Here is a 72,089-nt window from a genome sequence, read left to right as displayed (position 1 = left end):
TCCCTGGCGATCCTGTGGTGTTCTCTTCCTCAGGTTTTGAGGATCAGCATGGCGCTTAGCTCTCCGCGTCACCGGAACATTCCACATCCCACAGCGTTGATACTGCCAGCTAGAGAAATTGTTTACCTGCGCAGCGTGGCGTTCAGCTCCCTTCGTCGCCGGATCCTTCCACCTCCCTCGATGGTGATGTTGCCAGCCCAAGCTCATTGCTCCATAATCAGGTGATTCGTTGCCATCCGCAGGAGTTTCAGTTTAATATTTCTCATAGTTATAACTACAATAACAATAATATTGATAATAAAAATATTAATAATAATATTCATGGTTTATGTAATAATAATACTATTATTCATAATAATAATTTGTTATGTAATAATAATATTATTATTCATAATAATAATTTGTTAGGTAATAATAATAATGATAATACAAATAATAATAACATTAATTTATGCAATAATAATAATAATAATAATAATAATAATAATAATTATTATTATTATTATTATTATTATAATTTCAATTTTTTAGATAACAATGATAATAATGAAAATAATAATTTTTTAGATAATTATGAGAACAATATTAATAATATTAAACATTTTAATAATAATAATAATAATAATGATAATGAATCTATTAACGATAATAACATCAATGATATTAATTTATCGCTTGAGAATAATAACTATGATAGCAATAACAATGAGGTCTTGAACCTGGATAAGAACATTCTTCCCCCTCCCTCCCGGAGCAATAGAGTTGTCAATTTATCTAGTTTCTCTTTTCCCCCCTCTGTTTTTAGACTTTTAGGCAAAGGTTTAAACTTTGCCCTAGCCCCTAGAAAAATCCCGGTGGATGATATTATTTGTGATGTGGAATACGGGATTAAAGATCTTCCAGATAATATCAAGGACACTATTAGGCAAGATTGTGCTATCGTCCTTAGAAAGGCTAAGCCCCTCCAGAAGAACCTCAGTAATGAGGAATTCATTTCCCTTAAAACCTTAAACTAGAACAAAGATATCGTCATTCTAAAGGCTGACAAAGGAGGAGTTGCGGTCATTCTTAACAGGGATGATTACCACAAGAAGATGTTAGATCATCTTCATAATAGTGGTAGTTATAAAAAGTTTCACAAGAACCCTCTTAAGAAAATTTCTAAGGTGGTAGCTCTAGCCATCAAATACAGTAGCTCTGTGAATTCCCTATGCCATAAATTCATTGAGAGTAGTCCCATTACTCCGAGAATTTATGTGTTGCCAAAGATTCACAAAGAAGGGGGCCCCCTGAGGCCTATTGTTAATACCATTGGTGGTCCGACCTACCTTTTAGCTAAGTTCCTTGCCCTTAAGCTAAAGCCCTTTGTGGGTTGTACAGAGTCCTCCGTGAAAGAGTCTGCATCCTTTATTAATGAGCTTAAGGATATTAAGCTTGACCCTGAAGACATCCTCGTCAGCTTTGATGTGGTCTCCCTTTACACTTGTATCCAGATAAAGGAGGCCTTGGAAGTAATCTATCGCCTAACAAATCGCGATACCGCTCAGCTGGTTGAGATTTGTCTCACCTCCACTTTCTTCTATTTCGAGGGTGAGTTCTTTGAACAGACCTGTGGTGTTGCCATGGGCTCACCCCTTTTCCCTATTGTTGCGAATCTTTTTATGGAAGATTTTGAAGCCAAGCTTTAGCCTCGGCCCATCTCCTACCCAAGCTGTGGAAAAGGTATGTTGATGACACTAATGTCATCTGGTCCAATGGCCAAGAGGAGTTGGATCTCTTCTTTAATCACCTCAACTGCCAATCCTCGGCCATTAAGTTCACCATGGAAAAAGAAATCAATGGTTGCCTCCCCTTCTTAGATATTCTTATTTCTAAAAATAAGGATGGTTCCCTCTCCCACTCAGTATTCCGGAAGAAAATGCATACTGAACAGTATCTTCACGTCGATTCCCGTCATTTCCCCGCTCAAAAATTGGGGGTTCTTAACACCCACGCTACTCGTGCCCTTAGGATTTCGGATAATAAGAGCTTCGATAAGGAAAAATCCCATATCCTTAATGTCTTTGTGGAGAATGGCTATAGTAGGCGCCTAGGTCAGAAGGCTTTTCTTAAAGCCTCGAAAAAACTTGATTGTTAAAAAAGAACCTAAAGAACGCCTGCTAGGTGTCCATCTTCCCTATGTCCAGGGAACCACGGACAAGATTGCTAGAATCCTTAAGAAGTATAATATTCCCTCAACCTTTAGGCCCCTCAACACCATTCGAAAATCCCTCTGATTGGTGAAATATCCCATTGACCCTACGGACATGAAGGGTGTCTACTTGATCCCTTGTTCTTGTGGGACCCCCTACATCGGGGAGACTGGGTGCTCCATCCATCAAAGGTTGAATGAACATGTAGCTGACCTAAGACATGGGAGAACCAGTCTTCAGCATTAGCAAAGCATGCAAAAAAGACCAAGCATCACGTTTGTATTGAGGAGGCCAAGGTTATTACCAAGGTTGCCCATTTCCATCACTGTAAATTCAAGGAAGCGATTGAAATTGAAAAAAGGCCTAACAATCTCAATAGGGATGATGGCTAGAAGATCAGTCATTGCTGGATCCCTGCCCTTTCTTCTTAGTCTTGTCAGGGTTTCCCCATTTCCCCGGTTCCTTCTCCATAAAGCTTCCTTTTCCTTCGTCCTAGGGTTCTCTTTTAGTTATATTTTCTGTTATTGTCCTGTTCTTGTCCTCCTTGTTAAAAAAAAATAAAAAATAAAAAATAAATTAATTAATAATAATAATTAATAAATAAAAATAATAAAAATAAAAATAAAAATAAAAATTGAAACTCGTTTTAATTTTTATTACTATTTCCTTATCAAAGATTTCATGTATATGATTATTCCCATTTGTTAATATGTTTCTACCTTTACCATTGAAATTAAATAAAAATAAAAATAGAAATAGAGGTCAATTTTGATCAATTTTAACCAATACTCTTAATTTTTTCCAGTAAATCATAATTATAATTTTTGAATTCATAAATTAATTAATTAATAATTAAATAAACTAATAAAAACCCCCTTTCCTCATCCCTAGCAATTCATTTGATTAAATAAATTAGGAATAGGTAACTTAATATAATAATTAAAATTTGAGAATATAACTTTCTATTATATATAAACTGTAGAAATTTTGAATAATTTAACACATATTCATAGAGATTATCCTGATCATACAATTATAAGCGGAACATGTATAATATATAATCTCCTCTATGTTGATCATCAATTTACAGAAGCAGAAACATTCACAGGCACACATAGAAGCATCAATCAAACTCATTAACACAGTATGTATCCCGGGGAAAGCATCTCGCTAAAAACCCCACACTATCTGTATATTATATTGATTGAATCATGTAACAATACTCAGCATAATACTTCTCACAAGTATCTCCACCTGTTACACACAATACAGCTCAGATCTGATCTTCAAATCTATTCCACTGCTTGCTTGCCTCCACTGCTCAATACCTGCTCAAGAACTGATGAGAATGGCTTCCCAAACTCGTATTTCACCTCAAAATAATCACTCACACTTTGTTGGACGTGAGCAAAGGCTACAATACTGGGCAAATGCGTGAGCAAACTCATTGGCATACTCAATCCCTTGATTGTGCAAGATCTGGTGCACAACTATAGTCACAACTGATAGCAATCTGATTCTCTACCACCTGTCCCTGTTGAACTGAACATGCACTGACATGCAACTGAGTTAACTAATGTATTCTATAGTTGCATTATGATTTAATAACTAGTGAATTAATTAATAACTAATTCACCCAACTCATCTCTAGTCTATTGATCAGTTAGAGTAAATACAACTAGTTTAACAAAGCTAAACTGAACACAACTCCATCAACTGCACAATCAACTCCACCAAACTCAACTGATTGAGTTCTAACTGAAGTCATGCATGCAACAACTCAACTGACTCATAAGAAAAGCGTATTTCCTTCTGACAGCTGCATGTGCCACCTCTGTAGCTCAAACTGAAGTGCTCCAAGAGAATAAGATCAAGTTTATAGTCCAAATATTATTATGAGACAATAATATTTGACTTTTCTATTTTTGACAACCAGTCTAAAAATAGACTTTGATCACTCACACTGTGATCACTCACACTTTGATCAAAAAATAGAAGTCCATCTATTTTTCCCAACTTGACCAATCATCCATAAACAACAACCTGCAATCCATAGACATGATCCATATGTCTAAAAATAGACATAGTCTAAAAATAGACTTGTGCCAAAAATAGCCTGCGGGCCCACTTAGTGAAGGCGACTCTTTTCACTAAGCTCCATCATCTAGTTGCACTCTCAACAAGCATTTCTTGTTGCACACTTTTCAACACTCCCTCTCAACAAGAAAGGCTTCCTCTCAAACCCGATCCTGTAACTCTGGAATGTTCTCCATGCAACACATCTGGCTGGTCCACTTGCTCTGTCATCAAAGTCTCTAACTGCTATTGCCTCTGTCGACTGAAACTCTGCATCTCTGTGCTCTTCAGTATCTGACTGCTCTAGCCTCTGTCACTTTGATCTCTGACTGCATCCGTGCTGCTGCTGGTTCTATCTCCCAGCATTGCATCCACACTGCACCTCCCAACTGACCTCCCTGTTGGGATAGAAACATCCTCTGATGCTGAAGCTCTACCTGCTGCTGAGAAGTGCTCCCTCTCTGACATCTGCGCTACTGCAACATCTCTATGCATCTCGCACCATTGCACACCTCTCTGTGCCACCTAGCACTGTGCAAAACACTTGTGCCTCTCGCATTGCTATAGCCTGCTAGCTATGCGCTATCCTGGGATTCCCTACACTGTCGCTCTCTCTGCCGCTCCATCCGCATCTGTCTCTACCCAATCAGTCACTTCCTGCTACTACACATCGGGGCTCCCGTAGCAAGGTCTCATCCAAGAGGTTGGGTACCTCAAGGATCCTGCCCCTCCTCCTTGGGACAATCATTCCACATCACCCCACCTCCTACCTAGAGGTATGGCTGCATGCAATCCCTCAGCCCACCTGGCTCAAAGTTTCCCCCTACTGGAGGTCTCTGCATGAGTAGATGTCTCTACTCGATCTCCTCTCAGCTTCCCTTATTGTGGCTGCTCCACAACCTCCTGAAGCTGTTGCACCAATCGTGGCTCCTCCACAATCATCTGAGACTTCTTCTGGCTCTGCATGTTGAGAGGTAATATATGCTCCCTCTCAACCACCAAGTCTCCATCAGTTGCCTCGTTACTCAAGGCTTTGCATGCATCTTGAACCTCAAGAGCATACAGGTTCCTGACCCAAGAACCAATCTCATGACAACGAAAGCATCTCACCTTCGACTTGTCAAACTTCTTCCCATCATTGGAAGAACAAGATTCGGAAAGAGAAACCTTTCCCTTCCCCTTCTTCGCCTTACTCGCTAAGGCACAGTTCTCCTCATCATGCATAGATGAAGAACTGTCTCTGGTGCTCCGTCTAATCTCCTCCTGCATCAAATCCGACCATAGTCGTTCCCAATTTGGCAGTTTCTCCCTTCCATTCACCGAATCCTGGTAGCTATGCCAACTCTTAGGAAGGTCAAGGAGTCTAGAAACCTTTCCCTTCCCCTTCTTCGCCTTACTCGCTAAGGCACAGTTCTCCTCATCATGCATAGATGAAGAACTGTCTCTGGTGCTCCGTCTAATCTCCTCTTGCATCAAATCTGACCATAGTCGTTCCCAATTTGGCAGTTTCTCCCTTCCATTCACCGAATCCTGGTAGCTATGCCAACTCTTAGGAAGGTCAAGGAGTGCTAGACTCACCATCCTCATCCGACAGTCACCCCCACACTTCCCAGCTCATCCCGGCATTGGGTGAACTTCGTGAGATATTGGGGCATATTGTCTCCATTCTCACACTTAATGTTTCTGAGTTTCGCTCTTGCTTTGGAATTAAATTCAAATTCCACCAGCTCAAAACTCAACCGCTTCCGATCTAGAATTCGTGAGAACACAATATTTCTCGTATAGAGATTGACTGTATGGGCATTCACTGGATATCTCACCTTCCAAAGGAAGGATGAATCCAGAGGCTACCTGGCCCGATTACAGACTCTGCCTGAAGAAATAGAATGTAAACACTTCTTGAATAGTAGATCTGATGATCAATCCTCGCTTGATATCATGTAAAAATCTCTTCTACAAATCAAGCAGCTCCGATACCATGTAGAAATTTTGAATAATTTAACACATATTCATAGAGATTATCCTGATCATACAATTATAAGCGGAACATGTATAATACATAATCTCCTCTATGTTGATCATCAATTTACAGAAGCAGAAACATTCACAGGCACACATAGAAGCATCAATCAAACTCATTAACACAGTATGTATCCCGGGGAAAGCATCTCGCTAAAAACCCCACACTATCTGTATATTATATTGATTGAATCATGTAACAATACACAACATAATACTTCTCACAAGTATCTCCACCTGTTACACACAATACAGCTCAGATCTGATCTTCAAATCTATACCACTGCTTGCCTGCCTCCACTGCTCAATACCTGCTCAAGAACTGATGAGAATGGCTTCCCAAACTAGTATTTCACCTCAAAATAATCACTCACACTTTGTTGGACGTGAGCAAAGGCTACAATACTGATTATACACTTATAAGCGGAACATGCATAATACATAACCTCCTCTACGTTGATCATCAATTTACAGAAGCAGAAACATTCACAGGCGCACATAGAAGCATCAATCAAACTCATTAACACAGTATGTATCCCGGGGAAAGCATCTCGCTAAAAACCCCACACTATCTGTATATTATATTGATTGAATCATGTAACATTACAAATTACAATGCTTATCGCAAGCAATCCAGTACCAGCTACACCTGTTACACACAATACAGCTCAAATTTGATCTCCAAACCTATTCCACTGCTTGCCTGCCTCCACAGCTCAATACCTGCTCAAGAACTGATGAGAATGGCTTCCCAAACTCGTATTTCACCTCAAAATAATCACTCACACTTTGTTGGACGTGAGCAAAGGCTACAATACTGGGCAAACACGTGAGCAAACTCATTGGCATCCTCAATCCCTTGATTGTGCAAGATCTGGTGCACAACTATAGTCACAACTGATAGCAATTTGATTCTCTACCACTTGTCCCTGTTGAACTGAACATGCACTGACATGCAACTGAGTTAACTGATGTATTCTATAGTTGCATTATGAGTTAATAACTTGTGAATTAATTAATAACTAATTCACCCAACTCATCTCTAGTCTATTGATTAGTTAGACTAAATACAACTAGTTTAACAAAGCTAAACTGAACACAACTCCATCAACTGCACCTCCAGTCCACTAAACTCAACTCACTTGAGTTCTAACTGAAGTCCTGCATGCAAATATTAGTCATCCCATGAGTAACCACGTATTTCCTTCTGGGATCTGCATGTACCACATCTGTAGCTCATCCTGAAGTGCTCCAAGAGAATAAGATCAAGTTTATAGTCCAAATATTATTATGAGACAATAATATTTGACTTTTCTATTTTTGACAGCCAGTCTAAAAATAGACTTTGATCACTCACACTGTGATCACTCACACTTTGATCAAAAATAGAAGTCCATCTATTTTTCCCAACTTGACCAATCATCCATAAACAGCAACCTGCAATCCATAGACATGATCCATAGGTCTAAAAATAGACTTGCGCCAAAAATAGCCTGCGGGCCCACTTAGTGAAGGCGACTCTTTTCACTAAGCTCCATCATCTTGTTGCACTCTCAACAAGCATTTCTTGTTGCACACTTTTCAACACTCCCTCTCAACAAGAGAGGCTTCCTCTCAAACCCGATCCTGTAACTCTGGAATGTTCTCCATGCAACACATCTGGCCGGTCCACTTGCTCTGTCATCAAAGTCTCTGACTGCTATTGCCTCTGTCGACTGAAACTCTGCATCTCTGTGCTCTTCAGTATCTGACTTCTCTAGCCTCTGTCACTTTGATCTCTGACTGCATCCGTGCTACTGCTGGTTCTATCTCCCAGCATTGCATCCACACTGCACCTCCCAACTGACCTCCCTGTTGGGCTAGAAACATCCTCTGATGCTGAACCTCTACCTGCTGCTGACAAGTGCTCCCTCTCTGACATCTGCGCTACTGCAACATCTCCATGCATCTCGCACCATTGCACACTTCTCTGTGCCACCTAGCACTGTGCAAAACACTTGTGCTTCTCGCATTGTTGTAGCCTGCTAGCTATGTGCTGTCCTGGGATTCCCTGCACTGTCGCTCTCTCTGCCGCTCCATCCGCATCTGTCTCTACCCAATCAGTCAGTTCCTGCTACTACACATCTGGGCTCCTGTAGCAAGGTCTCATCCAAGAGGTTGGGTACCTCAAGGATCCTGCCCCTCCTCCTTGGGACAATCAATCCACATCACCCCACCTCCTACCTGGAGGTATGGCTGCATGCGATCCCTTAGCCCACCTGGCTTGAAGTTTCCCACTAATGGAGGTCTCTAGATGAGTAGATGTCTCTACTCGATCTCCTCTCAGCTTCCCCTGTTGTGGCTCCTCCACAACCTCCTGAAGTTGCTGCACCAATCGTGGCTCCTCCACAATCGTCTGAGACTTCTTCTAGCTCTGCATGTTGAGAGGTAATATACGCTCCCTCTCAACCACCAAGTCTCCATCAGTTGCCTCACTGCTCAAGGCTTTGCATGCATCTTGAACCTCAAGAGCATACAGGTTCCTGACCCGTGAACCAATCTCATGACAACGAAACAATCTCACCTTCGACTTGTCAACCTTCTTCCCATCACTAGAAGAACTGGATTTGGAAAGAGAAACCTTCCCCTTCCCCTTCTTCGCCTTACTCGCTAAGGCACAGTTCTCCTCATCCTGCATGGATGAAGAACCATCTCTAGTGCTTCATCTAATCTCCTCCTGCACAAGATCTGACCAAAGTCTCTCCCATCCTGGCAGTTTCTCCCTTCCATTCACCGAGTCCTGGTAGTTATGCCAACTCTTAGGAAGGTCAAGGAGTGCTAGACTCACCATCCTCATCCGATAGTCACCCCCACACTTCCCAGCTCATCCCAGCATTATCACAGAGATTATCCTGATCATACAATTATAAGCGGAACATGTATAATACATAATCTCCTCTACGTTGATCATCAATTTACAGAAGCAGAAACATTCACAGGCGCACATAGAAGCATCAATCAAACTCATTAACATAGTATGTATCCCGGGGAAAGCATCTCGCTAAAAACCCCACACTATCTGTATATTATATTGATTGAATCATGTAATAATACACAGCATAATACTTCTCACAAGTATCTCCACCTATTACACACAATACAGCTCAGATCTGATCTTCAAATCTATTCCACTGCTTGCCTGCCTCCACTGCTCAATACCTGCTCAAGAACTGATGAGAATGGCTTCCCAAACTCGTATTTCACCTCAAAATAATCACTCACACTTTGTTGGACGTGAGCAAAGGCTACAATACTGGGAAAATACATGAGCAAACTCATTGGCATACTCAATCCCTTGATTATGCAAGATCTGGTGCACAACTATAGTCACAACTGATAGCAATCTGATTCTCTACCACCTGTCCCTGTTTAACTGAACATGCACTAACATGGAACTGAGTTAACTGATGTATTCTATAGTTGCATTATGAGTTAATAACTTGTGAATTAATTAATAACTAATTCACCCAACTCATCTCTATTCTATTGATCAGTTAGAGTAAATACAACTAGTTTAACAAAGCTAAACTGAACACAACTCCATCAACTGCACAATCAACTCCACCAAACTCAACTGATTGAGTTCTAACTGAAGTCATGCATGCAACAACTCAACTGACTCATAAGAAAAGCGTATTTCCTTCTGACAGCTGCATGTGCCACCTCTGTAGCTCAAACTGAAGTGCTCCAAGAGAATAAGATCAAGTTTATAGTCCAAATATTATTATGAGACAATAATATTTGACTTTTCTATTTTTGACAACCAGTCTAAAAATAGACTGTGATCACTCACACTTTGATCAAAAAATAGAAGTCCATCTATTTTTCCCAACTTGACCAATCATCCATAAACAGCGACCTGCAATCCATAGACATGATCCATATGTCTAAAAATAGACATAGTCTAAAAATAGACTTGCGCCAAAAATAGCCTGCGGGCCCACTTAGTGAAGGTGACTCTTTTCACTAAGCTCCATCATCTAGTTGCACTCTCAACAAGAATTTCTTGTTGCACACTTTTCAACATAAACCCCCCTTTTACATATATGATTAAATAAATTATAAGTGAGTTGGATTGAATAATTCATTAACCTAAGGAAAATATATTAATATGTTAAAATTGAATAACTAATACATTTCAAGTGGTTATTTATTCGATTATCTTTGACTTATTAATATTTTATTTTTATTTTTATTCTAAGCCATTTTAGATAGTCGTTGTTGGTCAACCCAGTCAACCTAGCCATTTGGAGGATCTTCTCTCCCTATATAATTGACAGCCTTGATCTGACTCCTCAACTTGTCCTGATGATGAACCACACTAGTTGGTCGAAACGCATCGATAAAGGTTTTTCTAAATGTGATTTACGCTGAAAAATCTTCTATATATATTATGGATCACAGAAGCCTCAATTCAACAATTGATTCCCTGCATGGAACAACCATTGCATCTAAGGTTCATCATTTTGAACGGGCACGCTTGCAGGTTTCGAAGTTGAAGTCAGATCTTGCTTTTCTGAAGAGATGCAGAGATTCAGCCATTATCCCAGTCTTCGCTCAGATCAACCATCGCCTCCACACTCCTTCTAACCATGGGGTATTCCTGAAATCTAGTTTAGCATTAATAAGATCCGAAATTAATAGAGTCAGGAGAGACCTGGGTTGGCTCTCTCAAAATCTTCTGAGTTTACACTTGGAGATTTCGAACTTGATCTCTGCCTCCCTGTGGGCCAAAATAGATGCATGCTCTGCATTAAAATCCATGCGTTTGGAGGATATCAGGGGAAAGAAGCAAGCTTCAAAGTTTTTGAAATTAACTCAGAAATCTGGGAGGTTCAGTTTAGTAAAGGGTGTCTCCCAGAGCCGAATTTCTGTTGATCAGAAATCAGCCCTCTGCTCGTGGTTGGTTTCCGCTCCTGAAGTGGTTTCTGGCTCCTCGCCCCCGACAGCAGTTAGAGGGATCTCGGTGGGTTCACGCGCAAAAGCAATTTATGGTTCCTACGTTCAAGTGGACAGGGTTAATCCTGCTCCCTGAGATAGTCATAGTGATCAACACTCCTTTGATCAGGAGCTCCCCCTCGCTGTCTTAGTTCTTAATCCTGCCGCATGCCTAAAAGGCTGCGCTTCAGGCCCGATTTCCCTGGCAATCCTGTGGTGTTCTCTTCCTCAGGTTTTCATGATCAGCATGGCACTTAGCTCTCCACATCACTAGAACATTCCACCTCCCACAACGTTGATACTACCAACCAGAGCAATTGTTTACCTGTGCAGCGTGGCGTTCAGGTCCCTTCGTCGCCGGATCCTTCCGCCTCCCTCGATGGTGATGTTGCCAGCCCGAGCTCACTGCTCTATAATCAGGTGATTCGTTGCCATTCGCAGGAGTTTCAGTTTAATATTTCTCATAGTTATAACTACAATAACAATAATATTGATAATAAAAATATTAATAATAATATTAATTTATGCAATAATAATTATTATTATAATTTTTGTAAAAATAATATTAATAATAATAATTATATTAATAATAATAATAACAATAATATTAATAATAATAATCATGGTTTATGTAATAATAATATTATTATTCATAATAATAATTTGTTAGGTAATAATAATGATGATAATACAAATAATAATAACATTAATTTATGCAATAATAATAATAATAATAATAATTTATGTAAAAATAATAATATTAATAATAATAATAATTTTGTATGTAATAATAATAATTTCAATTTTTTAGATAACAATGATAATAATGAAAATAATAATTTTTTAGATAATTATGAGAACAATATTAATAATACTAATAATTTTAATAATAATAATAATATTGATAATGAATCTATTAACACCAATAACGTCAATGATATTAATTTATCGCTTAACAATGAGGTCTTGAACCTGGACAAGAACATTCTTCCCCCTCCCTCCTGGAGCAATAGAGTTGTTAACTTATCTAGTTTCTCTTTTTCCCCCTCTGTTTTTAGACTTTTAGGCAAAGGTTTAAACTTTGCCCTAGCCCCTAGAAAAATCCCTGTGGATGATATTATTTGTGACATGGAATACGGGATTAAAGATCTTCCAGATAATATCAAGGACACTATTAGGCAATATTGTGTTGTCATCCTTAGAAAGGCTAAGCCCCCCCGAAAGAACCTCAGTAATGAGGAATTCATTTCCCTTAAAACCTTAAACCAGAACAAAGATATCGTCATTCTGAAGGCTGACAAAGGAGGAGTTGCGGTCATCCTTAACAAGGATGATTACCGCAAGAAGATGTTAGATCATCTTCACAATAGTGGCAGTTATAAAAAGTTTCCCAAGAACCCTCTTAAGAAAATTTCTAAGGTGGTAGCTCTTGCCATCAAATCTAGTAGCTCTGTGAATTCCCTATGCCATAAACTCATTGAGAGTAGTCCCATTACTCCTAGAATTTATGGGTTGCCAAAGATTCACAAAGAAGGGGCCCCCTGCGGCCTATTGTTAACACCATTGGTGGTCCAACCTACCTTCTAGCTAAGTTCCTTGCCCTTAAGCTAAAGCCCCTTGTGGGCCGTACAGAGTCCTTCGTGAAAGACTCTGCATCCTTCATTAATGAGCTTAAGGACATTAAGCTTGACCCTGAAGACATCCTCGTCAGCTTTGATGTGGTCTCCCTTTACACTTGTATCCCAATAAAGGAGGCCTTGGAAGTAATCTATCGCCTAACAGATCGCGATACCGCTCAACTAGTTGAGATTTGTCTCACCCCCACTTTCTTCTGTTTCGAGGGTGAGTTCTTTGAACAAACCTGTGGTGTTGCCATGGGCTCACCCTTTTCCCCTATTGTTGTGAATCTTTTTATGGAAGATTTTGAAGCCATGCTTTAGCCTCGGCTCGTCTCCTACCCAAGCTGTGGAAAAGGTATGTTGATGACACTAATGTCATCTTGTCCCATGGCCAAGAGGAGTTGGATCTCTTCTTTAATCACCTCAACTGCCAATCCTCGGCCATTAAGTTCACCATGGAAAAAGAAATCAATGGTTTCCTCCCCTTCTTGGAAATTCTTATTTCTAAAAATAAGGATGGTTCCCTCTCCCACTCAGTATTCCAGAAGAAAAAACATACTGAGCAATATCTTCACGCCTATTGCCATCATTTCCCCGCTCAAAAATTGGGGGTTCTTAACACCCTCACTACTCGTGCCCTTAGGATTTCGGATAATAAGAGCTTCAATAAGGAAAAATCCCATCTCCTTAATGTCTTTGTGGAGAATGGCTATGGTAGGCGCCTAGGTCAGAAGGCTTTTCTTAAAGCCTCGGAAAAACTTGATTGTTAAAAAAGAACCTAAAGAACGCCTGCTAGGTGTCCATCTTCCCTATGTCTAGGGAACCACGGACAAGATTTCTAGAATCCTTAAGAAGTATAATATTCCCTCAACCTTTAGGCCCCTCAACACCATTCGAAAATCCCTCCAATCGATGAAAGATCCCATTCACCCTAAGGACATGAAGGGTGTCTACTTGATCCCCTGTTCTTGTGGGACCCCCTACATTGGGGAGACTGGGCGCTCCATCCATCAAAGGTTGAATGAACACGCAGCTAACCTAAGACATGGGAGAACCAAGTCTTCAGCGTTAGCAGAGCATGGAAAAAAGACCAAGCATCACGTTTGTATTGAGGAGGCCAAGGTTATTACCAAGGTTGCCCATTTCCATCACTGTAAATTCAGGGAAGCTATTGAAATTGAAAAAGGCCTAACAATCTCAATAGGGATGATGGCTGGAAGATCAGTCGTTGCTGGATCCTTGCCCTTTCTTCTTAGTCTTGTCAGGGTTTCCCCTTTTCCCCGATTCCTTCTCCATAAATCTTCCTTTTCCTTTCTCCTAGGGTTCTCTTTTTAGTTATATTTTCTGCTATTGCCCTATTCTTCTCCTCCTTGTTAAAAAAATAAAAAATAAAAATAATAATTAATAAATTAAAATTAAAATTAAAATAATAAAAATAAAAATAAAAATTGACACTCGTTTTAATTTTTATTACTATTTCCTTATCAAAGATTTCATGTATCTGATTATTCCTATTTGTTAATATGTTTCTACCTTTACCACTGAAATTAAATAAAAATAAAAATAGAAATAGAGGTCAATTTTGATCAATTTTAACCAATACTCTTAATTTTTTCTAGTAAATCATAATTATAATTTTTGAATTCATAAATTAATTAATTAATAAATAAATAAACTAATAGAAACCCCCTTTCCTCATCCCTAGCAATTCATTTGATTAAATAAATTAGGAATAGGTAACTTAATATAATAATTAAAATTTGAGAATATAACTTTCTATTATATATAAACCCCCTTTTTACATATATGATTAAATAAATTATAAATGAGTTGGATTGAATAACTTATTAACCTAAGTAAAATATATTAATATGTTAAAATTGAATAACTAATACATTTCAAGTGGTTATTTATTCAATTACCTTTAACTTATTAATATTTTAACTTTATTTTTATTCTAAGCCATTTTAGATAGCCGTTGTTGGTCAACCCAATCAACCTAGCCGTTTGGAGGATCTGTTCTCCCTATATATTTGACAGCCTTGATCTGACTCCTCAACTTGTCCTGACGATGAACCACACTAGTTGGTTCGAAACGTGTCAACAAAGGTTTTTCTAGATGTGATTTATGCCGAAAAATATTCTATATATGCCTTTGGGTTCTCAACAATCTTCCTCTTTCCCTTGTCCTACACTAGATTGTTGCCTATTGTTGTTGTTGTTGTTTCTTCTCATGTTGTTGTTGTCTTCAAAGAATATTTCCAAGATATTGCTATATTAACTGGCTCATGGAGTTTGGAGGCATTGTAACAATACCTCCAAGGGTCCTCCTATGGCTAATGACATGCCCCGTGGATCCATGGAAACCACACCCTCACACAGTGGTCCTTGTAAATATTGTGGGGATCATACAGATTATAGTCTTTGGTGCCGAACTTGAATTTCACTATATCATTGGCCTTGACATCTTCATTCTTCAAGCTCTTAATCTCGTATAATCTTATCTGAAAGGGAAGAGCGGGCCATGGCACTTTCTTCTTCCTATGCAGTCTTGCTAACAACCCTTTCGAGAGGTGATATGAGACCTCTTGCGTGATCAGCTTGTCAGTGGCATACCTTGGTAGAACATGCAGAGGTTTCTTTATGCCAACACTTTGATGAAGTTTCCACCTAGTGCGGCATACCAATCTATAATGTTCTACCTCCATTTCTTCTTGGGACATGCAAGGTGGATCCTAATCAAAGATAAGCTTGTACAATTGGATGATAAAATGGTCAGTTAACTTATCCATCAATCCTTCATAGTTGTAGTCAGAAAGCAACTTGCAATAAACATTGACGACATTCTCTTTTGGTGTCCATGTCCAGCTCATGCCAGGGAACTACTACTAGGAACATATTGCATCAAGTAAGTATGTAGACATGTAAAATCTTGCTTTCTTATTCTTTGGAAGATTCTGAGAATTAGTCACATGGATCTTCAACTGATGAGTGAATAAATCTGACTAGTTGAATGGCTTCCCATCATTCACCAATTGGTCTAGCATGACTACCCAACCTCCAGGAAAGGTTTCTATGTTCTCTTAACCATATATTATGTAGGAAAATATGATCAAGAATTGATAAGCCTTCCCGAGGGACCTTGTCTTGTAAACATGTTTGGGTGTCTGTATAAACTTTGATGGCTCTTTCACCCAGTGCTCGATGGTATCTCTAGTGTTCACAAAGCTATGGGTGGCATAGAAAAATGAGTCTATGTGCTTCACCAGCTAGGGTAAATGATAAATCTGCTAAAGTTTTCCACCTTGAAGGTGGCAAGCTCTATCCCACTAGCACTACTTAATGTCATGGTTTGTTCATATGTCTGTGAGACAATCAAGCTGATAACGTAGGCACATGGGAAGTCAGGGTACCTGCATGCAACCTTGTATAAGCCTAACCACTAGATGCTAAGATAAACTTGTAGGTCCACCAAGTCTTCCTTGAAGTCCTATGCAAGAGTATCCTTGATTTGCTTCCATGTCAATGTTGTGCCCTTCTCGATGAACAACTGTGTGTTTGCATAAACTCATAGATCAATTGTTATCTTCTCAATTTCTTCTCCAGTACTACTCTCGATGGTTTCCTTTGACGCAACTATCTTGGATGCCATGTTAACTATAACTTCTAGAGATATTCTCAACAACTGTTATACCTGTGGGACAAAAAGGACATTGATGGCAAGCAAATGTCAGCTTAAAAACCAAAGAAAATTCAAGACAAGAAAAAGAAACAAATTAGGCTCATGATGGGACATATTGCATAATTATGGTTGACAGAGGTCATTGGATGACTATGGGAACTACGCATTGGGTAGTCCCAACAGTTAGTCAGGATTCTTGGTGACTGGAACTGCGCAATGCGTGGTTCAATCTTGGGCCAAGGCCAGGAGAGACTGTGCATTGCACAGTCTCAGTGGCCAAGCTTGGAGGTTGGATCCTAAAACTACTTAGTACACAGTTGGAGCTAGGCTAGGACAACCTCTGTGCAATTCCAGAAGCCAAGGCAGAGGCCTTGAGCTCCCAGATTGCGTAGTGCATGCAATGAAGAGTGAGAATTGGGCAAGGGGAGCCCATATCTTCCTATGGGGAGTGTGAAACCAAGCAGATATGAAGGATGGTGTGATGTTGGGTGAATATTTGATTAAGTGATGATGCATGCAAGTGAAACAAGTGAAGACATCAATCAAACTGAGGGAAAAATGAAGCATGCGAAGAGAGTCACTGCAACGACAACCGTTGGTTAAAAAACGGGAAAACACATACAAAACCTGGGAATGGTAATCTAAAACTTGAAACAACATTTCTACAATATAAGAAAAGTTAAAACACCAGTATTCATTCAAAGAAACAAGTGAAACAACGCTCTCACAAGCTAAACAACAAAAAGTGGTAGCAAAAGCGGCAAAAGACTAGAAAATCAAAACTCACTCGGAAAAGTGATGACAATCACACCGAAGTTTACTTGATGTCCTTGGGAATGAAAAATCTCCAAAATCGAATGTGAAAATGATCTCTATCAGTTTCGATTAAATAGAGTTGTTCAAGTTAGGATTTATGACATGCATGCCACAAATCAAGGAGAAAGCGACACTTGGTGGTAGTTTCTAGAAAAACTCAAGTGCCTCCTCTAGGACGCTAAAAATAGATCCCTAGTTTTTAGGGATAATTTTTGTTTTTCACCTTTTTTCTTTTTTTCTTTTTGGGAAAACATTCCATGCATTGCCCAAAAATATTTTGCAATTCTAGGAAGAACTAGGCAACTCTCTAGCTCATTCATTGATAGTTTCTGAGCATAGTAGGTTCTGTGCAATTTATGGGTTGAGTGGCTACGGGCTGCCTCTTAATTCTGTGCAATTTCCCAACTCAAGGTTGGGTTCCATCTAGTTATGTGCATTTCTTAGGCTCAAGGCCCACTGGTACTCATGAATGTGCAATTCCCAAGAGCAAGGCCAGTTGCTGTCAAGAATTGGGCAGTTCTCTATAGCAAGCCCAAAAATATTGAAAAATCAAATCAAGAGATCGGCTTGTGGGTTAGAAAATGAACTAAGTGAGAAAACACAAGCAAATATTGAAACACTAAAGCTCATTTGAAGAACAAGTACCTGGATCAGTGTAAGATGAGTTTTTGTGGTTTAGAAAGGAGGCTCCAAAATGAAGCATAGGAAAAAATTTGGAGGGTGGTTGTAGCCACTACAACATTGGCGACACACTGGTAGAACTCCAAATCCCTGTGCAAACCTTGTCTCATGCAAAGTGAGTCTATCTCTTCCAGAAGTATTGTTCAATCCTTTGATTATCATGGCTCCTTCACTAGCTTGAGATAAAGATGTAGTCCCTGCCATTCTATTTATCGATAGGGCACATACCAAGCCAAGTCAAACTGAGTTGTTTTGATTGGGGATGAGGGGTATATAGATGCACAAGTAAAATAGACTCTCAAAGTTTTAGTTTCATATTTGGTGTTGCTCTGCTACCAGCAGGCCTAGATACTACCCCAGCAGAGCCTAAACAGTACCCTGACGTAGTTACTTGCTTCACCTTTATGTGCAGGAAGCCTTTCACTTCTTTTGCCATTTATTTTATATATATTTTTTTCATTTTTCAAATAATTGTGCATAGGCACTTATTTATTTCATGAGGCAGAAGAGGAATCCCGACATATTGAGAGTAGAAGAGGTTGTCCCTTCAGAGAAGGATATTTATATATACCTCTGACATACTTATTAAGGTTTTCCCCCTCTCCTTACTCTACTTTACTAAGTTAACAAGGTTTAACTGAATATATAAAACCAATTAGAGTAGGTGATACTAGTTAAGAGTGAAAGCATCGTGATTCCATCATGACTCTCTCTGAAAGGAACATATTTTCCATCAGGGTATCATCGACTATAAGAAATGCAAGATTCACATAAAGAGAGGGAATAGATAAATAACCAAGTGTTGATAGTTGTACAAATTCCTCTTGGATTTCACCCTGCTTGTCTAAGAATCCAAACATGGTTTCATACAGAAACTAACCTACAGGTGCAAAAGCAAACAAACAAAGGAAAGAAGCAAGACAAAGCAAAAAAATAAGGAAATCATGAAATAAGCAAGAAAATCAAACACTACTCCTACTCCTAACCTAAGCATAGCATAGACCAAATCCCATGAAGTGATACTTCCAATGTAGCCATCGACACATTGGCTAGCCCATGTAGGCAAAAGAATGATTGATAAGAAAGATATGCAAGAAAACCATTAGACAAGAAATATAAAACAAAGTAAACCATTTCGCTCAAAGCTTGAATGCATCCATAGAAAAGAAAAAATTGAAAGCACATGAAAGGAACTCTATGGATGTATCATGGTGCCTTGTCACATTGCACGTGGAAGACAAGTATGTACACACCTTCAAACTTGAAAAATGAGAAAACATAAAGAAATAAGAAAACTTCCATTTCGCAACAGTGCTTGCTACATATGACTCCTCCAATTTATGAGCAATAGGATCGTGTGATTCTGATGGAGTATGCGAAAACTATGAAATAGAATGGTTTTCAATGTGAACAACAGAATGATGAGGAGCATGGAGAGATTCAACAGATTTATGATCAAAAGTGGAACTAAGATCAAGGCTACGAGAACCTAAAATAACCATTAAATCAAGTTGAAGTTCCTCGACAACTTGAGGAGTTTCCAATTCATGAGAAGCTGGATCATCAAAGACCGATGGCTTTGAAAGATCAATAATATATAAATTAGAATCGTGATTAGATGAGTGAATGAAAAGATCATAATAGCCATGATCAAAAAATTCAAGATGATGGATAGTGACATCCTCATGATCTAATGAATCATAAAGAGGGGATGATGAAAAACAAGAAATTTCACCCTTTGTGTTTTCGAAAAGGTGAGATGAGATCTTGGGTGGATCAAGGAGGATAGATTTTTCCTCTCCACAATCAAATGAAAAATTGGAATCCCACATGTTCTGTGAATTATCATAAATAGAAACATCCAGACATGGATTTTCACAAGATGAGACAAAAATGGCATAATTGTGGAAGATGTCAGGATAAAGTAGAAAAGGTGTAGATAGAAGAAGGTCATCCTTCACTACATATTCCTGTTAGACTCCCACACATACTCATAAAAAATGATAGCACAGTTTGGTTGTTAAACACCAACTCCATTCAGTACTTGATCCTTGTGAACAACACATGTGAGATCAAGATAGATGAAAAAACACACCAAAATCTGGAGGCAAAAAGGGGCCAAAGGACAGAGGCTAAGGAGATAAGACCACATGACAACCATCGGGATTACATTCCAAATCTATGCAAAAATCCTGAATAGGTGGGGTAGGAGGAGATGGTGACAGATCAACAAGTGTATTCTCAACTTCTCCCACCTTGACCTACGAAGCTAGAGATGTTTGATGAGAAGAGGACGAAGGGTCACTTGGGACAACAACCATGTCCATCTCATATTTAGATGCTCTAACACCGAGGTATGTTGGGAGAGGTTTGAATGATTCTAACTCATGTGGATTCTCAGAAATGTGAACAAGATATTGAAATATTTCCTCCAAAAATTCCCAGTCAACTTCATCTTCAGGAAATTCATAATAGTAGTGAAGAAAACAATTGTGAAAATATTGAAGAGATTTGTTAGGTAATTTTTGTAATTTTAATTTTTTTTATTAAGTGCTTTACAGTCATAAAGAATGAAAGAACAACATAATATAAAGGTTGCAGGCAATGTGTGACACCATTTCTTTACGTGCACTTTGAACATGAAAGTGAACAACCCATAGTCAATGTCATCTGAGGGGACATCATGTCTATCACAGAAGCTAGTAAAAGAAATTGTGTGCATGAACAAGGGTGTTCCATTATCGCCATTGAACTTATATCTGGACAAGTCATCTATAATTCTCGTCATCACTTTAAAATCAATAGCATGAGAGAAACATGTGGGCGTTATGATTTCAACAGAATTCATGAAATATGTGGAGAAATTCAAAACAGACGTCAAGGGCACAGCTTGTCATCTGGACCTCCTTCTAGCACTAGAAATGTTGACGATACTGGACCTACCAACATTCAAGGGATTTCCCCGATATGAATTCCCAACTAGACCTCAAATCATTTGGAGTAAGAGTCCCAATAGTGGGTGGTAGTGTAATTCCTTAATCATGATAGCATGCAGAGCTAAGTAAGATAACTTTGGGTGAGAGCAAGTGTGTGACCCTATGGACAGTTAAGTATGATGCATGAAGATTCTAACACACTGAGGGGAAAAGGAAGTGTGACCCTTAGAAGCTTGTAATAGTACACAACTTGAAAGGAACACACGAGTGGAATGACATCACAAGCTAAAATGCAGAATAGTATGATTTAATCCAACAACACACATTCAACAAGATTCATACAATTGCAAACAAATTAGTCCATAAGAAAATGCGTAAGTTAAACAACATACATTGCTAAAGTAACCAAAATAGTCCAACTACAATAACAACATATGCATGAAAGCATGTTGGCTCTGATATTTTTATTATAAGTGAAAGTTCCATCCATACACATACCATTGATGACCATTAGCCCTAATAGTGGAACATTACGGTTTAGAACACCTACTCCTCCAAATAAGTATACTCGTTCTACGCTATGGAGAATCCAAGGCTCGTCACAATACTCCTAAGCCTTTTCTAAGCCTAAGCCTAGCCAAAATAGTGGCTCCCAAAAGCCCTTTCTATGAGTTATGAGGTTATATTTATAACAAAGGGTGGGGTGACCCATGATATTCCCCTTTGTGACTCTTTGACTACCCTCATGACTCTTCAACTTCCTAACAAGTAACTCATTACATAACATGGTCACCTTTCACATTCCAAAAATTAGACTTGGAATTTCACTTACAACATATTTACAAATAATATTACATTTTCTGCATGTACCCATGTAAGACAAAATATGCTAGAGACAACCTAATAAGACAAAACACTATGATTCTAAATTTTTGGGAAAGACCAACTTGGCAACCTCCAATAGGTGCTTCTTAGTCATATATTAATGCCAAGCTTGGTAGTGTGTGATGGTGTCCCCAAACGACTTGATGGCGTCTTTCTGATAGCGGACTCTTGCCTCCATGACATCTAGGTATACGGTCTTGGAACCTGTATCCAACTCATTCTGAAGCATGTGTAGCATGGTGTTGACTATGACAAGATCACTAATGTACTTCTGCGTGTTATGTGTTCTTAACTCCAAGTCTTCCCTTGTGGCCTCTCGCCTTATTTGCTCCATGTACTCATCGATATCTAGTTGGACTTGGTTCTTGGGTCTAGACTCAGTGAGGGAACCAATTGATGGGATCATGTGCATTCTCACCATGACATCCAAATTTTTATACAACTATGCATATGAGGCCTATATGCTACTGATAAATGGGGTGACCTGCTCATAGTTTTGGATCAACATTTGGACCTTTTCTTTCTCCATCTCTACATGTGGCTTCATCTTCTTGGCTAAGTGAAGTGGGGCCTCTTTGTATCAAATTTTCCATTATTGCACATGGGTGATGGAAGCATGTATGTTTTTTATGGTTTGAGCAAACTCTTTTCTCCATTATTGTAGGCCATGCACATAGAAAACGTCTTTATGCATGGTGACAAATCCATCATAGAGCTTCCACATGGTACTCTTAAGTGTTGATACTTCATCAAGTATCGCTTTCCTCATCTCCCCCATTGTAGAAACTACATTTTGTGATTATGCTTAGAGTTTTTATACCTCTTTCCTGGAAGCCTACAAGTTCTTTTCTAGTTGTTCATTCTTGGCCATCAGGTACATAACATTTGAACTTGTTGCTCCTCCATAAGCCAAGCCAGCTTTGGTAATTTCTATTGGATGTTGCATAGAGTCTAACACTATCACCCTTTCCTTGATGAATGAAGGTGATGAGCGATCATCTAGGAAGTGCTTCCTCCATGCCTGTACAATCATCTTCTTCAACTCATCAAATGATAGAATGTACACATCCATAATCAGATCATCATCAAGGAGAACAACTTATCCTTGCTTGCTTGGGACTAGTTCTGACACTGGAGGTGGCAGAAACTGAGAGATGACCTCTAGTGCTTTAGACATAAGGTTAGTGCCTTCATTCTATGGCTCCTACTCCAACTCCATGCCTACCACTTCGATCAGTTGCTCAATATGCTAAGGAAGCTCCTGATCCTGCATATGTTCACCCTCTTCTTCGACTGTTAGTTGTTCTACCTCATGAACTTGTATGGGCATTGTTTTCTCTTTCATAGCGCCTTCCCTTTGTTCCTCTTCCTTTTTTTGCTTCTCTTCTCTTTCTCTCCTCCTCAGCTCTTGTTCTTCCTTCAACTTCTTCTCCATCTCTTGTAGCTTTAGTTATGCTTCCTGCAGCCTCTGTTTTTCTCTCTTCCTTTGCTTTTCTCTCTTTATCCACTGCTCCCTCTTTGCTTCCACTTCCAAAGCTTCTTTCTCCATGATAGGATCTGCCCTCATCTTGCAGCTTTGCTCTGCCTCTAGGTTCTCAACAATCTTCCTCTTTCCCTTGTCTTGCACTGGATTGCTGCCTATTGTTGTTGTTGTTGTTGTTGCTTCTTGTGCTAATTTTGTCTTCAAAGCAGCTTTCCAAGTTATTGTTATATTGACTAGCTAATTGCATTTGGAGGCATTGTAACAGTACCTCCAAGGGTCCTCCTCTGGCCAATGGCATGCCCAGTGGATCCATGGAAAATACACCCTCGCACAATGGTCCTTGAAAATACAGTGGGGATCATATGGATTAAATTCTTTGGTGTCGAACTCAAATTTCATTATCTCATTGGCCTCGACATCTACATCCTTCAAGCTCTTAATCTCATATAATATGATCTGGAAAGGAAGAGCAGGCCATGGCGCTTTCTTCTTCCAATGCATTCCTACTGATAGCCCTGCGAAGAGGTGATATGAGACCTCTTTCATGATCATCTTGTTAGTGGCATACCTTGGTAGAACATGCAAAGGTTTCTCTCTGCCAAACACTCTAATGAAGGTGCCACCTCGTGAGGTGTACCAATCTGTAATGTTCACTATCGCCTCCATTTCTTCTCAGGACATACAAGGTGGATCCTACTCAAAGATAAGCTTGTACAACGAGATGATAAAATGGTCAGTTAGCTTAACCATCACTCCTTGATAGCTGCAGTCGGAAAGCAACTTGCAATGAACATTGACAGTAGTCTCCTATGGTGTCCATGTCCAGCTCATGTCAAGGAATTGTTGTTGGGCACAGATTGCATCAAGTAAGTATGTAGACATGTAAAATATTTCTTTCTCATTCTTGGGTGGATTTCGAGCATTAGTCACATGGATCTTAAACTTATGAGAGAACAAATCCAACCAATTGAATGGCTTTCCATCATTCAACAATTAGTCTAGCATGACTACCCAGCCTTCAGGAAAGGTTTATGTGTTCTCTTGACAGTATATTTTGCAAGCAAAGATGATCAAGAATTGATAAGCCTTCTTGAGGGACTTTGTCTTGTAAACATGATTCGGTGTCTATCTATACTTCAATGGCTCTTTCACCCAACACTTGATGGTATCTCTAGTGTTCGCAAAGCTATGAGTGGCATAGAAAGATGAGTCCATGCACTTCACTGACTAGGGTAAATGATACATCCGCTAAAAAATTTCCACCCTGAAGGTGGCAAGCTCTATCCCACTAGTACTGCTCAATGTCATGGTTTGTTCATCTGTGTGTGAGGTAATTCAGCTGATAATGTCCGCACATGAGAAGGTAGGGTACTTGCATCCAACCTTTGCTAAGCCTAACCATTGGATGCTAAGGTAAACATGTCAATCCTCTAAGTCTTCCTTGAAGTATCGGTTTCCTCATCCCCACCATTGCAGAAACTACATTTTGCGATTATGCTTGGAGTTTTTCTACCTCTTTCCTGGAAGCCTACAAGCTCTTTTCTAGTTGTTCATTCTCGACCATCAGGTACATAAAATTTGAGCTTGTTGCTCCTCCATAGGCCAAGTTAGCTTCGGTAAGGGCAGTTGGATGTTGCCTAGAGTCTGACACTATCACCCTTTCCATGATGAATGCAGGTGATGTGTGATCATCCAGGAAGTTCTTCCTCCATGCCCGTACAATCCTCTTCTTCAACTCTTCAAATGATAGATTATACACATCCATAATCATATCATCATCAAGGAGAACAACTTATCCTTTCTCACATGGGACTGGTTCTGACACTAGAGGTGGCAGAAACTGAGAGATGACATATGGTGCTCTTGACATAAGGTTAGTGTCTTCATTCTGTAGCTCCTGCTCCAACTCCATTTCTGTCACTTCAATCAGTTGCTCAATATGCTGAGCAAGCTCTTGATCCTGCATATGTTCACCCTCTTCTTCAACTGCTAGTTTTTCTAACTCATCAACTTGTATGGGCATTATTTTCTCTTTCATCACGCCTTCCCTTTGTTCCTCTTCCTTTTTCTGCTTCTCTTCTCTTTCTCGCCTCCTCAGCTCTTGTTCTTCCTTCGACTTCTTCTCCATCTCTTATAGCTTTAGTTATGCTTCCTGCAGCCTCTGCTTTTCTCTCTTCCTTCACTTTTCTCTCTTTATCCACTGCTCCCTCTTTGCTTCTTCTTCCAAAGTTTGTTTCTCCACGATAGGATCTACCCTCATCTTGCAGCTTTTCTATGCCTCTGGGTTCTTGGCAATCTTCCTCTTTCCCATGTCTTGCACTGGTTTTCTGCCTATTATTGTTGTTGTTGTTGCTTCTTGTGCTAATGTTGTCTTCAGAGCGGCTTTCCAAGTTATTTTTATACTGCCTAACTAATTGCATTTGGAGGCATTGTAATAGTACCTCCAAGGGTCCTCCTCTCGCCAATGACATGCCCCGTGGATCCATGGAAAATACACCCTCGCACAGTGGTCCTTGAAAATAAAGTGGGGATCATATGGATTAAATTATTTGGTGTCGAACTCAAATTTCACTATCTCCTTGGCCTCAACATCTACATCCTTAAAGCTCTTAATCTCGTATAATCTGATCTGCAAAGGAAGAGCAGGCCATAGCACTTTCTTCTTCCAATGCATTCCTACTGACAACCATGTGGAGAGGTGATACGAGACCTCTTGCATGATCATCTTATTAGTGGCATACCTTAGTAGAACATGCAAATGTTTCTCTCCACCAAACACTCTAATGAAGGTGCCACCTGGTGAGGCATACCGATCTGCAATGTTCACTATCGCCTCCATTGCTTCTCAGAACATGTGAGGTGGATCCTACTCAAATAGAAGCTTGTACAACGGGATGATAAAATGGTCAGTTAGCTTAACCATCACTCCTTGATAGTTGCATTCGAAAAGAAAATTGCAATGAACATTGATGGTAGTCTCATATGGTGTCCATGTCCAGCTCATGCCAAGGAATTATTGTTGGGCACAGATTGCATCAAGTAAGTATGCAGACATGTAAAATATTGCTTGCTCATTCTTGGGTGGATTTCGAGCATTATTCACATGGATCTTAAACTGATGAGAGAATAAATATAACATGTTGAATGGCTTTCCATCATTCACCAATTGGTCTAGCATGACTACCCAACCTTCAGGAAAGGTTTATGTGTTCTCTTGACTATATATTCTGTAGGCAAAGATGATCAAGAATTGATAAGCCTTCCTGAGGGACTTTGTCTTGTAAACATGATTGGGTGTCTATCTAAACTTCAATGGCTCTTTCACCCAACACTTGATGGTATCTCTAGTGTTTGCAAAGCTATGGGTGGCATAGAAAAATGAGTCCATGCGCTTCACTGACTAGGGTAAATGATACATCCGCTAAAATTTTTCCACCCTAAAGGTGGCAAGCTCTATCCTGCTGGCACTGCTCAATGTCATGGTTTGTTCATCTGTGTGTGAGGTAATTCAACTAATAATGTCCACACATGGGAAGGTAGGGTACTTGTATGCAACCTTTGATAAGCCTAACCACTGGATGCTAAGGTAAACATGTTGGTCCTCTAAGTCATCCTTGAAGTCCTTTGCAAAAGTACCCTTGATTTTTTGCCATGTCAATGTTGTACCCTTCTCAATGCACAATTGAGTGTCTGCATAAAATGGTAGATCAACTAATATCTTCTCAACATCTTCCCTAGTACTGCTCTCGATGGTTTCCTTTGATGCATCTCTCTTGGATGCCATGTTAATTTTAATTTCTAGAGAGATGGTCAACAATTGTTGTACCTGTGGGACAGAGAGGACACTAATGGCAAGAGAATTTTAGCTTAAAAACCAAAGCAACCTCAAGACAATACCAAGAAACAAACTAGGCTCATGATGGGACAGATTGCGCAATTATGGTTGACAAAGGTGTAGGTTTTTAACCCCGTACAGAAATTACCTGCATACGAATTCTAAAAACAGAAAATAAACAATGGCAAGAGAATAACACATAACAAAAATATACACGGAGATGTTCCCCTAGATCCCAAAATCGGGACTACCAGATTGATTTTTCATGATGTTCCTTTCAATGTTACAATACATATATATACATGCTAAAGCATCCATAAACCCCAATCCATTAGCCTTGGATTAGAACATAACTATAGTTCCCCAGACTGGATCTACAAAATACAATGGATCGAAAACCATCACGCCCAAAACCATGTGCAAAATCCATGCACAAAACCATAGGTAGGTCCACCCACCTAATATAGGGTCCAATTTTTTTCCCGGGGTGCTGCCCTAGACCCCGTACAGGGGGTAGTCAGCCCCCCTGTGACCCCCCAACAGTGCCCCATGTAAAGTACATGGGGGTCTACCTCCCTCCCCTGCGCATGTGCTAGTCATGGAAAGAATATAACACAACCAAACAAAATGTCACTAGATGTCCCAACAGTCGGTCGAGAAACTTGGTGATTGGAACTACACAATGTGCAATTCAGCTTGGCTCAAGGTCGGGAGAGAGTGTGCAATGCACAGTATTAGTGGCTAAGATGGGAGGCTGGCTCCTATAATTGCACAGTGCACCATTGGATCCAGGCAAAGACAACCTATGCGCAATTCCAAAAGCCAAGACAGAGACCTTGAGCTCCCACATTGTGCAGTGCATGCATTGAAGAGTGATATTTGGGCAAGGGAAGCCTAGATCTGCCCATGGGGAGTGTGAAATAAAGAATAATTGAAGGATGGTGTGATGTTGAGTGTAGATATGATTAATTGATGATGCATGCAAGTGAAACAAGTGTAGGAATCAATCAAATTGAGGGAAAAATGAAGCTTTTGAAGAGAGTCGCCGCAATCACAACCGTTGGTGAAAAAAATGGGAAAACACATACGACACTTGGAAAAGGAAATCTCAAACTTGAAACAACACTTCTACAAGATAAAAAAAAGTTAAAGTGCCAAAATCCATTCAAAGAAATAAGTGAAGAAACACTCTCACAAGATAAACAACAAAAAGCAACAAAAAAGTGACAAAAGACTAGAAAAGCAAAACTCACCCAGAAAAGTGATGATGATCACACCGAAGATTCCTTGATCTCCTCAAGAATTCTAGAGATCCAAGATCGAATGTGGAAATGAGCTCTGAAAACAACGACTAAACAGTTTTGGTCAAGTTAGGGTTTATGACGGGCATGCCACAAATCAAGAAAAAAGCGACACTTAGCGGAAGTTTCTAAAAAACCTCAAGTGCCTCCTCTAGGCTACTAAAAATAGATCCCTAATTTTTAGGGATTCTTTTTACTTTTTTATTTTTTCTTTTTTGAGAAAAATTTCCATGCATTTCCTAGAAATATTACACAATTCTAGGAAGAGTCGGGCAACTCTTTGGCTCATGCATTTTGTAGTTTCTGAGCATAGTGGGTTCTATGCATTTTTTGGGTTGAGTGGTTTTGGGTTGCCTCTCAATTCTGCACAATTTCCCAACTCAAGGTTGGGTTTCATCTGTTTTTTCACATTTATTTGGCTCAAGACCCACTGGAACTCATGACTACACAATTCCCAAGAATAAGGCCTATTGCCTTCAAGAATTACACAGTTCTCTAAGGCAAGCTCGAAACTGTCAAAAGACCAAGTCAAGAGATCGTCTTGTGGGTTAGAAAATCAACTAAGTGAGAAAACACAAGCCAAGACTGAAAGAATAAATCTCTCTTGAAGCAAAAGTACCTGGATCAATGCAATATGAGTTGTTGTGGTGTAGAAGGGAGGCTCCAAAACGAAGCATAGGAAAATTTTTGGAGGATTGTTGTAGCTACTATAATAGAATTGTAACCTCTTTCCTCTTTCATTGATTTGTACTTGGACATTAATTTCCCATTTTTGTCTTTATTTATAAAATAAAAACACAATTAAAACTTTACAAATGATAACTTTACAACATTTATCAATAGAAATATTATTGATGATTTAATGTCTATCTGTCTTTTAATGTAGCATACTAAATCAAAATTAAACTTATACACATTTAATTACAAGGAAATCATTAAGCTGAGGGGTATAACATCCTCCCATTCTTAAATTTGACAATGTCCTAGTGTCACAATCAATACTTTCTTCTTGGAAATCATTTCGGAATTCCAGCCATAGACGAATAAGCTTCCTTGAAAGCATTTTTTAGCTCCCAAGTCGCTTCCTCTAGAGTGAAATATTTCCCTTGAAATTCCAACTACACTACATATCTGCTTCGAAGTGTAACCACCGTACGGTCTAGAATACACAGTGGTTTTGCTATGAAATCTCCCTTTGGTTCCACTTATACAACATGTCAATCAATCACATGAGATGAATCATGTACATACTTATTTAATAATTAATCATGAAATGCATTATGAATATTAATATTGGCTAGTAGGGATATTTGATAAGCAACAAGTCCAACTCTAGCTAATACTTCAAAGGGTCCATAATATCTAGGAGATAACTTAACACAACTGCCAAGTCTGAGTGTAATTTCTCAAGTTTTACCTTCAATTATACATGATCTCCTACATTGAATTATTCTGAGTTCTTTTCAGGTTTGCATAGCTTTTCTGGTGATCTTGGGTTGTTTTCAAATTTTGTTTGACTTGCTTGACTATCTCTTCCATTTCCTTTAACATGTCTGGTTCTAATATCAATCTGTCTTTAGGGTGATCCCAACTTAACGACACCTTGCATATTCTTCAATACATTACTTCAAAATGGCTCATTTTTAGAGAGGTTTGATACCCAACTTTATAGGAAAATTCATTTAAATGCAAATAAACCTCCCATTTAGTTTGCTTGTGTTTCACATACATCCTTAACATGTCCTCTAATATCTTATTGGTCCTTTCTTTTTGACCATTGGTTTGAGGATGATAAGATGTACTAAAATTTAACTTATTTCCCATGTTTTCAAATAACCCCTTCCCAAATTTAGAGGTAAACTTTGCATCTCTATCTAAAATCACAACCTTAGGTACCCCATGAAGCCTAAAAGTTTCCCTCATAAATTTTTTTGCAATGTTCATAGCTTAAAAGTAGATTTTACTAGGATGAACTATGTTGTGTTTCTAAGCATTTATACCACAACCATAATGGAATCATGTTGTTTCCTTATTTTTTGCAATCCGGTGATGAAATCCATTGAAATGGTCTACCATTTCCATTCTGGAATGGGTAGTGGTTGAGACAAACTAGTAGGGTGTTGATGAGATGCCTTAACTTGCTGGCATTCAAGACATCTTACTACATATTCAGTTGTCTCATTTCTCATATTTGGCCAATAAAAATGTTTTCTTAATACAATGATCAATTTTTTATAACCATGATGACTAGTTGTTGGTATTTTATGTAGCTCATCTAGAAAAAAAATTCAGAATAATGTCATTAGGTATGTAAACTCTGCCTCTTAACAACAATAAAGCTTGTCTGTTAACTGAAAAATCACTTTCCTCTTCTTCGATTTTATCATATTTTTGCACCTCTTCTTGAAATTTCAGATATTCTAAATCAGATTTTTTTTAGTTGCTTTTTTCTTTCTATCAAATATGTTGACCAATTGTTTTCTAATATAACAAAAATTTGAGTAATTTTTTTTTCTTAAGGCATCCACTATTTTATTTTACTTCCCTTTTATTATCATTGCTATCAACACCCTCCAAAAATTTTCTCACACTTGAATTTTGGAGGCTACTGAAGATCTTATGATCTGTCTTCCTATGATCACACCGTGGTTGTTTGATGTTTGTAAAGTGTGTAAGTCTTCTTCCTAGTTTCAAACTGTCAAGTCACTTGCACACACATGCTCAGTCTTTAATGGTTTTCGTGAACACACTTCCTTTATGTAATCTTGAAAATGCATTGCATCCTCCATCAAGATAATGCATGTGCAATTTTCAACCCATGGTGACAGTCAGTACACACTTTCGTCGTCAATCTCCCTCACTTTGGTTGCCTTTATAGTTTTATTACATATAATTTTCTCAATTGTCACTTTTGCGCACTTTCAATTTCACAAGTGTCACTTTCACATTTGCATATGTCTCTTTTTCTTGTTTTCACTTTAATAAGTGGTGTTTTCATGTTATCTTCACTTTGACATGTGTCACTTTCAAGGTTGTTTGCATTTTTTAAGTGTCGTATTATGTTTTCCCCATGTCCATGTGTTGTTTATGTTGTTTTCCCTCGTGCATGTGTAGCATCTTTGCACTTCACTGAGGCTAATTCGGTAACACTCTTATACATTCAATGGTATTACATGTCATTAGAATATGTTCTAGACAAATTCTAGCAACTTAGCATACATTTTGGTCATAGTTGTAGTAGTTGTTGTAACTCGTGTTCTAAGTGTTGTAATGTGTCATTTCAACTATCGCACATAGAAACAAGTGTCGCTTTGTTTCCGTTCAAGGTGTGATTATTATTCATGAGTCATATGTATTCTTCTAGCTTGTATTGATGGTTTTATGTATGTGATCCAAGATTGAGTCGTGTTCAGATGCATTTTCCTCTTTTACTTTGTTGATCCCACACTTAGACATTTCAAATCCATTCTTGGTCCCTTAGCCCAGTGAAAATTGTGAAGCCTTTAGCCCTCTTACCGAGTGTGGAGCACAGCCTAACCATAGGCCTCAATGATGCAATCTTACTCCCAAATATTGGTGCAATAATTCCCTATTAATATTACCCCGAATATGTTGCACATTATGATCCTCCTGTGGGCAGTCACTTGATCCTTCTTTCTCATGTTGACTCACTGCACTGAGTTTTAATTACCTGTTCCTTGCATGGAAAATGAACCACTCCTAGCTAATAGCATAGACCTCTTCAATCCTTTTAGAAAGACAAAAAATGTAATGAAAATATCCTCCTATCCTCCGAGTTGAGTGAGAACCTTCCTAGGCCAAGTGGCTCTTTCATGTGGCATTCCTCAATGAAAAGCACACTCCAAATGGTCAAGCACCCATTTTTGGGTCAAATTTCACTAGCCTAGGATGAAAATCACATTAAAAAGAAATAGTGACCCCTTGCTGAAGAAAAATGTTCTTTATTTCAAGCCTCCTCTTCCTTTGAGTGCATGGTGCACTTCCGAAGGCTAAAGATTCACCCTTCCCCCTTCCCCAATTTTCTTTGCACCCAAGTCTTTCCTAATCTCTTCCTCTAGATCCCATGGCATAGTGGGGAAGGCTAAAGGAACCCTCCTCTATATCTTTGACCAGTTAAACTACGCTCTCCTAGAAGTCTTCTTTTCCCTTGAGTGCATGTCACAGTCCTAAACACTAAATGTTTCACCTTCCCTCCTTCCCAATGTCTTCATGCACCCAAGATTCCTTAACCACTTTGTCTAGAGTGCATGGCATAGTGGGAAGGCATGAACGAAGCCTCCTTTCTTCCTTTGACCAATCAAATTGTGCTCTCCTTGAAGTCTCATTTTCCTTTGAGTGCATGGTGCAATCCTAAAGGTTGAACCTTTCACCTTCCCTCCTTCCCAATGCGCTCATGCACCCTAATCCTTCCTTAGACCCTTCCTTTTAGTGCATGGCACAGTAGGGAGGGATAAAGGATGCCTCCCCTCACCTTTGACTGGTCATATTATGCTTTTAATATTTCCTCTCTTTTGTTTGGAGCATATGACACAACCTTGAAGCATGAAGCTCTCCACCTAGTCCCTTCGGCTTACCCCACTACGCTGGACCAAGGAGAGCTCCTCTTTATAATGCATAGCACAATAAAAATGAAGAGTGGAATGCTCCTAAGCCACTAATGAGTTTGATTGTGCCCACTTAATCAAGCATTCTTATTTTGACCCTCTCACAGGCCTATCATGATAAAATCATTCCATGAGCTAGGTAGTGATAGAATAGATGTTTTAAGATTGATTTTGCCTTGCCATAAATGATCTTCAATAACAAGAGTACTATCTCAACATAACAAGGTGATGCTCAAGGAATATAGTAAAGAATATGAACAAGGAACACACGGAGAAGAAGCACAAAGAAGAACAATTCTAAATACATGAGCAGATCATGGACCAAAATAGAAAGTAGATATTGCATGATGACTCAAAGGATCCTAATATTTATCAAAGAACCTTTGGAGGGTGAATAGGGGGAAGAGTGATATCACCAACATATAGGGGGTCTCCCCAATGTGAAGTCCCAACTAGATTTCACACTCTTTGGAGTAGGATCCCCATCTGGAGTATCAACCAGATCGCCATAACACAAAGGTTCATCTTGGTTTCAATGGATCACAAAAGATATTATATACATAAACATTTAATAAGAAAGTAATTTGAAAATGTGAAACACTGATTGTAATGTATAAAATGATACTTTCATTAGGGGGAAACAAAAAGTGAGCCTCTAGAAGGAAGTAATATTACTAACCTACAAGGGAAAAATGAGCCAAGAAAGATTTGTTAGTTATCTAGTGAAATAGTTCAAATAGACATAATTCTCATTAAACCAAGATAAGTACTAAGGCCACCGAAATAATTCAATTCCCTTACTACATTTGAATGAAACATATATAGAAAACATCCAAAGAATAGTCCCAAGACATTCAAAATACATGTATGAAAATGTGTTGGCTCATCGAGCTTCAATTATAAGGTGAAAGATCCAAGTATGCACTTACAATGGCAAGGCACTAGTTCTAGCAGTGGAACAATAAGTCACTTCTTACTTCTCCAAATAATTGTTTTCTCTCCTTTGCCAAGTAGAGAAGCCAAGACTAGCTCTCAAAATCTTAAGCCTCTAAAAGACCCTTGCTTGAGTTATGAGATTTATTTTATAACAAGAGGAATGAACTTTCATCTCCCTCTGAATATTGGTTTACCCTCATGAATCTTGGACTTCTAATAGTTCCTTTTTACTTCTCAACAACTCTTGAACTTATAAATGACCTTTGGACTTCTCTTCAGGACATTTTGTCCATATATGAAAAAGTGACTTTTAGTTTTCCACATATGACTCTTAGACTTCCAAAGAGTGTGAAATCTAGTTGGGACTTCACATTGGGGAGACCCCCTATATGTTGGCAATATCTAGCACCATCAAAATTTTGGTGCTAAAAGGAGGGTCAGATAACAAGTTGTTCCTATTGAGTTTGTTTGAATATTTTATCTTTAATGGCTCATCCTCAAATTATACTCCTACTGTGTTTCTCTAATTTATTCAATGGTAAACATTGTAGAAATTCTCACTGTAGGTCACCTGATAATGCAATGTACTAAAGAAAAATACTTAATCTACTTCTACAATCAAACTTGTGGAAGCTTAATCAATTTTGAGCAAGATCAATCGGAACACATATAACAGAGAAGAAGAAATCATACACATGAAACACAGAAGAATACTCTGGGGAAATCCTCAGCTAAAAACCCCGCTATCTGTATTATCATACAAGTGGAAATATCTTAGGATTACACAAAGTTTTAGCTCACAAGCTATCCAGCTATCAGTAAAATCCCTCACTGTTGCTCCTAGATAGAATAGACAACACATATTCCTTCCTTCAGTCCTCCAAGCCTACTATTTCCTTGTGCAGTTTATCCTGGTTCTTCCAGCTGCAACCTGTGTGATAATCACCTCACACACAACACTGACCTCTGAAATAACTGTGCAATCCTGAAGGAGATAATTCCTTCTGCATGGATGAGTTTCCTATATAGGAAAATTCCTTCAACTGATAGTACATTGTCCCATCCTTTGATCTCAACTAGGTCTCTGTCTAAACTGACATGCATGAGTTATTTGTGAGAGAATATTCAGTTATCTGAAGTACACTAGTTTCATGCATGCATGCATTGACTAACTGAACTCACAATCAGTTCCACAAACTGCTGGAACTAATCTAACTGGACTTAACTTAGTTAACTGAGCTAACTAATTACAACTCAAAGTACAACTCATCCTGATCTCCTTAATTAAGGGATAACTTCCTCAATCAAAGGGATAATTGTTGCATGTCTTCACATAGACTTAATGTTTGATTCTCCAACTAATTAACTCAAGATGAATTAATTAATTATTTTTCAAACAACTACTAAGATCAAATTCGAATTTTAATTCTCAATTTTAGTTCAGGGACTAACTAAAATTGGAATCTATCCCAAAATGTTATTTATAGCAATGTTATTTTTAGAATTTCTTTTTATCATTCCTTGTTGCCATTTCCAACACTGGTACATGAACTGCTATTTATAACAATGATATTTATAGCATTTATTGTTGCTATTTTCAACAAAATTTTAATCCCTGACGAGCCTCTTTATGACTTGTATCAATTGAAATTTCATGGTGAGGATGGAACATCCATACCAAAGCACATTTTTTATTTTCTTAAATTTTGTTAATATTATGAAATCGATGATGAAGATTCTGCTTATGTGCTTTTCTTCCTCACTCTTGAAGGTCATGTTAGTTGATGGTGTCATGCCTTACCGTCCACCTTTATTCATTCTTTTGATCGTTTCCTCAAGGATATTCATCAAGATTTTGATGGGTGTGATTACCAAGATGTTTTCAAAAGAATCAACCAACTTAGAATGAATACTAATGAATCAATTAAGGATTTTTCTAATATATTCCTTCACTTATGTTATGAGTTTCCTGGAGAAGATTTGGATTTGGATTTCCTTAAAATTAATCTTTAAAGTCTAGTTCGAATCTGTTACATGATGAATCTAAACCCATAGATGTTTTTGTTTCCCCAACTTTTCTAAAATCTGAGTCACCTCCTATCTCAAAGGAGGAATGTAGCGAACCTTTTGTTCCTTTTCCTCCTCCTTTTTCAGTAACAATTTGGGTGCCTCCTTGTGATAATGATTAGGTTAGGAAACCCACAAATCAAATTAATTATCCATCTTCTCAACCCTTTCCCACATTCCATGATTCAGATTCAATGGAGGAAACCTTGGAATGGTTCATGGAGCCTGAGCTAGAGGTTAATCCCTCGATTTCGCAAGATGGTATTAATGCTCATAAATTTAGTCTTGAAATTTATTTGAATTCCTATCATCCTCTATCATCTCTTTCACATGATCCCTTTCCCCATGATTTTATTGATCAATATATTCCGAATCCAAATAGTGATCAGGTGCAAGGCAGTAACTCTACACAGGTAGAGGAGCAGGAAAGTGAGGATTATTTTTATCTTTCTTCTCTTTTCTAAAATCCTCTGTGTCAAGATTATGTTCTTCCATCCTTGGTTGATTTTGAATCTAGCAATATTTGTGATTAATCAAATGAAACCTATTTGTCAAATCAATCCAAAGTGTTTGGAAACCATCATTCTGATGATGATGATTCTATTGATGTACATGGTGAAGAATTCCCAAGTGCACCTAATGATATTTCATTTTCTCAATAAGGTTTAGTTTTGGAAGATTTATACCTCAAATCTAATTCAATCCAAAAAGATGTTATTTTGGAAGCTTCCCCTTCACCTCACTGAACCTCTTGTGTCACACTGGTTTTCGGTGTCTTGTCCTGCCTTCCTAAGGTGGAGGCCTCAGCGAAGCTCTTCTTTGCTTCCATAAATATTTCCTTAGTGTGATTAAGTTTAACAGCAACTTATTTCTCAAGAGATTTTCAGACCCATCCATCTTCTTCAAGTTTCTTACCCTTATCTATGTCAATCATCATATGGCTTCATAGTACAATATTAATACTTTGATCCTCTCTACAGGGCTCACCCCTCATCATTTGTAAATTCTACGTATGCTGCAGAGTCTGTGTTTTCTTCTCTTGCATTTTAGCTATTAGCACCAGACATTCTTCTATGGCATGGTTGAATTGTCTACAGTTCTAACACGAAGAGTGTGTAGGATTCAGGAAGTCTCGCGAGAAGTGCCTCGGATGTCCACAGTTGTAGCAGATAATTTGACAACGACCTCTACCAGGTCCTCCTCCTCCTCCTCCTCCTCCTCGGCCTTGAAAACCCCCACGCACTCCTCCTACACCTTGATCTGGAGGCTGAGTTTATGCTTGCATATGGTAAGTAGGGGTTATTTCCATCATTAGCTCATAGCTTCGACAGTGGCACTCATCATGGCCCACTGATTTACAGAAATTACAGAACAGCTGCTAGGGTTTCTAAACGAACTTCTGAAGTAAGTGGTAGTTATCCATCGCATGTTGCCCTATAACTTGACAAATTGTGCACCATAGTGCAGCTCCAGTGCTCGGGCTAGCTGGGGATTCTGGCTTCATGGGGGTTGCCCCCCCATAATATAATTCACGTATACTGGACAATGATATTTATCGTGCCCGTGGCTCTTACACTTCAAGCACCAAACCTCTGCATGCAATTCTGGCTTAGCCTCCTTTTCTTTCTTTAGACTCTATAATTCTAGGTGTAGGATCGCTAACTATGAGTGAATCTATTATACCCCTAGGTTCATATCCTAAATAGGTGATGTGTACAGCCTCATCGCGATCTCCAAGGATTCAGCTTGTGTAGCTATCTTCTGCTGTGACAGAGGGATTCTTAAATGCAGCAAAATCGATGCGATAAACCAGTCGAATGCTGGGTATCTGGGATCTGCATGTTAGCCTGTCTGATCTAGCACTTCAACCTCTAATCAATGTGCCAGGGTGTCTCATTGGCTCTCATTAGGATCTCCTTAAATTCAATAACTGACTGCACCTCAGGTTTAGGCTTACTAAATTATTTGTTCAAAGTTGTCTGAGTCTCTGCTAATGATGCCCGAGGATTATCAGCACAATACTTAATGTACTAGGTCAGTGCGTGATCCTGCAAGGTGGTAACCAATGGCGCCTTCTTTATATTATCATCGATGACTTGTTGCACTGTCCATACATCATTTGCAACAACCAGAACTGCTTTAGATATTCACTTCTTATGCCCTTTAATATCGACATCTTCTTTACGTTTGCCATGATGAATGGTGGAGGTGGAGGCAGAGGTGTAGGTGAAGGTGTATGCGGTGGAGGTGGAGGTGGAGTGGATGGATGAGATATCCTCAAAATACCCTGGGTTATTAGCTGAACAACGCTTCGTAGTGTAGTAAGCACCGCCCTTTCGTTGTCGCTTGAAGGAGGTTCAATCAATGGACTATACTCCGTACTTTATCCATAATTTCTAAAGAGTCTACCACTTCACGTAGCTCTGACATTAAGGTAATGGAATTACTCTCTTTTCACATAATAGCATTTTAATCCAAGTATTCAATGACCTTAAATACTTACCTCACGGTCCTTTGAAGAATCTTCGCTCTGCCTTGCTATAGCTAACTGAGGTATCAACTACAAATTCAGTAACAAATCCTCCCAGAATTTGATCAAGCAAATGATCGACAACCCGCATGATCTTGTTTTCAAATGCCTCTAGTCGTCGCACCAATTCTAGGGTCCACACTATGGGACTATTGAGTTTCCAACTCCCTTGACTATCTATCAATTTAGTTAAACACTCATATAATTCAAATGGGAAAGTGCAAAAGAAGTTTCTGTGTACCACTACATATAGATACCTATTCAACCAATCCTCCTTCGACAAGCACAGATTCCTCTTTTCTTGCATCACAAACTCATGAATCTTCTGATCTAACCACTTTTCAATCTCTTTCTTAGTCGTATTCCAATGATATGACATCACACATCTCTTTAATCAGATCTTGGTCCGAGTAACAAAACCATTTGTGGGCTTAGGGGGTCTTGACCCAGGTTCAAAGTTAGTTACGCCAACCAATAAAACCCTACATTGTTGGCCCTTTCGGCAACAACCCACGTAGCGCAAGTTGTAGTCTCACCCGAAGCAGTATTGGGGGATGCAAGAACCAAGTTTCTGCATCCAGAAACTAGCGCGATGTCTTCCAACACCTTGGATCTACTTCTGCACAGATCAATAGAATTCTAGGGCTATTTACCATAACTAGCTTAATATTCCCTCCAGACCTTCATTAAGGTCTACGATCAATCCTTGGAGACCATAAGCATTCGATTTACCTCCTTTCGCACATTAGCAAGCAACCCTAGATCGGGTTCCACGTAGATCTACTTGATTCATCAGAAAACATAAGAGAAATAGCTTCTAACTTCACAGAAGTGGATAACCATTCATTTCATATATTATTAAGACAGATTCAGTGAGTTCGCGTGGCATTCATTCAATAATTCAGAAAACATATCATTAATCGACAACATATAACATAAACAGATTTAGTGGAAATACTCAGTAATTCTTCAAACAACTGTATTTATTGAACTTAAACTCACCTATTACAGACTCTTCTACCTTGCGCACACAGCTGCAGTGATCCACGCACTCATCTGCGGACTCTACCCAGGCCTCCTGCACACTGGGCTGTAGAAGCCTTCCCTTCTCTATCTAAGCGTAGGAAGCAAAGCCTTCTTGCCTTAGCACTTACCCAATACAAAAAAACTCTTCAATGTACCCAATTCTCTATCCAAAGTTTCTTATAGACTCACTATGACTCAATTATTTATAGCTTTTCTAATACAATACCATGGCCCCGGCTCATGGGTGAGTCTTCAAAACTAACCAAAACAAGGGGCTAAGACCCCTTTCAATCCTATCTATCTGCATGCTCCGCATCCACATTTCATGGAGACTTCACATATTTTACAAAATTCTTTACAAGAAATGACTAAGTTAACTCAATTCTACCCCTAGGGACCCCATACCAACACTTAACATCGGGGAAAACCACCCGGTCAGGAACTTAGAATAGCTCCTTTTCCATTTGGAATGGTGGCTTTGACTAGAATTATGGGACTAGTTTCCCTTAATAAAATATATAAAAGCAAATGTTATATATATAAGTTTAGTGCTGATTATGTAAATGAAACTAAGAATGGAAATATAAATATTAAAAATATCTACCCCAAGAAAGCATTTTTTTATATATGCGACTTATAATGATCTCACATTAAATATGACAATATAGATCATCAAATCCTTTGTGAGTTTAAAACATATAAATATAACTGATTTAACTAAATAGTTAATTAAATCAGTGGTTGAAACACATCACACATATCAGATATCTTTGTTCATTCATATACTTAAAATATTTCAATTAAACACATCAATAATGATAAAGCTTAATTGCTAGCAGAAATGTATATGATAAACAAAAATATAGTAACCATTCAAATCATAAAAAGAGTACTAGTATTCAAATAATAGTACTCGATAAATGTTAACTCTGCTCATAAGTGAAATAGTAGTGGTTCCTCTTTCTATTAAGATTCTTCCAAGATATAGTAGTGCAAACCAAAAACTTTCTCGTAGAAATTCGAACCATTCCTCCATAGTAATGAAGGGGATTTATAGTTTGTAATCTAAACATAAATCTAGAAAAGTGCCATAGAATGTTGAAGTGGTTTTAACAAACCATTACTAAAATTAAAGTAAAAGACAATAGTCACTTGTAGTTGCAAAAACTTCACTCTCCACTAATTTCCCCACTCTTGCACATATCTGTCATTGGCTTTAATTCAGGTGGATGATGGAGTTGTGCATGCCTCTATGCAGTAGATAACAATTATTCAGTGTTGAAAGTAAATGAGTGATTATGCTAGAGAGACGTTTCAGAATCAACGACTGATTATGTAGTTTGATTAGGAAATTCCAATGGCATTTTGAGTCAATCTTGCCATACTTTTGTTACCAATTTTTTACATCTGGCAACAATCTAATGATTTCTTTAGCCAAAGGATTGATTTGTTTCCCACGTGTTGGTATTTTTCAATCTCTGTTACAACAATCCCTTCAATTTATAACTGTATTGTGGCACATGGTAGAAATTCTTCAAGAATTCTGGTTCAAACCATTACTTCTCCTTATCGACCCTGGGTTCATCCCTGTTACAGTAAAACAAAGCTTTTATTAAACATATACACAAACTGAATTGAAACTTAACATAATAAAATCCCTATAAAACCAATGAAAATAGACTTTTTGTTTATTATAACAATGACCTCTTGGACATGACAAGTGGTGAAAATCATATGGTACTGGAGAAATGGATATTGGCAGTTTAAAAAATGGGTGCAAATGAAAATCGTCGATTGATCGGATGCGGTGTCATAATGACTTCTTTTTTAAATATCAATATTGCATCCATTTATCGGTGATTTGTGACATGACATACCCTGCAAACTTGTGATATGACGAATGCGAAATCACAATCAACTCAATTTAATATCAATATCACATCCATTTATCAATGATTTCAAATGGTCACACATAACAAAATCTTTGATTAAACAAACGTGATATTGCGATTAGATCAAATTTAATACCAATATCACATCCATTTATTGGCGATTTCAAATGGTTGCACATAAAAAAAATCGTGATTGAATGGACATGATATCGCGATTAGATCAAAGTTAATACCAATATCACATCCATTTATAGGTGATTTCAAATGGTTGCACATAACAAAAGTTGTGAAATGGGAGTGTATGCGATATTATATTAAACTCCTTTTTATAAGTATATCGGGTCTAAAAGTGATGATGTAGTTGGAGATCGAAGCGGGAGGAGCTTTAGGATATCGCAATTAGAGATCAAAAGTTGGAGGGGTATGATGTATGGGCATATTGGCGAAGTGTCATATCAGAATATCAGCGGGATATGAATATCAGAGATCAGAGCCAATTGGAGGTGACACATAATCGGTGATCAGAGGTTTTGAGTGGTAACACATAACAATAGTTCTGATAAGTGGACACAATTATGTATTAAATAAAATCTATGATTATATCGGGTCCGGATATCAGAAACTGGAGCTTATCAGAGATCGACAGTTAAGGGATGTCAGAGTTGTTTTAAAATAGTTTCGAAATGAAAACCTCTGATATGGATAGCCTTTGTAATAGAGAGGGGGTGGAAAATATAAAGGGAGGAGGGATATCACAAATATTTTAAGTTTTGAATAAGCGCTGAGGTGGGTCCTTCCTTTGGGCATATATCCATTTGTTTACTTGGAAAGAAACTACAACCACTTGATATAGTTCAGGACTTTGGATATCGGGGATTCTAAGGAATTCCTCCAATATCAAAGCTCTAATATATGTATTGAAAACTACAGCCACTGATAATAATAATGAAGATCTTGGTCTCAGGGGCTATGATTTATTCATTAATCTAAGATGTTTAGAAAAACTTACTTAAACAAATTGTAAATAAAAGGCATATTAGACTTGAAATGAAGTAAACACACTCAAATCCTACATGCAAATGCAAAAAGGGTCCCCATAATTTTATTATATGGCTAAAATAAAAATTAAATGGGGGGTTGTTGAGTACTACAACACTACCACAAGCAGTTGTTGGGTAAAATTAATTGCTTAATAAATAAATAAAACAACTAATCACCTAGACATTAATTATCAACTCGAGGAGCATCTTTTTATTTCAAGGCAATCAGTAAAATATATGCATAACAATACCAACAACTAAGATTGTTCTATATGATTTTGTTCTATACTATCAAGCTCATTCAACAAGAAATAAAATGTAAGACTTGAATAACCTTAGTAATTTAAAAAGTAGAAAATAAATGTCAGCAAAATAATTATGCTAATCACACAACTTGAATTATTTCTAAATTAAATCACACCTTGCTGAATTGGAAATTTAAGCTATTGCACTCAACATAATTAAAATACTAATCTAGAGCAACAAATCAAATGAAATCTAGAAGTTGCAGGAAATAATAAATCTGGAAAATGCGGAAACTAACAAATTACTTGATTAAAATGGAAATTTACTTTAAAGAACAATGATTAAAATTCAAAGAAACAAGCACACAACTAAACTACTGTAGATGTTCAAGGCAGCGCCTCGTCCAAGGTAGTGGGCCCAACTGCCCAAGGCTCAGTTCCACCTTGATAAATAACTCAAATCAGATTACAAATAACAGATGTAGAACTCAATGGATAGCTTCCTTTATTAAAATATATGACAGAAATAATTACAACATATTGAAGCTCTTAGCTTTGCCTCAAATTCAACAATTGTTCATCTCCCATCTCTCATCTCTTATCTCTTTTTCTACATCCTATATAATAATTGTCCATCTCCTATCTCCTAATTATCTCTCCATTATCCCCCAATTCTCCCCAATTATCCTCTAATTCCCTCCTCCTCTTTGATCTATGTTTTCATTTAAATACACAGAGAGAAAATGGAAGTTACAACAAATTTGATTACAAACTGATTTCCATTACAAATTTGGATTGTACAAAAAAAATTAATCTGCAATATCATATCTGAAAGATCTTTACATAAACATTCAGCAGGAACAAGTCCAATTTGGTATTTCAATTGTAAGAATTTGGAAAGCGGCCGCAACAACAAATCTGAGAAAATCGTCTTTGAAGAACCTTCCATTTCTCTTAATACAGACCGAATTTTGGAAAAATTCTTACCACAAAACTAATTCGGTCCGTTCTGGACAAAACCCATGTTTCGGATTTTCTAGATTCTCCTTCATTTGTCTAAAACGTCCAATGCAAAACTATCACTTCTTATTCCAATGAATTTTTGAGTTGGAATATTTAATTATGAGTTGGAGATCAAATTTGCAATCTGGAAAAGATCTTGGAGGCTAAAATCATGAGTGATGTTACAACAAATCCATTAATAAACCATCATTGGTAAAATCATGCATAATAATCATCAATTTATTAAAAATAAAGGAGAAGAAATAATATTTATCCATAAGAGCATAAATAATTATAAAATGGAATTATATGATAAATTATGATAAATGACGTGATAAAGAAGGGTAGAAATGGATGAAATAGGCATCAAAAAGTGATAATAATAATAGTGACAAATTAGTGGCCCAACAATAGTATCTTTCATTTATTGGGGGTGGTTTCCTCTAGCAAGTCGGAGCCTACAAATATATGTAATGAATTGCAACATATGAAGAAGAATATTTATTGTTTTCTCCCTTATGGTTTTCCACGTAAAATATTGTGTCTATTTTTGATGTGATGGTTTCTTGATGTGTTAATGATGTGATGATAGCTTTATGATGGATTTTTCTATCTGATGATATGATTCTTATGGTTATGGTTCATTTCTATGATGATTTTTTTATTATGGAAAGTTATCAAATGGTAAAATTTCTCTCACACTAATTCAATTTCCCCCTTCCCAATGTGACTTTTACCCCAACAAGTGGAATCATGGCAAGTTAATTTCAAAAGAGTTAACTATTGTAAGGTTGAATTCAAGGGAAAATGGACATTACGATAGAAGTTGGTAAGCCTTATATTTAATCGATACAACCATGCATTTTTGAAGATGAGGATGGAGACCTATCTCATCTCCTTGGGAACAAAATTTTGGGCAATTTTTAAGACCGAATATAAAGTCCCCGATGCTATTCTAACATAGATAGTATAGAAGGTACTCTACACATTTAATGCATCTGATAAACAAGCTATATTATGTGGCTTGGAAGAATCATAATTCATCAAAGTGATGTAGTGTAAGTCAACTCATGAGCGATGGAATAAGCTCAAAACTTATTATGAAGGGCATGTGAAACTTAAACAATTCAAGTTGCAAGCTTTCAGGGGACAATTTGAAATTTTGAATATGGAAGAATATGAGGACATCGCTCCATATTTCTTCGACTAGAAAACATATTCAATTCCATTACAGGTCTTGATGAAGAAGTCAAGGATAGCTCTGTTGTTTGAAAAGTTTTGAGATTCCTTCCATCAAGATTCAATCCCAAAGTACCAACCCTTGAAGAACTATCAGAAGTAGACAAGATTTTTGTGGATAAGCTTCATGGAACTCTCTCATCATATGAGCTAATAATTGAGGAAAAATCAAGAGTCAAGGAAGAAAATTTAAAGGTAGCAAAAGAAGTGAAAAAACAAGAAAACCAAACTCGAACTTCGATGAAGAACAAGCCAAGTTTATCTAAAAGTTAAAAACAGGAACCAACAAGTTCAAAGGTAAGCTTCCTTTCAAGTGATATGAATGTGGAAGGATAGATCATTATGCATCTAAATGTCCTTATTCCAAGATGAATGATAGTGATGATGAATCAAGATTCAAGCCATAATATCAAAAGAAGAAGAAATCCAGTAAGGAAAATAATTTCTACTCAAAAGAACAAAGTGACAGTGAAAGAAACGAAAGTGTGACCGATGAAGAAAGGGGTGAAATATTATTCAATATTAAGGTTTAAGAACTGAAGCAGAAATAAACTATGAGGGAGAAAGTATAAGTGCATTAAAGGAAATAAATATAATCAAAAAGAGGAAAGTCAACTAATGCATCAACTTCAATAAAAAAAGGCTAAATTGAGACACCATCCTTGATCTCAAAGTCAAACTAGAAGAAGAAAAAAGGGTAAAGGAATTTATGTTTGAATAGCTAAATGAGAAGGAACAAATTTGTGAAATACTAGAGGAAGAGGTTTTCCTCCTAAGAGAAGAATTCGAGCAGCTTAAATCAAATTTCCATTAAGGGACTAAATCCCTAGATCACATTCTCAACCTACAAAGGTCTCCTCTCATTAAAATGGATCTTTCTTATCAAGAAAATTGATAGGTTCCCAAGAACATGGTTCCCCAAGCTCATCAAATGAAGATCATCCCAAGGGGCTCAATCAAAAATTCTTTGCATATAGTATTAGTTCTCTTGAAAATCCAAAGCAAGTGATGAACCAGGCCAAGCATGTTCATTTCAACAATTCTCAGGACAATTATGGGAAATAGAAGAATACAAGAAACTAGAGTAAAGAGAAGGTATCTCTTATGATAAGCAATCTTCACAAAGGATCCATAAGAAAAAATGAAGTAGGCATTGAAAATAAACAGATGAATATGGCTTCTCAAAAAGCATCCATGAGCAACATTGAAGGAATTTTTGGAATTCAACAAATAAATATCGCTCCTCCAAGGAATAACTTCATAATGTCAAGTTATCTCTCCATACCCAAGTATCGAAATAAGTTCCTTGGTTATTAATATTCATGTACAAAATTTGGGCACAAAGTGTAGGATTGCAGAACCTATGATGTGGTAAGGTATATAGGATATGATCAAGTGCCTAGATGGATGCATGTGGACCAAATTAGGAGAGTGCCTAAACCATTTCCAGAAGTTTTGAATCCCAATGTTGAATGTCAGATATGTCATAATGAATGTCATCCAACACGAGATTGCAGACTCAAATTTAGATGGTACAAGGGAGAAGGTATTCCCATCAATAAAAGGACTAATTCTACAAGATCGAGAAGAGGTCAAGAAGGATCTCAATTATATCTGATCTCTTAGATCTAATCCCTTGGTGAAATCTTCTTCAAGACCACCATTTGAATAAAAAACTGAAGAAGCAACTGTGTGCAGGTGGGAGACAATTTTTTTGGGACATCATTTGATAAATAGTAAATAGGCATGTTATAAAGAGGAGGAGATATCATTACATCCAAAGGTCAACAGAAATATAGAGAGAATTAGCAAGCACACATGTATAAAGGAAACTTAAGGATAAGTAGAGAATGCATATATGGGAAGGCTTGAATGGATTTGGAATTCCAAAAATTTAGGGTTATACGTCAACCAAGCACATGATGTGGTCATATGGTTTAACAAGGCATGGATACATTGGTTCGTCGGTCATATGGATGTTTGAGGTCAAGTGTTGACCTCAGTTTAATTCGGGTTCTATGGTTGGCCCATAAGAAACCCTGGGACCACATGATATATTATAAATAATATTATTGTGATTCCACCAAACCATCAATTCAAGAATGCACATGTTTGATTTCTAAGGTTATTTATGACTTCTTTATTTTGGTTCATGGTTGGAGGTTTTATGGTTATAGTTAATTTGTTATGACATTCTCATCCGAGGGATATTTTGTTCATAGGTTTTTACTATAACTGATTTCAATGTGATTATTTACTGATCTGGCCACAATTGATTGACCATGACAAAATCACATTGGAAGGGTCACAGTTTGAGTGGGTATAATTGAGATGCATCACATGAAGACATGAACCTTTGACTCACATGGATTGGCAGGATTATGAAACACTGGGCTGACAAGGACTGTCCATGAGGTGGCCCACATCCCTGGTTCACTTGGAACTAACTTCATCATAAAAAGGGATTGTGAGAAGATAGTGTTGCAATCAACACCCAATAACACAATTGGAAATGTCTTTGTAATGGGAAAATTGAGGTCACATGTTCGTGTTTTAGCAGTGAATAGGTTAAAAGAATTTTATTTTTTTATGGTTATAACTTCCATTCTATCAAATCATTAAATAGACATCCAATGAAAATTGTGTATCCCTAATGTTGGGATATGTTCATTTTGTAGAAGCATGCCCAAAAAGTGGCAATCTGTAAAACCATTGATTTATTATATAGTTTGGTATGGTTTTTATGATTTTTTGGGGTCATTATTGATCCAAATTGTATTTTAGAAGAAGATCCATGATCAAGGCTCAGAGGTGGATGCTTCTGGAGGCTTAGAGAGTCTTGTTGACAAATATTTAAAAGTCAAAATCTCTATTGTGTTTTTTGAAGTTCTATTAGCTCGTTGTAGCGGTTTTTGATACATGATGAAATCAAGATCTGAGAAGTGGTTTGTGTGACTAGGTTCATGAAAAAGTTGGAGCAGATTATGGACATCAGCATGACAGCTAGTGACAAAGATTGATATGATTTTATTTGTAGTGATAACAGTATTTTCAAGGTGTGGTAGTGTTTGTTGTGGTAATAATTAGACTGACATTATTTGCAGTTTTCAGTGACAGTGCATGTGCAAGTTGTGATGGTGAAAATATGTATAGGGTATGAAAGTGGCAATAGTGATTGTATATTGTGATTATTTCTCTTTATTATCAGATAACGATATATGATGATAGTGGATCCATTTTAAAATTGATATGAAATAGAGTTCCACAAGGAGTTGAAGAAGGAGGTGGGTTCCTCCATCGAGGTTGGAGCCTTAATCAAGTTGGATCTTTCTCATTGAGGTTGGAGCCTTAATCAAGTTGGATATTGCTCATAATTGACGTTGGAGCCTAAAGAAAGTTGGGACCTGCTCATCATCAGGGTTGATGCCTAAATCAAGTTCTATCCTATAATGATCAGTTACTTGCATACTTTTGAGGTCAGTGCCTCAATCAGGATGTAGTATACCACAACTAGTAACTTTCATTTCTTGGGGTTGGTTTCCTCCAACAAGTGGGAGCCTACAAATATATGTAATTAATTGAAGCATATGAAGAAGAAGAATTTGTGGTGTTCTCCCATATGGGTTTGCACGTAAAAGCTTGTGATGTGATGGCATCTTATGTTTTATTTATGTGATGGTAACTTTATGATGCATTTTTATATCTGATGATATGATGGTTATGGTTATGGTTCATTGTTATATGATTGTTTTATTATGAAAATTTATAAAATGGTAAAATTTCTCTCACACTAATTCACCCACCCCCTAGTGTGACCTTTGGGCCAATAGTTTGATATATTTTTCTCTTGTACTTCATTCGTTATTTGAGAATGTATTTATATCAACCTAGGTTTTCTTGGTTTCCAAGAGATTTGGGTGTTGAGTTGATTTCTTGGTCCTATGCCTAAGGTCTTCAATTATTTCAAGTCTCAAATGCAAAATTTATTTGCATCTTTCTAATTGAATTATATCTCGTCTCTATGCTTTTGGTTCTTGTTTTCTTGAAGGTTGATATTTGCATTGGTTTCTTTCATTGGTCTAAAGTGTTTCAGTTTCTTTTGGTTGAGATTCTGGAATATCATTTATTTGAATTTCATGAATCTCATATTTTTTAAACTCTTGAGTCTCTTTGATTTGGAGCCTTTTGAAATCATTTACTCTTACTTGTTTGAAGGTCTTGAAATTCTATTTGTTGGAGTTATTTGGCTTAAGGTTTTGGAATTTCTTTTGTTGAAGTCCTTATATTTCATTTTTCTTTGAGGTCCTTAGTTTTCATCTTCTTTGAAGTTTTGGATTTTATCTTTAAAAGAAAAACAAAAATTGCTTATGTGTTTCCCTTTCATCTTGTCCTTTCTCATTTCATTTGCTTGAAGGTTTGTACAAGTCTTTTTGTGCTTTTAACTTTGGTATATTACTAGTTTTTGACACATTATTGTTGCTTCAAAGGTTTTGATTTGCATTAGTGCATTATTGCACTTGTTTTCTTGTCATGATTCCTAGTTGTTTCCTTTGATGTTTTTTTCTTAAGACTTATTAATTTACTTTAGAATTTTGCATTGCATACTAGTTGCATTGGATCATACATTTGAGTGTTTTGTTGACTTTGAAATTGTGAGTTCTTATTTATAAAAGGAAAATAAAAAGTTGTGTTTAATAGTCGTGGAACCTTTGTGAAATAACCTCTTCATTGAAGACAAAGAATTGCATCTCATGTAGCAAGGTTTTCTTATTTTATTTCTTTGTGTCAGATGATCATCAGTTGCATGTCCATTACCTTGAGTAAACAACAACCACTGAAAATAAACACTTCATAAAATACACTATACCCTTTATTCTTGTCTTAGAACATCAAGAATTTTATGTTTTTAGGGGCTTGGAATAGGTTTGGAGAGTAAAGTCTCCAAGGCCACTCAAATTGAAACTATAATTTAAATAAAGAGTGGAAATCAAGTGTCGCATAGATTTTCGAGGAAGCTCCTCTTACACAGGAGTTAATCACTAGGTTGTGTACTAATAAGGAAAGAGAGATACCCCCTATCATACTTGTCGGAGCACCTATCCATGACTATCCCACTCAGCTTTTGATTGTCATCCGATGACCTCAGTTTCCTTTCCTAAGGACCACCTAGGTGACTACAAGGGGGGATATCTTTGGTACCTAAGACAGACGTTGTATCACTAGCATAGTACTTCTGGAAGGTTCCCTGTGAAGTGACGGTACTTGCATCATTCAAGGATATTTTCATAAGGTCAACGTAAGTGTTCCTCCTTTGGAAGACCCTTTATATACTCTTTGATATTGTGATGTCTAGTCCTAATCATCTGGAGTAGTAATATTGGAGGGTTGTTCACTTTTTTTTCTCTAGGATTTTTATAGTGGTGTGATTTGTGCTCTTTGTATTTAGTTGGACTTAGGTTGTCTTATATTGTGACTCTTGAATATCTGATTTTGAATGGTTGACCAACCACTCCACTAGTCTTGAAAGGCTCCTTTTCTTTCGCTTGAAGGTGCGGAGTTTCCTCCTTAAGGGAAAAGGTTTGATTATATTGGCTCTCTTCCTTGAAAGTCAACTAAAGAAACTCATCCTTCATTGAAAAATTCCGAAAGGGAAGAAACTATGCATAAGTTGTTTATGACCAAATTTCCTGAGGATACCAACCAAGGGACCCCTCCAAAAGTGGATCCTTGTTCTTTTTCTTTCTTTGGAAATGTCGGTGCCCCCTTGATGACCACCTTCAATATTCCTTGATTGAATGTTGGACTACCAATTTGTTTGTGGTCCACTTTGAATATTATGAATGCTCTTGAATCTTCTCATATAAGCACTTTATTTCAAGGGAATCATATGGATGTTAACCCTTCATCTTATTTTCCAGATAAATATAGGCTTCCACTTTCTATTCTACCAACTAGTAATGAGAAATCAAAAAGGACGAAAATCCATCTCACGAAATTCTACCTACTAGTAACGAGAAATCCAAAAGGACCAAAATTAGGAGGAATAAGAAAAAGAATCAAGTTCTCCATGAAATTTCACCAACCTATGAAATTCATGTTGGTGATGACCCATCAGTCGTTATAAGTCATGTTGTGGGAACACGTCCAATCCAAGGAAAATTTTAAGGAAGGAAGTTTGTCTTAAAATTTAGAAACCTTGGTGAATATTACTAGTCCCTAATATGCAAATTGTAAAATGTTTGGTGATATTTTTATAGAAATATTATATTTATAATGATTTTATATTAGTATATATAAAATATTGGCGATTTTTAAGGTAAAACAATTGTGTACTATAAAATTTGTGTGAATAATTTTTAGAAAAAATGGAAACAAACGCATTTGATTTTTGGAAAAAGCATGAAAAATTAGCCCACCTACGAATATTAGCCCCTAAAATTTTCTCTAGTCCAATCATTGTTAGTCATATTGGAAAAGAGACACCAACCTCTGCAAGTCATGTTGCGACGAATCACCATCCTTTGTGTGTCATGTAGGGGGCATGACTCTGGTTATGCCTAGTCCTACTTGATAAGAGCCACCAATCTCTACTAGTCATGTTGGAGACCAATTACCAAGCATTGAAATTCATGTTGGAGAATTACCACCAACCCTTGCAAGTGATGTTGAGGCAATTGATACTAATAAGAGACCTAGGCATAGAAGATTTAAACCTAATTTCCCTTGTAGGCTTTGCAAGGGAGATCACCTTACTTATTTGTGCCTTAATATTTTTGTGGCACAAAGGTTGTCATCCATGTCTAAAGGTTCTTCTACTCCTAAAGCTCCAATGGTTTCTTAGTAATCTATTCAACCATTAGTTGATGAAGTGGTTGACCAATGCAATCTTTGGAAGATCTCACTCCTATTTAGTAGGGTGAAGTGTCTACTGAGAAAATCTTCTTCATTTCTAGTTATAAATCTTCTAAAATAGGGGGAATGCAAGTATCTTCAAGTGTACCCCCTCCAAGTTCTAAGAGTGTTTCCTTTTATTAGGATAATTTTGATGAACCTCATTTTCCTTATTCTACACCTTTTCAAATAAAGGACGGATTTTATTCCATAAATGTCTAACGATATATAGAGGATAAAGGATCCTATACCAGTATTTTATCCTCCTCAACTTTGAAAGATTTGGGTTCTCCCAAGTTGTTGACTGGTACTAGTCAGTTGTTGGCCTATGATAGAGGACTTGGTGAGACTCTGGGTATCCTTCCTCAATTTCTTATCATATTAGGTGGGAAAACTATCTTGGTCAATTTGAGGTCCCTATAATACTAATTTAGTCCCTTTATTGTTATTATTAGTATATCCCCCTTATTATTATGGTTATACCTAGTCTTGCTCGATAAGAGTCACCAATATCTACTAGTCATGTTGGAGGCCAATTACCAACCACTGAAATTCATGTTGGAGACTTACACCCAACCCTTGCAAGTCATGTTGAGGGCATTGATACTAATAAGAGACCTAGGCATGGAAGATTTAAACCTAATTTCCCTTATAGGATTTGCAAGGGAGACCACCTTATTTATTTGTGCCTTAATATTTTTGTGGCACAAAGGTTGTCATCCAAGTCTAAAGGTTCTTCTACTCCTAGACCTCCTATTGTTTCTCAGTAATCTATTCAACCATTAGTTGATGAAGTGGTTGACCAATGTAATCTTTGGAAGATCTCACTCCTATTTAGTGGGGTGAAGTGTCTACTGAAATAATATTCATCATTTATAGTTATAAATATTCTAAACTAGGGGGCATGCAAGTATCTTCAAGTGTATCCCATCCAAGTTCTAAGAGTATTTCCTTTGATTGGGATAATTTTGAAGAACCTCATGTTCCTTATTCTACACCTTTTCAAATAAAGGATAGATTTTATTCCACAAATGTCTATCGATATATAGAGGATGAAGGATCCTCTAATAGTATTTTATCCTCCTTGGCTTGGAAAGATTTGGGTTCTCCCAAGTTGCTGACCAGTACTAGTCAGTTGTTGGCCTATGATAGAATACCTAGTGAGACTCTGGGTATTCTTCCTCAATTTCTTATCATATTAGGTGGGAAAACTATCTTAGTCAATGTGAGGTCCCTTTAATACTAATGTAGTCCCCTTATTTTTATTGTTAGTATATCCCCCTTATTATTATTGTTAATGTTGCCCCCATATTTTTATTGTTGTGCCCCATAGAATCCCACTATTGTTATTGTTTTTCCCTTACATTGTTATTGTTATGTAGGCGATGATTATATTATGACCTCTTAGACTTTTGTATATAAAAAGGAGGTATTTTCATTTGTATAATCCAATAATTGTCCATTTATGTGATGTAAAGGAGTTCCCCCTCGAAGATGTTTATTTTCAATTTTCTGATCTATCTTTTCTTTTGCCTTGTGATCTGGTTGCATAACATTTGGTATCAGAGCTTTGGAATTCTAAGGTTTTACTGCTTCAAATAGGCTATCTTGGAATTTTCACTATAATGTTTTTTATGCGAGGCTTCAGAAGCTAAAATTTTGACCAAGTGGAGTAGAAATCATGGTGAACTTCTTGTACATATTTTAGACCTTGCTTCACTATATTTTCTGAGATATTGTCCGAAGAATTTAGGGTTTTTGCAGGCTCCATAATTCAATCTCAAACAAGTGACCTAGGGAAAATCGTCATAACTTTCTCTCCGAGCATCAAATTTGAATTTCGTAAAAAGTGACAGAAAGTGAACGAATTTTAATTTTTTTAATATCATTTTCAAGATCGAAGGTTGAAACAGTGACACGTGTCATTCCATACAAGTTCACTCTATTGAACCAGTCTATAATTAGGTCATCGTGGCAGATTGGGCATAAATATTTCTTTAAGAATTAAATATTGGTCTGATTTGTGGGGTTAGAAAGAAGACTTATAAAGATATAGGGAGTAATATTAGACCTTGGAGATATGAAATTACATAGGTACAATAGTTTCAATATCAAGCTCCTAAAAAGAAAGAAAAAGGTGTGTATTTTTTTAAAATTTTGCATAAATTTTGTTTGAAATTTTTTTTGAAGTGATTCAAAAGGAATAATGAAGCATGGATATCATTGTTTGATTCCAAAATGCTTCGAAACAAAAAAAAATGGACACACCTAGTAAGCAACAAGAAATCTCTACTATGGCACATGAAGAAGAGGAAGACATGCAACATGATATATCAAAATCACGAGACCGAGTGCAACAAATTCAACTATCGAAAAGAGTTACCAAAAATGAACTAGAAGATTAGATGGATGGTTTAGAAGAAAAAATAAAAGGCAACATGGAAGGCTTTAAGGATGGTTTAAAGTTAGATATGTGATTTTTATAATAAACATGGGCATTATGAATGTCAAATTGGAAGGGTTGACAAAGTTGTTGAAAGAAAGGCTTCCTAGTGATGACAAGGTTGTTGAAAATGCACCAATAAAATCTTGATTTAATTTTGTCCTTGAATTAAATTAGGAATAAAATTTTAATTCCACATCACAAGGAAACTTGTACGAGTTAATTACGTTAATTTGACTTAGTTGGCTTAGTTAATTCGAGTTGAGGGTCTAACTTGAGTCATGTAGAGTATCTCCTACTTTATAGGAGCCCTGGTTGAGTTTATTTTGAGTTGTAATTAATTAATTCAGTTTAACTGAGATAAATTCAGTTAAAGTAGTTCCAACTGATGGAGAACCAGTAGGAGCTCAGGCAGTGGGGTATTGATTCATGTGTTCAACTAGTTAACTCATGATTCACTCATAAATAACTCATGAATGTTAGATCTGAGAGTTACCTAGTTGAAATTAGAGTTCAAGGGTTGTGTACTATCGGTTGTATAATCATCCAAATTGTACAAGTGGTGCATGCAGTCAGAGGAAGTCCTATGAGGATTATGTAATTCTAATTGAGTAATTTCCCTAATTAATAGAGTCTAATTCCCAAGGAAATATCACAAATAAATAGGGACTTAGGTAAGAAAAAAATTGGTTAATTATTGGCCTAGACTTGACTAGGAAGTTGTGAGACAAATAGTGATAGTGCAGAGGTTTCTTAGTCTTGAGCAAAGAATTGTAATCTTCTCATATTCTCTGGCTAATGCTATATATAGATATCATGGTTTTTTAGCTGTGGCTTTCCCTAGGAAATCATTTTGTAATGTGTTCATTGAATTCTTTCTCTTGTATGCTTCATGATTTCTCGATCGATTAATTGTTTTTATGATGAGTAGAGTAGATTCAAGTCTTTTGTTTTAGAAAATTACATAAGCATTTTGAAAATCTATAAGGAATTTATACATGGTGTCAGAGCTAAAATCACACTATAAGAGTAGAATGCAAGTTTTTCTTTGTAGGTGAAATCGAATTTGCAAGATCATTCTTCAGAGACAACATGATTCATTCTAAAGATTGAGACTCGAATATGCCCTTGAGGGTAGTTCGAACTATATTTCTTGGACGGACAAGATGGAGGAAGTGTTGGAAGATAATGGGCTGAAGGAATTCATAGACAAAGATATTTCTAAGTCTCCAACAACAGATGCTCAAGATCTAGCAGAGTGGAAGAAATGTGTTACAAAGGAAAGAAGGATCATACTAGAAGGAGTTTGAAATCATATTGTCTCAAACCTCCACAAGAAGGATACACCATATGTAATGTGGCAAGCCTTGATCGACTTGTTTTAGAAAATAAATGACCATGGGAAGTTCGCATTAAAGGATAAGCTTTGAAAGATCAAGATGGAGAAGGGTGACACAATACCACAATAATTGAGAAGGTTCACCCAATGTCAAGGTGAGCTTGCAAGCATCAGTATTACAATTGTTTAAGATGATCTGGTTAGCCTATCACTTCTAGGCACTCCCAAGAGTTGGCACAACTACCAAGATTTGTTAAATGGGAGAGAGAATCTACCAGAGTGGGAGAATTTGTGTTCCAACTTGGTGCAAGAAGAGATCAGGCAGAGCACCAGATATGGAACCTCATCCAAGCATGATGATGAGGAGAATTGTGTCTTAGCTCGAAAGGAGAAGAAAGGGAAAGGAAAGAAAATCCAATCCAATGGATATTCTAGTCAGGCAAGAATAAGGACTTGTCGAAGATTAAATTTTTTCACTGTCATGAGATGGGACACTATGCCATGAAGTGTCTACACAAGAAGGTTGACAAGAAGCCCTCATGAGGAGTAGTAGGAGAATATTCACAATTAGAGTTGGAATTCACCCTCATTACATGCATGGTGACATCGATGATGGGTAGTGTGTGGTATCTGGATAGTGGAGCTTCATTCCACATGACAGGAAACAAAGCATTTTTCAATGACTTGGATGAGAAATACCTCTAGATGCACATTGAGATGGGAGATGATAGAAGGTATGGCACGATCGACATCGGTACTATTACTTTTCAAAGGGAGTCAAGGTCTCCTCTCACATTAAAATATGTCATCTATGTTCCAGGTCTGAAGAAGAATTTAGTTTCAGTTGCTATGTTGGAGGACCATGGCTATGATGTGATATTTAGAAAAGGAAAGGCTTTCCTTCATCACATAGCCACAGACAAGTGAAGTGGATCAAAGTTCAAGTGAAAAACCTCTATAAATTGGATGTAGAAGACTGTGTAGCTTTGAGCACAAAAGCATAGAAGGTGCAGAGTCGAGACATCAGTGAATTATGGCATAGAAGATTGGGCCACTTGCACCACAAGGCTTTGAAGATCTTGCAATAGATTTCTACAGGACTTCCCAAGGGTGCACTAGAGCAGAGAGATATATGCAAAGGGTGTACATTGGGGAAGTAAACCAAAGCCACCTTTCGTGATAAGGATAGTCGAGTGCAAGTGATCCTTGAAAGGGTTCAATTAGATGTGTGTGGACCATTCTTGACAGCCTCCATGGCCAAGCACAGGTATTATGTAATATTTGTAGATGATGTCTCATGTAAGTACTAGACTTTCTTCATATAGAAGAAACATTAGACGTTCTCTAAATTTTTTGAATTTAAAGACCTTGTTGAGAAAGAAACAAGAAGGAAAGTGAAGGCTCTCAGGAGAGATAATGGTGGAGAATATGTGTTGAATGAATTCAAGAACTTTTATGTATCAGAAGGAATTTGATGGGAGTTAATAGCACCCTATAACCCATGACAGAATGGGGTGGTTGAGAGGAATAACAAAAATATTGTGGGAGATGCATGGGAGGAATTACATGATCAGGGCCTACTTTTGCACTTTTGTGTTGAAGCATGCAACACAATAGTATATGTGCAGAATAGGAGTCATAATCAGATTCTCATGATGAGTAAACCAAAAGAATATTTTTATGGTAAGAAACCAGATTTGGCACACTTCAAAATCTTCGTTTCATCAATTTACTGTCATGTTACCAAGGATGCAAGGAAAATGCTAGAACCGACAACTGAGTTGGGTATATTTGTGGGGTATATGCCATCTGACAGGATGACAATTGTTTGTATAGATGTCAATTTCGATGAAGAGAATGCCATGAGATGTTCCCTTGAGAGGGAGCTTCAGTTACATGCAAATGAGGAGCTTTTAGCTCCAAAGTAAGAACCTCAGCATGATGTGGAGCAGCCACATGCAGAGGAGCAGAGAGTGGAAGCACCCACTCATGCAAAGACTTCCATAGATGGAAGGAAGTGCACCGAGAAGCTGAGAGATTGATGCATGATGCTAGAGATAATGTGGGAACACCCACATCATATCACAGGAAGAGGGGATCATCAGATTAGTACACTGGCTACATGGATTAAATGAGCAAGAGTGTAGAGATTGAGCCATCCTCATTCGAGGAAGTAGTGAAGAAACTAGTATGGGTCGATGCCATGGTACATGAGTATGACTCCATTATCAGAAATAGTGTTTGGGAAGTGGTCCTAAGACTAGCTAACAAGTCAGTGGTGAGTACCAGATGGATCTATAAGGTAAAGAAAGTAGCAGATGGGAGTGTTGAGAAACACAAGGCCGGATTTATAGCTAAAGGGTTTTCTCAGGTGGAGGGAATTAATTACAAGGAGAACTTTTCTCCAGTAGTAAGGTATTCTTGAATCAGATCTATTTTAGAACTTTCAGTGCAGATGGGATGGAATATACATCATATGGATGTGAAGGAAACATTCCTCAATGGAGTGATTGAGGAAGAGGTGTGCATTGAACAACCAAAAGGATTTGAGACCTTCAATAGAGAGTCACATATGTGCATATTCAAGTGAGCATTGTGTGGATTGAAACAAGCACCCGGTGCTTGGTACACCATGATTGACAACTATTTCACCAGGTTGGGCTTCACAAAAATTCAAGCAGATGCAAACATTTAACATATTGTGGTTGAAGGTAAATTATTGATTATATTATTATATGTCGATGATTTAATTCAAATAAGTGATGAAAATATAGTCAAATATTGCAAAGAGGATCTTGCAAGAGAATTCAAGATGAAGGACCTGGGGCTCATGCATTATTTCCTTGGTATGGAAATATGGCAAGGAGATGAGGAATTGTTTGTCTCTGAGGGAAAGTATGCCAATGAGATACTGAAGAAGTTCCACATGGAGAGAAACATACCCATGGAGACTCCTCTAGTAGGGAATTAGAGGAAGGAAGATGCTACTTCAAGTGAAGTAGTGGAGGCTACTATTTACAGGAAGCTTGTGGGTTCACTTATGTACTTTGTGAACACACGACTGAACATATGATTTTCAGTTAACCAACTTAGTCAAGCAATGGTCAAGCCAACCAAACTCTATTGGAAGGAAGCTAAACATGCGTTGAGATACCTCAGAAGCACCACTTCGTTTGGTATTTGTTACAGACAAACAAAGGGAGTGAAGTTGCAACGGTTCAGGGATGCAGATTGGTCAGGGATTCCATCATACAAGAAGAGCACATCAGGGGGAATATTCATTTTATTGGGCCAAGAATAGTTTCTTGGTGTATCAGGAAGCAGAGATCAGTTGCACTCAGTTCAGCAAAAGTAAATTACATGGCTTCTAGTCAAGCAACTTGTGAGGCTATCTAGATGAGGAAGATCCTTGTTGGGTTATTTGGTCATTAGATGGATCCTACAATGATTATTGTGACAATCAAAGTTGTATCAAACTCTCTAGGAATCTAGGTTTTCATGATCGTTCCATGCATATTGACATCTTGTATCACCATCTACGAGATTTTGTGTAGAGGAGAATCATGTTGTTGGAGTACATTCCTATAGAGGAACATGATGCAGACATCTTGACTAAGGAACTGTCAAGAGGAAAATTTGAGTACCATAGAGGCAGGATTGGGGTATAAGTTAATTTGAGTATAGAGGCAGGATTGAGTACGAGTTAAATAAGTTAATTTGACTTAGTTGGCTCAGTTAATTCAAGTTGCGGGTCTAACATGAGTCATGTAGAGTGTATTCTACTTTATACGAGCCCTGGTTGAGTTTATTTTGAGTTGTAATTAATTAATTTAGTTTAACTGAGTTAAAGTCAGCTAAACTCGTTCCAACTGATCGAAGAACTAGTAGGAGGTCAGATAGTGGGGTGTTGCTTCATGTGTTCAACTAGTTAACTAATGATTCACTCATAAATAACTCATGCATGTCAGGTATGAGAGTTACCCAATTGATATTTGAGCTCAAGGGAAATGTACTATCATTTGTATAATCATCCAAATTGTACAGGTGTTGCATTCAGTAAGAGGAAGGCCTATGAGGTTTTCACAATTCCAATTGAGGAATTTCCCTAATTAATAGGTGCTAATGTAACACCCTCCTTCCACATCCACCCAAGTAACCATTCCAGCCGGATTAAACATGAGACGAGGGGCTAATATGATCAAATTCGGCCTCCTATGTGACCTCAAGGAAGTGGAATCGATGGAACATCACACACAGTCATCCAACATCATCAACAAAACCCTTAGGAGACAAGTCAACCACTCAGACAGCCTGTCCCTAGGTCCCACTATTGTTTTGGACCTCTTAGGCCATAATCACTCTCATGCTATGGTCAAGGGAGTGACCAGAAATCCAAAGTCGCTCTCATAGGCTTGCCTGCCAGCGACTGTGGACCAGAATTGTCAGTTCTATGCCAACGACCCCGGCATTTAAGCCACTTTTTCAGGCCCAGAGCCTAGACCACTTCCCATAATGGAATGATAACTTGGAATCAGGAGATGTACAGGGAAATAATGATACGAAACAAATAAGTTGATCAAGACCTTAACCAGACCCCTACTAGCCATGATAGGCATTTCATCAAACATATCGCGAACATGTAACCTACAGGTGTAAACAATAGAATTAACTATAGAGATATCATACTTATCTGAGAATCGCTATGAACCATTTTTCCCTCATGCCATTTGCTGCATTAACATCTATTAGGTCATAGACACATTATCCATTCATGTACAAGTAAAACATGTTGAGAGCCATACATAGCTGTTGACACAAAATGTACATATAACCAACATAATAGGAACATAAATATCATAAACATATCAACCATAAAAAATCATATATACATTAGTACATTTTCACATGAAAATCAAGGGAATGAATTTATCATTAATGAATGCAACAAACCAACCAGAGATGGGACTACCACGTTCCACCCAACCATAGAATGGGTGAGCCAAATATCTCTTTAGCCATTCACCCATGTGCCATATTCCAAGCATGAATGTGGGATCTCATAGAACACATCAATAAAAACTCATCCAGGGCTTCCAAAGGTGATCCACCTCAACCCATCAAAATTATTCCACCTCACAGTCAGACATCACAAAACCATCATCAGATTGGTCTCCATCCAAGCCTTTGAGGGCTTCCATAGCATTTGTCCAACCAAGGCTTCCAGAACTAGTAACTCAACCCACATCTTATACATGGATTCCAAAGGGTTTGTCCAACCAAATCTTCTAGGACTAGTAACTCAACCCACCAACAGCTTCTAGAGAATTTTTCCAACCAAGGCTTATAGGACTAGTAACTCAACCCAAGTTGTTATAGGGCTTCCAGAGCATTTTTTCAACCAGAGCTTCCAGGACTAATAACTTGACCCAAGTTAAGGAAACATGAGAACCAACCAAAAACAAACAATGAAAGTAAACCCACAATCAACATGGTTATCTAGGAAATGTCAAGGCTAGGCAATCCACTGTCGATCTAGGAAATCCTCCATGCCAATGATAGATCACAACTAAGAAACCACATGCATATGCCATGCATTCCAAAACTAGTGAAGAAATCATACATGCAACTAGGTACCTAAAAACAAATTTGATGTAGTTGTTGATGTTGATTCCTTCTTGTGCTTTCCTACTCTTCATTTTTCTTCTTGCTCCAAGAATCCAAGTATGTCACACCCTCCAAGAATGCTCCAAGAAAACTCTAAGTATCCAAGAGTATGTGAGAGAGAGAGAGAGAGAGAGAGAGAGAATAATTAGAGAGCCCCAACACTGGACTGAAAAAAGGCTACCAAATAATCCTCATAAGCCTTTGTATGGATGAGGCCTCTATTTTCTTCATTTTCCATTATTTTCCTTCATTTTCCTCTTCACATGCAACTTGTGACCTTTCATCTCCTTTTCCTCCTAATTTCCATTATTTTCATAAATAAATGTGCAAAAAAATGCCTTTTTCCTTCTTATCCATTGCCTTTGCCAATTTTCTTAGCCATGAACAACCAAATGAACACCCCGTAGGATGACTTGCCCAACATTCAGCTTGGAATTAGTGTCCCATCGACCGTAGTTATTGTTTTTAACTTTTATTACATATAACTTTCTCCAAGGCTATTACAAAACCCTCCCCTTTAAGGGACACCATCCTCAGTGTTCAATCACACATATACCTCAAAAACCTATTGAAAGAAGACAAACTACTCATGGAGCTTTATAACATAGCTCAATGCATTATTTCCAATGAAAGATTTGCTAAGGAGAAAAACATCATGAAAACATGACAACATACTGCATAGTGGAGCTTTATAAAAAAACTCATTATAGTATTCACAATGATCATCCTGTTGAGTACCAACTCATATGTCATCATAACATCATGATAACATAACTGCATGACACCCATACCAAATAGTGGATCTTTATAACATAGCTTGTTATGATATTTACATCTATACACAGGTGTACATATAGCAACATCATCGATATATATATGTATATGTATATGTATATGTATATGTATATATATAGATACACACACAAAAAACATATGTCAAATCATATACCAAGACATATATCAAAACATGTACTAAACTCCATGTCTAATCATATATCAAAACATCATATAGCATATATCGAACCATCATAAAGCATATATTAACCACTGTAAAGAAAATACCAAACCATCATAAAACATATACCAAACCAACATAAAGAAAATACCAAACCATAATAAAGCATATACCAAACCACCATAAAGCATATACCACATCACCATATCAAGCTGCATTTCCTTAATCAAAAAACAAGGAAGGATACATAGCCAGCATCTAATCCGACATCTCCCATGTAGCTTCATCGGGCCTAAAGTTCTTCCATTGCACATTAACTTGCTTGATTTCTCAGTTCTGAAGCATGAGCACCTTTTTCTGCAATATACACTGAGGCTCCGGCTAGCCTTCTCCATCTGATTCCATCTGCAATACAGACCAGTCAATCACATGATCAACATCCTTAACATACTTCCTAAGCAAAGATACATGGAAAACATCATGGACTTTCACTTTCGAAGGTAGTGCAAGTCAATAGGCTACTGGCCCAATCCTCTCAATGATACTGAAGGGTCCACAAAAGCATGGTGTCATCTTGGCACATGATCTAATTTGCAAGGAGCTCTTATTCAATTTGATGTGCAAGTACACATGTTCCCCAACCTGGAACTCCTTGAACAACCCACTCCTATTTGCATAGCTCTTCTACCTATCATGTGCTACCTTTAGATTCTTCTTGATCACCTATGTTTCTTGTTCCATGTTTGTCAACATATCTAGTCCAATCAATACCCTTCTAACCAGATCACTCCAACTGATAGGAGTGTTACAATTCCACCCATACAGTTCCTCAAAAGGAATCATCCTCAATGAATCTTGATAACCGTTGTTGTATGTGAACTCTACCAAAGGGAGATAGTCTTCCCACTTCCGTTGTTGATGCATCACATACATCCTCAACAAGACCTCTAATATCCTATTGACCCTCTCTATTTGTCCATCCGTCTACGGGTGATAAGTCATGTTGAAGACCCACTTTGTGCCAAAACCGGCAAATAACTCCTTTCAAAACTTGGAAGTGAACTTCACATCCTTGTCTGACACGATTTTCTTTGGAATGCCATGCAGTATAACCACATCTTGAATTAATACCTATGCTAAATCACTAGCTGAGAATGTAGACTTCACTGAAATGAAGTGTGAAACCTTTGTTAACCCATCCACAATGACCATGATACAATCATGTTTCTTCACTATCTTCGGCAACCCTATGATGAATTCCATGGAAATGACCTCCCATTTCCATTCTAGAATCACAATCGGTTGTAGCAAACCACCTGGATGTTTACACTTTACCTTCACTCGCTGAAAATCAAAGCATATAGCCACAAACTCTATGACATCCCTCTTCAAATTATGCCAATTATAATATCTCTTCACCGATGTCAGTGTCTTCTAATAACCCATGTGACTTGAATATGGGTTCACATGAAACTCCCTCAAGATCACCTTCTTGAGCTCACTTATATCTGATACATATATCCTGTCTCGTAACCTGACCAATCCATCTACTGTAAGACAATAATCCATAACATGTACACCTCCACATGTATCTGTACCTGTACCACTACCTCTACATGTACCACTACATCTACCTATAATATCACTTGTACCTGTACCAGCATCCTACTGCAACCTATACCTAACATTCTATTGTCCTTCCTGCAAGATTCTATCTTGTAAGTTCGTCCCATAGGAGCTCATAGTTGCCAACTAATGTACATGTACCCATCTTCTAGGAGCATCTACCACCCTATTCTCTTTACCTTTGATGTACCTGATCTCAAAATCAAACTCGTTGATCATGGCCAACCATCTAGCATGTCTAACATTCAGATTCGATTGGTCAAACAAATACCTCAACCTAATGTGATCACTCATAAGTACAAACCTCATGCTAAGAAGATAGTGTCTCCACATCTTCAATGCATGTATGATTTTTGTTAACTCAAGATTATGTGTCAGGTAGTTCTGCTCATGCTCGTTTAGTTTCCGGGACTCATAGCATACTACCTATCCATCCTACAAAAGGACTCCACCAAGTCATCTCTTATAAGCATTTGTGCATAGCAAAAACTCCTTATCTGGATCTGCAATCTGTAGTACTAGTGCATGCCTCAACAACTTCTTAAGCTGCTCAAAGCTAGCTTCACACTCCTTTGTCCATTCGAACTTCTTACCTTTCCTTTGAAATGATGTAATGGGATAATAAATATGTGAGAATTTCTTGATGAACCTCCTGTAGTATCCTTCCAGACCCATGAAATATCTCACCTAGTCCACACTCTTAGGAGATACACAGTCCATGATGGCCCTTATCTTCTCTGTATCTACTGCAATTCCTTCCTTGGAGACAAAATGTCCCAAGTAGTGCACCTCAATCTGAAAGAAACTACACTTCCTGAGCTTGGCATGCAACCGATGCTCCCTCAGCAACCTCAACACTGCTGTTAAATGCTCAGCTCACTCTTCCTCATTTATACCAGTATATCATCAATGAACACAATAACAAACTTATCCAAATATGGATGCAACACACTATTCATCAAACACATGAATGTAGCTAGAGCATTAGTTAAGCCAAATGGTACAACAAAAAACTCATAATGCCCATACCTGGTCTTGAACGCAATCTTGTAAATTTCCTCCTCTTTGATGTGTACCTGATGATATCCAGATCTCAAGTCAATCTTCCAGGACACTGTTGTTCCCTTAAGTTGATCGAACAAGTCATCAATCCTCAGAAAAGAGTACCAGTTCTTGATAGTCACTTTTTTCAACTACTTGTAATCAATGAATAATTTGAGAGTACCATTTTTCTTCTTCACAAACAATATTGGTGCATCCCATGGTGAAACACTCAGCCTAATGTATCCCTTGTCCAACATTTCCCTCAACTACAATTTTAAAACAACCAACTCATGTGTGCTCATCTTGTAAGGTGCTTTCGATGTTGGAGTTGCCTCTGGAATTAACTCAATAGAAAATTATACCTCCCTGTGAGGCGGAAACTCTGTAATGTCCTTGGGAAATACATCCTAAAACTGCTGCAAAACTGGTACTTTTTCAACACATCCACATCCTCAGCCTCCTTATCCTTATCACCAGAAATGTGTACTGCAAATATCTTGCACCCCTTCCTACAGCTACGCTTTGCTTTCGTAGATGTCACCATCCTAATTGATCTAGATTTATTATTACCCTGTAAGACTCTTGGTTCTACATTGTCATCAACACACTCAATAGATTTATCATAGCAGTCTACCTTGGTTCTATGTAGATACAACCAATCCATGTCTAATAACATACTGTATGAACCCAACGGTAATACATTTAAATGTGTTGTTGTAGGAATACCATTTAAGTCAAATGCGTAAGCTCTTACCTAATGATGCACTTGCTTCTTTGTACCTATAGACAACTTCACTAACCAAGACTCTACATGCAACTCCTTATTCAAACCACACTTATCCACCAAGTCAGGACTAACATAACTATAATTAGATATGGGGTCAATCAAAATAGAAATAACTTAATCACAAATCTCACCGTCCATCTCAATGATAGATGCTTGATGTTATGTATGCCTATTATCCATGGCTTCATAGATACGAGGAATACTCTAGCCTACATCTCCAACAATCTGCGCCTCAAGTGCACTGTATATCTAAGGTCTACCACCCTGATTCTATGGCAAATCTCTCTGGCGATGATCTTTGCCACAAGTCCAACATTCTATAGGCTTCTAACCTCCTTCCTTATTCTTTTCTTTAGATTGATGTCCCTATCCTCTATCGAATGCATTGAACCTCTTAGGTGGTGCAAAATTCTCCTTGTTATCTGTACCATGTGGCCTTGCTCACTTTTTATCCCATTTTCCTTTGTTCTTTACATCACTTCTCCAGCTTAGCTTAGTTTCAGTGTTGTGCTTCGATTATTCATATCAATGCTTTAGCTTTTGAATGGCCTCATACAATGATCTAGGCTGATCGAATTCAATCCTATCTTTGAATGAAAATAGTATTCCACTAATGAATCTCTGAATCTTAGCCTTCTCCTCCTTGAGGTAAGGCACATACCTCAACAATTCCAAAAACTTACTAGTGTACTCATCATTTGTCATGGATCCCTCCTTTACTTCATAGAATTGTTTTTCAATGTCATCAAAGTATCTCTTAGACAGATACTTTTTCTTGGATAGCCACTCAAATTCACTCCACGTCAGATCTTTCTCATTTATGTCCCTGAAATTCTTCCCATCTTCCCACCAGATGTCTGATTTACCTTTAAGACTGAAAGTAGCCACTCTAGCTTTCATGTTCTTTGAGTATTCATGCAACCTGAAGAACTTCTTCACACCGAGTAACCAAGCCTCTGCATCCTATGATCTCTTTATTTCTCCATCAAAAGTAGGTGGCTTTTCTTTCTTAAAATAATCCAACAAGTATCCCCTATCACTCCTCCTGTAAGGATGATAATGGTGACAATCATAGTGCCTATATGAATCGGAATTGGAATCATACCTAGGTCTATCGCTTCTCCTCTCTGGAGTGTTCAACGATTTGCCATCTCAAATTGTGTCATCTCTATCTCATTGGTGACCTCCATGTGATCTATTTTTGTATGCCACATTAGGTTTGTCCTCCTGCTCATGACTAATCCAATGTGGTCGTTGTCGCTGAAAATCTGACAAGCTTTGGAGTATCATTGTATTTACCTCTACTAGCTTTCCTATGTCTGTATGATTTTGTCATTATCTGCCTTACAACTCCTTATCTCTTGATTTAAACTTCTCAGTGTTACTTCCAAATCAGAAGATTTCCCAACACCATACTGCTCTTCATATTCATAGGGAGAGTCTCTGTAGTCAACCATCTTGCTAGCCATTTAATATTTCTTCCTGCAAGGCATAATATGTCAGATAAACCAAATCACAATAAATCAACATACCTTAGTATAGCTCAGGGAGGATACCTTGTCTACAAGATCACCAAATCAGCGTGATACATGTATAACATAATCATAACATCATATCGACATACGCAAGTAAATGTATCAACTCTTAAACATCACACTAACTAGGGTCTAGTCATCAATGCAAGGCCATATAAATAATTCATGATATGACCTCATGCATGACAATGGCCATCACTCCATTGTACACATTGCCGCATGCAACCAACAATATGCATAAGGAATGTTAAATCAACTACACCTATGCATAAATGTATGTAGTCGAATATTGTAATCAACCTACAAGACTGATACATGTTTAATCCAAATATTCAATAATGTAACCTAACATTCAAGGATGTAATTAGGCACCATAAAATCAACATGTAAGTGACATATAATCCATACACATTCAGTCACATACTTATGACAATTCATTTCATGAAATCAATATCAATTCTCCATAATAATCATACTACAACCATACTCAAGAATCAAGCAATGTAACAAGTACATGGTATGTAAGTATAAGAGACACACATGCAACTGACATGCATGTATGACCAACACCTTCAACCCATCTAGTCTGAGAGTTGAACCATGCTCTGATACCACTCTGTAACACCATCCTTCCACATCCACCCAACTAACCATGCCAACCTGGGTAAACATGAGATGAGATGATACTATGATTAGATTTGACTTCCTGTGTGACCTCAGGGAAGTTGAATTGATGTAAAATCACACATAATCATCAAACATCATCAATAAATCCCTCAGGAGACAAGTCAGCCACTCAGACAGCTTGTCCTTGGGTCCCACTATTGTTCTGGACCTCTTAGGACATAGTCGATCTCATGCTATGGATAAGGGAGCAACCAGAAACCTAAAGTTGCTCTCATACGCCTGCCTGACAAGGAATGTGGACCACAATTGTTAGTTTTGTGCCAGCAACCCTGAGATTTAATCCACTTTTCAGGCCTAGAGCCTAGGCCACTGCCCAAAGTGGAATGATAACTTAGAATCAGGAGATGTACAAGGAAACAATGATGAAAAATAAATAAGTTGATCAATACCTTAACCAGACACCTACTAGCCATAATAGGAATTTCATCAAACATATCGTGAACATGTAACCTACAGGTGTAAACAACATAATTAAGTGTAGGGATCTCATACTTATCTGAGAAGCATTGTGAACCATTTCTCCCCCATGTCATTTTTTTCATTATCATCCATTAGGTCATAGAAACATTATCCATTCATGTACAAGTAAAACATGTTGAGAGACATACATAGTTTTTTCCACAAAATGTACATATAACCATCATAATAGGAACATAAATACCATAAACATATCATCCATCAAAATCCATATGTACATTAGTACATTTTCACATGAAAATCAAGGGAATGAATTTCTCTTTAATGAATGCAATAAACCAACAGGAGATGGGGCTACCACGTTGCACCCGTCCATAGAATGGTTGAGCCAAATCTCTCTTCAACCATTCACCCTAATGTCATATTCCAAGAATGAATGTGGGATCTCATAGAACATATCAATCAAAACTCATCTAGGGCTTCTAGAGGACATCCACCTCAACCCATCAAACAGTTATTCCACCTCACGGTCATACATCACAAAACTATCATCAGATTGGTTTCAATCCAAGCCTTCTAGGGATTCCAGTCCGTTTTTCCAACCAAAGCTTCCGTAACTAGTAAATCAACCCACATCTTATATAGGGCTTCCATAGCATTTGTCAAACCAAGCCTTTTAGGACTAGTAACTCAACCCACCAAGGGCTTCCAAAGCGTTTTTCCAACCAAGGCTTCTAGGACTAGTAACTCAACCCAAGTTATTACAGGGCTTCTAGAATGTTTGTTCAACTAGGGCTTCTAAGACTAATAACTTGACCCAAGCTAAGGAAACATGAGAACCAACCAAATACAAGCAATGCAAGTAAACCCGCAATTACCATGGCTATCCAGGAAATGGCAAGGCTATGCAATCCACTTTCGATCCAGGCGATCCTCCATGCCAATGACAGATCACAACCAAGAAACCACATGCATATGCCATGCATGTCAAAACTAGTGAAGAAATCATACATGGAACTCAGTACCTGCAAGAAAATTTGATGTAGCTGCTGATGTCAATGCCTTCTTGCACTTTCTTGCTCTTCCTTTTCCTTCTTGATCCAAGAATCCAAGTATGTCACACCCTCCAAGAGTGATCCAAGAGAACTCTAAGTATCCAAGAGTATGAGAGAGAGAGAGAGAGAATAATGAGAGAGACCTAACACTGTGTTAGAGCCTAGATTTGCCTCAGGCTGAAAAGACAAGGTTCTAGGTCCACATCAAACCACGCTCAGCCTCGTAGCTAGCCCTGCGAGGACAAGAGAGGGCTCTCTCTGGGTCAATCTCAGCAAAAGATAATCGATGGGGCTCGAGATGACTGTAATAAAAGCTAATCTTAGGCTAGGTATGAAGTGTAGGGATTTGTTTCGAGTTTTTGGGGGTTTTTGTTGGAAAAAAGGGAAAGGCAAATTTTGGGTCCGGGGATGAGGGCCAGTTCTTGCAGAGTTCAAGTTGGGGCAAGAAAAGCAATGGTAGAGATGTCTTAAAATTAAATGAATGGATGGAAAGGATAGCTGAGAAGCTGAAGAGGGCAATATTATATCAAGGATCCTCTACAAACTGAAGAAAACATATAAAACTAAACCAAAGTCAAAGGCAGAGCATAACTGTTTATGAATTCCACCTTAAGTACTCATTAGTTTAATTGAAGAAGACAAGAGAAGGGAAATGGTATACATACACATTCATGAACTTACAAATACATGGAGAAAAACACCATACAAACACAGAGCCACAAGGATCCCAACAAGTGCTGCAAAACCCTGGTCTTTCCTTTGCCAAAATTGCAGAAATGAAATGTACAATGAAGTGCCTAGCAATCCCAAGTGTCCAACCATGAAAATGACTGAGAAATTACATGATATAGACAAGCCTAACTCCTTCCCATGCCTCTAGGGGTTGAGCTCATCATTCTAGGAGCTATTTCAACCAATTCTAAACAAGGAACTGAAATCTAGGTAGTCAAACAACTTACCCCTATATGCTAGGAAACTGATTCATTCATTTAATTTTCACTTTTTAGTGAATGAATCCTCTAGAACAAGCAAAAATGTGCCAATATTACATCATGGTTATCAAATTACATCATGAAAGGTCAAGTGTAACATCAAAAGGTAAAACTAGTCAGAACTGGGCGAATTTCTACGCTGAAGAGTGAAAATGAGGGCAAATTTCTCTATGCGCCGCGCCAAAATTTTCTATGCGTTGCGCCTCTTTGGAGCTGATTTTTAGGCACTTATCAAAGTCCAAATTGAGCCCAAGATAGCTCGTTGGAAATCCCCACCTGTCTAATTTCCAACCCAAGTGGAATTTCTGGATTTGGTGTCTATTTGCCCCTCCAAATGTCCAATCTCCCAAGACTGCTTCCTGTGTGTCAAAATAGGGGCAGTGAGGTCATTTTTTGAGTGTTTTTTGACCTTTTGAGGGCTCAAAACCTCCTCAAATTTCTTGGCCATAGGTAGTCAAGCATAACGTTTCATGAAAAATCTTTAAATGCAAACTTTTTTTGATTTGGAGCCCTCTAGAAAAAGCGAGCGCCACGTGGCACGGCGCATAGGGAGAAAAACCCTGTGTTAAAAATTTTTGTGCGTGGTGCCTTTTTGCAGCCCAATTTTGAGGACCTTCCCGGTGTCCAAATTGGGGGTAGTATAGCTCATTGGAAATTTCTTTGAGTCTACTTATCCTTTGACTCATCAAGCAAGTCATTTGGCCAACCAAGCTAGGAGAAAACTTGATTTTCCCAAGGTCACTTTAGAGGTGCATCAGTTCTCCCGCGGCAACTGTATTTTTGACATTTCTCTAAAACCATGATGCCTGTGTAAAAAGTGAAGGACATTTTTCTTCCTTGGCCTATTTTGGACAAAAACCTTTCTCAATTTTTCCAAATTCATCTTTCCTTGCTCAGAAGCATGATATGAAGCTCTTGGGACAACAATTAGGGTTTGGGGATTTATGATTAGGATTTGGGAAAAATGGGAACTTGGGATAGGGGATTAGTAGATTTAGGGGGTGGGTAACTTAAGGAATAACGGAATCAATGAAAAAGGGATAAGGGAGTAAACTTGGTGGCAAAATAGTCATCTAAACCCTAAGCAACAATTTTTGTTGGAGGAACTTAAAATGACAGGGTTCAACTTCTTTAAGAAATCACCATGAAACAAGCAACATGAAGTAAGCACCCAACTTGGATAGAAAATGATAATGGAGGCTCTACCTGACAAATCTGTGCATTTTTGGGAGATTTGAGTGATTTGGGCAAGTTCTAGCAATTTTTGAACCCTCTGTCTGTATGTGCCGCGCGGCCAACCCAATGCGTCGTGCCTCCCCAGTGCGTCGCGCCAGTGTTGTTTTACACTGCAAATGTGGCCCAATGCGCCACGCCTGGTGGGTGCACTGCACCTCCTTCCCAGTGCACTGCGCCGCTGAATTGGAGCGATTTTCACCTAATAACCTCACTTGCTTACCAAAATTGCTCTATGTTGCTTCTCCACGTTTCCACTTTGACTCTTTGATGTATTTAGAATGCAAATGAACTCTTGGAACACAAAAATGATATGT

This window comes from Pinus tabuliformis, chromosome X (genome assembly GCF_031772625.1).
Source record: "Pinus tabuliformis cultivar Carrire ecotype Pingquan chromosome X, CPIR1, whole genome shotgun sequence".
Classification (NCBI taxonomy): Eukaryota; Viridiplantae; Streptophyta; class Pinopsida; order Pinales; family Pinaceae; genus Pinus; species Pinus tabuliformis.
The sequence above is the reverse complement of the archived record's forward strand: the minus strand, read 5'-3'. Positions refer to the sequence as shown.